The 71,746-nt window shown below is 42.5% G+C and overlaps 2 protein-coding genes and 1 pseudogene across 6 annotated transcripts; 2 read left to right on the top strand and 1 right to left on the bottom strand.

Moving 5' to 3' along the window:
- Window positions 1–18,152: 18,152 nt before the first annotated feature.
- GIMAP5 (GTPase, IMAP family member 5) lies at window positions 18,153–26,101 on the bottom strand. Its single transcript, XM_060626040.3, has 3 exons — window positions 25,970–26,101; window positions 21,379–21,427; window positions 18,153–19,251 (listed from the first exon to the last, which is right to left on the bottom strand). The coding sequence occupies exons 2-3, from the start codon at window positions 21,419–21,421 to the stop codon at window positions 18,365–18,367; spliced, it is 930 nt and encodes a 309-aa protein (XP_060482023.1). The 5' UTR covers window positions 21,422–21,427; window positions 25,970–26,101; the 3' UTR covers window positions 18,153–18,364.
- Window positions 26,102–44,090: 17,989 nt separating this feature from the next.
- Window positions 44,091–54,712, top strand: LOC132677123 (GTPase IMAP family member 7-like). Of its 5 annotated transcripts, none has more exons than XM_078437849.2 (2): window positions 44,091–44,248; window positions 53,278–54,712. In XM_078437849.2, the coding sequence occupies exon 2, from the start codon at window positions 53,295–53,297 to the stop codon at window positions 54,162–54,164; it is 870 nt and encodes a 289-aa protein (XP_078293975.1). In that variant the 5' UTR covers window positions 44,091–44,248; window positions 53,278–53,294; the 3' UTR covers window positions 54,165–54,712. The 5 variants fall into 5 exon arrangements, with proteins under 5 accessions (XP_078293975.1, XP_078293969.1, XP_081651210.1 ...); XM_078437843.2 differs by lacking the exon at window positions 44,091–44,248 and adding an exon at window positions 47,210–47,308; XM_081795084.1 differs by lacking the exon at window positions 44,091–44,248 and adding an exon at window positions 47,351–47,453.
- Window positions 54,713–68,661: 13,949 nt separating this feature from the next.
- LOC144614378 (GTPase IMAP family member 4 pseudogene) lies at window positions 68,662–70,575 on the top strand (annotated as a pseudogene).
- The last annotated feature ends 1,171 nt before the right edge of the window (window positions 70,576–71,746 follow it).

The following is a 71,746-nucleotide window of genomic DNA, read 5'->3' as shown; positions in this document are numbered from 1 at the left end:
TCTCCCTTTTCCTAAGGACGGCCCTGGATTTCCATTTGGGGATCCTCCTTTTCCTCATTGTCTGGCTATGTGTTCATGGTGGGGCTTTATCTTCAGTTCCAGGGATGAAGTATGTAACCCAAACTTAGACCCCAAATTAGGCCACAGATCATTTCCTTGAGACCATGGTGATTGTTTCACGAGTGGGCACACCTAAACTGGCCACATCAGGGTAAGTCTTAGGGCTACCAGAAAAGACTTTTGCTCTTTATGCTGAACTTGAACCTGGAAGGATGTAGAGTTGGAGCTGTGGTGGCCATACTGTCACCATGGGCGGTCCACCCTAGGAACTTAAGAATGAAGACAAGCTGTGGAGTCAGAGCTGAGGTGGAAAAAAAACCCACTCCAGACGATATTGCTTGGGCCTGAATTCAGCAGTGCCTGAAGCCAGAGTGACTCTTGATCATTTTAGTATGTGACCAAGTAAGTAATCTTTTCCCTAAAAGCCACTTGCTGTTGAAACAGGTCCAATTAACAGGTGGATAGGGATGCCTGGGTGGATCAGTCAGTTAAGTGTCCAACTCTTGATTTCGGCTAGGTCATCACCTCACGGTTTGTGACTTCAAGCCCCACTTTGTCAGACTCTGCACTGATAATGCCAAGTGGGCTTGGGATTCTCTCTCTCCCTCTTTCTCTGTCCCTTCCCTGCTTGCACTCCCTCTTTCTCTTTCAAAAATAAATAAATAAACTTTTAAAAAAATAGGTAGAGAGACAGAGATAAGTAACTGGCATTTGAGTTGGTGCCCAGGAGTCTCTAGCTCCCAGATGCTGGGTGGTGCCCTCAAAGCGTCCTGAGCTGAGTACTATTTCTGGGAGTGAATCGGGCACTTGCTTGATTGTTGTTACTTGGTGGGATAAAACATTATGTAACACCAGGGAGAAAATCACATATGCACCAACGTGACTGTCACATCATACTGACACCATTCCCCTAAGTTACCACTCCCTGATGAGCAAATTTGGGTTACAAAACCATATGTGTAGCATAACAGATCGTATATATTCTTTACAATGTAGGCAAATATACACATGCATATATATGTAAATGTATGGATATTTATGTACATATGCACAGGATGGTTTGGGGAGGAAACATCAAAACTGGTGACATTGGCTGCCTCAAGGGGGAGAAACTGAGCATGTAGGAGAAGAGGTAGGAGGGAGATTTTTATTGTATACCTGTTCCTATGTTTTGGACATTCTCCAATCAAAAAAGTAATTTGAATTAAACATTATAAAAGCTTCTAAAAACTGGAGGAAGATTTCCCCTACATCCTCTTTCTGCTCCCCGAGCCATCTGGCTTTCTCACTAAACCCATCTGCTTGTGTCATTTTACTTCTTTAAAGCGAGACAACAGCATGGCATCCTACAATCTGTGGGCTGACCCAACGTGCACAGAGAAGGACCCAGAGGGCTGGCCAAAGAGCACAAAAACTCATAAACCATGAAAAGCCCTTCTCTAGAATGACTGAGTCTCTTGGGAGAGCTGAGATTTCAAGTGGTCCCCTTTCTTGAGCTGTTTTGGGGGTTGGGAGTCCCTGACTGGACTGCTGCTGTGGGGAGGAAGCCCTGGAAAGAGAAACCCAGGGTTGACCAGGTACCTGAGGAAAGTAGAAGGCTAAATGAGCTGAGAGAAAAGCAGGCTCTAAGAGAAGCAGAAGGGAAATGAAGAACATCCAAATAGCATATGTAACATCCTTTTTAATGGCTGCATAATATACCCCTCATCTCCCCACTGGTGAGCTTTGACTCCGCATCCTGTATTTTTGTCTCTGGAAACACTGCTGCATTGCTAGAAGGCCCTGACCAGAGCTTTTATTGCTCTTAGAGGAAGTATTTGGATAAGATTGCTCTTTGAAGGGCATAAATATTTCAAAATGCAATCAATATCATCAGAAAGCTTTCCAGAAAGGCTGTAATAATTTACATTTCACTGGCAGTCCATTAAAGCATCCTTTGTACTTCTCCTTAACCTCACCACTAATTTGTGCCCGTCGTGGATATTATTACCCTTTCCAGTGTTTGCAAGTTGATATTTTAACTTTCACCTCCTTTACTGTTTACAAAGTTGAGTATGTTTTCATATGTGGATCGGGTGTTTATTGTGTGCCTTGGAACAGCCCACACATATGGTGCACACTTCCTGGATTTTTGTGAGCTCTTTTTAGAACAGATTTTAAATTTTCATTTTTTAAAAATGTTTATTTATTTTTGAGAGAGAGAGAGAGACAGAGCAGGAGCAGGGGAGGGGCAGAGAGAGAGGGAGGCACAGAATCCAAGGCAGGCTCCAGGCTCTAAGCCGTCAGCACAGAGCCCAGATTTTCATCTTTTTTCAAATATGGTGGTTTTATTTTTCTCATTTAACTTTATTTATGGCATCTTTGTCATAATAAAATATTTAAAGCTATCTTTTATTTATTTATTTATTTATTTATTGGATAACTTCTGTCTCCATGTCTTGGTTAAGAAAGTATACCCAACTTGGATTGTACAGTTTCCTGTTTTTATTTTAATATTTTTGCTTTTTTTTATACATGAGAATTTAATCTTTCTTAGATTTATATATAGTGTGAGGTAGGAGCTCAGCTTTATTGTCTTCTAGTTAGAAAACCATTCAGGTCAGCAACTCTGACTACATAAACTGTTACTTCCCTGCCTTTGTCATATATTAAATTCCGTTATTAACTGGGGTTCACTCTGTCCTATGTATATTATTCTATTGAATTATTTGTTTGTTCTTATGTCAATATCAGACTGATTTCATTATACTTAGGCATTTTTCATCCCGTGGGGGCCTTAAAGTATTGTGTGATTCTGCACACGAAAAGTTGGGATTTCAGTTGGAATTACATTAAATATCTATCCATTTTGGAAGAATGTATACTTTTATAATATAGTATTTTAATTCAAGAAGATAGTACATTTTTCTATTAGTTCAGATCTTGTTTCGTGCTTTTCAATCTGGTTGAATTTTTGTAGTTAAGTATGTCATGTATGTGAGTGTATGTATAATGTAAAGAATATCAATGAATCCAGTGTAAGAAATAGAGCATTGACTTTGAGGCTCTTCATCCCAATTTCTTCCTTCTTGGTCACATAGCTCTTCCTCCCTCTCACCCTGATGTAATCACTACCCTGTCCTTTGTGACCATCATTCCTTGATTTTATTTAGAGTTTTACTGTAAAATTTATGTCTGTTGCTGTAATACATATTTTTAGCGTTGTCCATTTTTAACCTTGACAAAAATGGAATCAGGCTCCATATTCTTCTGGGAAGTGCTTCTTTTGTTCAACATAATGTATATGAGATTTTTTTCAGGTTGATGCTGATAGCTGTACTTTGTTCATTTTTACTGCTGTGTATTTTTCCATTGTATGTGTCTTCTGTGATTTGTTCATCCAGTCTACTGTTGATGGATATTTGGGTTGCTTCTAGGTTCTAACCTTAATGAGCTTTTTTATAAAAATATATCATTATGTGTTTATGTAAGAGTTTATCTAGGGCAATGGTCTTCTAACATTTTTGCTTTTCTATTCATTGAAGGAAATTTATTTATTTATTTATTTATTTAAGTTTTTGAGAGAGACTGAGACAGCATGAGTTGCAGAGGGACAGAGAGGGAGAGAGAGAAAATCCCAAGCAGGCTCCACACAGTCAGCACAGAGCTCAGTGTGGGGCTGGATCTCACAAATTGCAAGATCATGACTTGAGCCGAAATCAAGAGTCAGACACTTAACCACTGAGCCACCCAGATGCTCCTTCACTGAAAGGATTTTAAAACTCTAAGTGTTCTCTTGAGCATTTTAAACTGAACTTCTAAAATTTTTTCATCCTGAGTGCTTGCAAAGAATGCAATTTCTAGCACATTGTGGATATTAACATTTTAAAATAATATTACTACTTCTTTAAAAAAATATAAAAACACAGAAATTGAATACCTATAAACTATTTAAAAAATACATGAAAAAATACGTGAGATCGAGTCCCATGTCAGGCTCTGTGCTAAGCGTGGAGCTCGCTTGGGATTCTCTCTCCCGCTCTCTCTGTTCCTCCCCCACTCATGCGCGCACACACACACACACACACACACACACACACACTCTTTCTCTCTCTCAACAAAGAAGCATTTAAAAAAATAAAAAATACATAATACATGTGCAAACTCTTTTTTAATAGTCAGAAAATTTACACTCTTCCTTTTTCTCCTTCACTGTTCACTTACCTGCCCCACTGAACTGTATTTCATTATAATAGATTTTTATGCTGGGAAATTCTGATCACCCTAGTCACCTACATTTCTGCTATAAAAATATATATGAAAATTGAAGAAAATGATGTGACCATAGAGCTTTAAGTTTGAATAGCTTATGTAGCTAGAAATACAGAAGTATGTCTTCTGTATTTGGTTATTTCTTAGCTGTTATTTGTACACAATTGATCAAAGCAACACAAACGTACCACATTTATAGAAAACAAACCCCAGAATTCTATTTTGGAAATGCATCTCTCAATGGGATGAATGACATTTCCCCCCATTTCTTTCATATGTATATGTGCATGACTATTATTCTTTGCAGGAATGGGGGCAATGTTCAGATTAATTCTATTCCAATATTTTGTTTTAACCAATGCAGGCATTGAGAAACCTCAGTCACATAAATAAATAAATAAATAAATAGGAATGGAAACAATTTCGTTATGGCAATGCCACTCAATTTTAGTACTCCTTCCAAGATGAATGCCAAAACTACAATAGCGATCTGCCATTAATTTTTAATTGTCTGTTAATGGATACATCTGCCTTCCTTTTTGTCGAACACAAAATAGTGTAAACTGCTTGACTTGCAAAAGGATTTATCAGCCAGTCATTGGAGACATGAGATTTCGCAGTCTCTGGGAAGTATACCAAAAAAGCTTTACCAAGATGTATCAAATTACTGTACTGTCTCTCTTACTTTCTCACTGAGAGACAGGAAGTTATCCTGTTTAGCCCAATATATCTAAAATGTTTGGGTAAATGGAAATTTTGTGAACTTTGACAAAGCTTTGTCAATATATTTTGAGTGGAAAATTCTATATAGAGAAAAGTTGAAAAAATAGTATCCATCCAAGTATCCATCATTAAACGTCAACTACTACCATACGTGGCAATCCTGTTTCATCTAAACCCTATCCCTTCCTCTCCCGATTATTTGAAAACCAATACTAGATATTATCATTTCATCTGTGAACATTTCAGCACATCAATCTAAAGCAGTAGGACTCTTCTTTTTATTAATATCACATCTAAGAAGTGAATATGGAATATTAAATTTCTAGGCTGTGTTCAGTCTTCCCCAATTGTCATGATTTTTATTTTGCATTTTATTTGAATCTATATTCAAAGGATATATTTGGTTTATATTCTATGGACCACATAAGGTCCATGCGTTGCAACTTATGAGTAATGTGTACACTTCCTCCTGGAGGCATGTGATGTCCACTTGTATCTCTTTTAGTGATACCTATAATCATCGATGATCATTGCCTAGATCCATTAATTTATTTATTGGTGTTGCAAAATAATAATACTTTATCATGCCTCTGTGTTTATTAGCTATACTCTATCTATAAAAAGAAGGCCTTGGCCACTGGGAACTCTTCAGGTTGCCTGTTGTATCCTTTTGATATGACCTCATAGAGTCCTATATCTCTCAAGGAAATAAATAAAATCTATACTTTAAACATTCCAAAAAAAAGGAAACTCCAGGCCCAGATTATTTCACTGTTCAGTTCTATAAAATATTTAAGGAAAAAACATCAACTCTACACAACACAACTCTTTCTGAAAATAGCTCACTTCCTTAACTTCTTGACACTATAAGACACTTCAGGCTCATCTTGTATTTTCCCTGTCCCAGCCCTGGAATCAGCTACTTCTCTAAGGAGTCCTGGTTCCTTTTCACTGGAGAATGGTTTTGGAAACTGAGATCTGTGTGTTGACTGTTCTTGTTGCTCCTGGGATGTTTGTGTTACTGATCCATACACACACGCACACACACATATATTTGTTTCTCTATTAAAAAATAACAGTCACTAATTCATATTGGTATTTCTGACTCCAGTCCAGCAAAAGGGTTTATTCTAGCATTCTTCCTTTGTTCATTTGTAATTTCTTGCTTTGACAGTGAGAAACTTGGCTCTTGTTAGCTGCAGTATATTTGCTAATTGGTTGGACCATAGTATTCTACAATTTCAAAATTGCTGAGTTTCCCATCTTAGGGCTAAATCATTCAGTGTTTCACTATTATATATAATGTAATGCAATGTAATGTAATATAATATATACATTATAATATATTAATATATTAGCATGGTACTATAATATAATATTTTTGGTAGATGCCCTTTATCAGAATGTAGAAATTCTTTTCTTAGTGTAAGAGAGTTTTAATATGTTTCTTGAATTTTGTCAAATTCTTTTCTGCATCTAATGAGATGATGACATGATTTTTCTTCATCAGTCTATATACATGGTGAATTGCATTGATTGATTTTTGAATGCTGATTGATTCAGCCTAGCATTTCTGTGATGAAACACATTTTCATCCTTTTGAGATATTGCTGGGTTTCACCTGCTAACATTTTGTTTAGGATTTTTGCATCTATGTTTATGAGACATAAATGAGGATTTTCTTTTCTTGTAATGTCTTTCTTTGATTTTGGTATGAAGATAATGCTGGCCTCCTAAACGAGTTGGGGAGTATTCCCTTCTTTTCCACTTCTAGAAAGGGTTGTGTAGAGTTGATATTATTTTTCCTTAAGTATTTGATAGAATTAGATGGTGAAATAATCTGAGCCTGGAGTTTCTTTTTCTTTTTCTTTTTCGGAATGTTTCAAAGTATGGATTTAATTTCCTTGAGAGATATATAACTATTTAGGCTATTTTTTCTTGACTGAGTTTTGGTGGTTTGTGTCTTTCAAAGAAGTGAAGACTGTTGAAAGTGTATTTTTTCTAAGATGTCAAATCTATGGGTATAGGGGTGTTCATAGTATATCCCTAATGACTATTTAATTTCGGTGGGATCAGTAGTGATGTCTCCTCTTTTACTGGAGATATTGGTAGTTTGTGTCTTCTCCCTTTTTCCCCTTGGCAAATATTTTTTAGAGCTTTATTAATTTATTGCTTTTTTCAAAGAATCAGCTTTTGGGTTCATTGATTTTTCCCTATTGTTTCTTCTGTTTTTAATTTTATGATTTCTGCTCTCATCTTTATCCTTTTTTGGCCTTTTTGCTTGCTTTGGGTTTGTTTTGTTTTCATTCCTCTAGTTTCTTAAGGTGCATGCAAAATTACTTTTCTGAGAACTTTCTTCTTTTCTGACAGAGGCAATTTATGCTTTCTATGGCCTGAATGCTGGTGTTCCCACATATTCATATGCTTATCATTAGTGTGGTACATTTGTTTTAATAGATGAGCCAGTGTTGATACATTATTATTAATGAAAGTCCACAGTTTACATGAGGGTTTCCTCTTAGTGTTGTACATTGTATAGGTTTTGACAAATGCATAATGACACGTATCCACCATCACCATATCATACCATACAAGGTAGTTTCACTGCCTTAAAAATCCTCTAGCCCCACCTATTAATCCAATCCCCCAAACCCTGGCAACCAAGTGATTTTTACTGTCTCCATAGTTTTACCTTTTCCAGAATGTCATAAAGTTGGAAGCATATGGTATGTAGTCTTTGCATATTGGCTTCTTTCATTTAGTAATCTGCGTTTAAGTTTCCTCCACGTCTTTTCATAGCTTGATAGCTCGTTTCTTTTTAAAACAGAACAATATTACATTATCTGATGTACCACAGTGTATTAAGTGAAACTTATTGAAAGATCTCTTGTTTTTTTCCACATTTTGGAAATTATGAATAAATAATATAAATATAAAGATGCCATAAAATATATATATATATATATATATATATATATATATATATATATATATTACTTATGTCCATGTAGATTTTTACATGGACATAAGTAATATATATGTTTTTAAAGTTTATTTATTTATTTATTTAGAGAGAGAAAATGCGCAATGAGCAGGAGAAGGGCACGGAGAGAGGGAGAGAGAGAGACAATCCCAAGCTGACTGTGGGGAGCCCAGTGGGGGGCTTGATCTCAGGAACCATGAGATCATGACCTGAGCTGAAATCAAGAGTTGAACGCTTAACTGACTGAGCCACCCAGGTGCCCAGTAGTATATTTTTATTTTATTTATTTATTTATTTATTTATTTATTTGTTTATTTTAGCTTATATTCGTTCTTTTTTCCTGATCCTTTTTTTAATTTTTATTTTTAAAATTTTATTTAAATCCCAGTCAGTTAACATATGGTGTAACAATGATTTCAGTAGAATTTAGTGATTCATCACTTACATATAACACCCAGTGCTCATCCCAACAAGTGCCCTCCTTAATGCCCATCACCTGTTTAGTCCATTGGGTGCCCAGTAATATATTTTTAAATAAAGGGAGGAAGTGGGGGTGGGAGGACTTTCTAAGAGTGACAGAAACCGTAAAGAAAACAGTTGTATTCTGGACTTAGTTAAAAATGCACCATAACTAACTTATGACAAACAGCAGGGGGTGGTATTTGCAAGACATTTGACAACCATTGACAGTTCTGTTTTACTTAGCACACAGTGAATTTAAACCACATTAAGATTTCCAAACTCTGATTATTCTATTTTGTTTTATTGTATTACCTGCGTGCCTGTGATAGAAGAGGGAAATATCAGCGATCTCTTTTGGATCTGTCCAAGAAATTTTGTTAAGTATTTAGATCTCTCAGGAATCACTAGATTTCAGTATACATCTCACTGATAGGGAAACTATTATTAAGAAGGACAACCATAATTCTCCAGACTTTTGGAGGTGACGCCCAGGACAGAGCTACAATTTTCAAACAATGACGAGCTCACAGACTTCTTTGTAGGACCAAATATTTGCTGTTTTTCTCTGTAGCTGTAGGAGGAAAGGAACAATTTCCCCCCCTCTTTATTGCTGACATTTCTCTCACCAGTGTTTGAAGTGCTGTCACTGCAATTCCATGAATTAATGTTGAGAGAAAAGAAGAGACCGAATGGCTATAAACTCTGAATGCAGAAAAGAAATGGGCAAAAAAGGATTGTTTAGCAGGTGTAACAGAGAGTGGCTGATATTTTGCTTTCTTGAACCAGAAATAAAGGCCTTTCTTGAATCAACTAGAAAAATACATATAATTTAACAGAAAAAAAAATCAACCAAGTCTTTGAAGAGAATGTGTAGAGGAAAAGGAAACCGTCCCAAATAGAAGGCCATCCCACCTCAGTCTACAGAGTAGCTGAGGAAATGCCTAAATACAGAATCAAGATTCTTTTTTTCCCTCAATGGTTAATTTGTATTTTCTCTGAGGCACAGAAAGTAGCTGATTGAGATCCAGTCTTCTGTCTCTGGTGGAGACACAGGAGTATTAGCCTGGGTAGTTTACATGTTCACCTCAACCATGAAAACCATGCATTTGATACCTTTGAGCAAGGTCCCTTTCTTGCATGTTAACTATTTACAAAATATATGCTGAGGCAACTAAATGAGTTGGCTTCAGTCATAAAAATAAAATAAAATTCGTGATAAAGCAGTTTAGAGCTGATAAAGTTCTATTCAAAATAATTTTTGGGCACCTGGATGGCTCAGTCGGTTAAGCATCTGACTCTGGGTCAGGTCATGATCTCGTGTTTTGTGAGTCCAAGCCCCACATGGGGCTCTCTGCTATCAACGTGGAGCCCGCTTTGGATCCTCTGTCTCCCTCTTTCTCTTCCCCTCCCCTGCTCTCTCTCTCTCTCTCTAAAAAAATAAACCTTTAAAAACTAATAATTATTTTTGTTTTGGAGGAGCCTTGTTTTTCTTTTTTTTTAATCTTGGCAAAAATGAGATATCAGAGGTATTTCTAGCTGGTGAAAGAAAATGATATCTTCTATGCATTAGACACATGCCTTTCTGTCCTCCATAGCAAGAGGTCAAATACCCACCCCATTCAGTGTAATAGCCATTATTATTTGGGAAGTGAAGACTACAATATTATTATGGGAGAATATTTTGTAAGTCACGCATGGCTTTCATCACAAAATGTAAATTGTGTTTATCTGCATTATGATTGCCCTTCTCTCTAAACTAAGCCAAGAACCAAGAGTTACCTGTGTCTCATTTTCCTGCTTCTAGGTGCTCTTCAAGAAGCAGTCTGAACTCAAACGTGCAAGCCACCAGTGGAACTCTGCCCCACGCAACCTAAGGATGTCTCCAGAAGGGCGTTTAAACTACCCAGGACTCAGGTGCTCTGCAGCAGGGCCAGTGGGCACAGGGAGAGGTGGAGCATTGCCCAGGGCAGCGTGAGGGGCCCAGAGCACCCCTGACCCCTTCAGTGCTTGTCGCTTTGCCTCAATCACACCGTGGGGTGGGACCGGATGTCGCCCTGGTTTCTGTGCATGTACGAATCCACCTGTGTGGGAAGAAACCTACTAAACCTTGTTTACCCCTCAGGTCAGAGCACCGGCAACCCAAGTGCAGGGCATTTGGCAGAGAAATAAGAGAGAGGGCAGAGCCAGAGACCATCTCAGCAAGATGCTGGCCTTGAGCTCAGCCTTCACTGCCATCCCGAATTACGTATAAGAAACTATCTTTATCCCAGAGAGGTATGTGGCAGGGATAGGGAGATGCATATCCAGTCTGAACGTTTTATTTCTCCCAGAACCACTACATTTGGGATCCAGTGAAAGGCAGCGGCTGGCTTGGTTTGGGGTGACTCAGAGGTTGATAGGCTTCTCTGGGTCTCCATTCTCCTGACTAACTTGGGTAGAGAACTTGTTTTGCACAGAAGCATTGTGAAGCTGTGGTGGGGAGAAAGGAATGCAGCCGTTACTAAAAGCAGAACAAAACAGAAAACTCTTCTCCTCTGGAGTCTCCGAGGGCTTCTGGGTCACTTGGAGAATGGCTTTTTGAGGAAACACACCTGTTGTTCTTTTCCTGTTCCCAGGGACACGGTCTAACACCTGCCCTCACCAGACAGAATTTGTGGCGGCCAGTTTTTTCTTCTCTCACTGCGTGTGTGTGTGCGCATGTGTGTGTGTGTGTGTGTGTGTGTGTGTGTGTGTGTGTTTGAAGAGACCAGAAGCCAATGAGAGAGCTGCACAGGAGAGGAGGGAGGGGAAGATTGCTCAGACACCCTCTGTAGAACTTGCAAAATATCCCAGGGCCCACCAGATAACAGGGTTCTCCCTATCTCTGTCTCTCCCCATTTCCCTCTATCTCTGTCCTCTGTCTCTGTCTATCCCTGTCCCTCTTGTCCCAGGTCCACCAGTAACATCTGTGTCAATCTGGACATTTGATCTTTCTAAACCTTATCTTTATTCTTAAATAATTAGGGTCAAGGATTATATACCCTAAAGCCCTCAATAAGAGCAAACTGAAAATATTACTGATATTATATTTTTCAGAACCTAAAATTTTGAACAGAATGAGCTCAGAGCAATGAAAAGCCCTTTGGTGATACAAGCTTATTTCCTGTGTTTGTGCAAAAGCGTTTCCACATATACACACAGCCCCTGCTGCACCCATACCTGGGTGCACATGTAGGGTGCCCTCCCCGCTGCTGGGCAAGGAAAGATGCTTGAACTTCCTCCCCTACTTTTCCCCTGGAACTCATAGGATGCCCTTTGAAAAACAGGCTGAAAACTTGCCTTTTAAAAAAAAGGTTATTTACTTATTTTGAGTGGGGGGAGGGACAGAGAGAGAGGAAGAGAGAATCCCAAGCAGGCTCTGCACCGTCAGCACAGAACTTGATGTGGGGCTCGAACCCACAAATTGTGGAATCATGACCTGAGCAGAAACCAAGAGTTGGATGCTTAATCAACTGAGCCACCCAGGCACCCCTGAAAACTTGTCTTTTGATTTTAATCTTCCTTTCCATCACTTGTTTTTGTTGAATACACCACCCAACTTGGTGGAAACAGTTTCCATTCTAAAGCGAGGGAAAAAGATTTCAGGGGGTATGGCTCAAAGTGATCTGCTCAGGTAAAACTTTTTTTTTTTCTGATAAACACAGGCTATTGTTTAAAAATTTATTTAAACCTCATCGTTAGCCAGAATGTAGTTATAAGCAGCAGGGTTCTATTCCTGGGAGATGACCGGCCTCTACCCTCTCACTGGCGGTTTCCTACAAATGCACCTGCTTCTGCTCCCACATCAGCGCGGACGGTCTCCAGCCCTTCCAGTGGGGGAAGGAGGGATGACATTACTGTTACTCTGGGTAAACCACAGTGAGTTTCAGATCACTTTGCACTTCCCCCAGAGGTGGCTCCACCTTTCCTCTCCCTGCGCTCTCTCTGACCACTAGCTGGAGTGTTGCAGGACGCAGGGCTCCCCAAGGGGGATGCAGGGGACCCCCTTCCACTCTCCTTCTCTTAGAGGTGCTTTCCTGGCAGGAAGGAGCTCTGGTGTAACCCCCCCCCCCACTCCCCCCCCCCCCCCCCCCCCGCCGTCCACCAAGCGGATGAGGTGCTTAATAACATTTATTAACGGATTGATGGGAGGACGGATGGCTGGAGATGAGTGGCGGCTGGATGGGCAGCCCTGAGTACGGTTTTGAGCAGGGGGGAAGCCTGATGTCTGGAGGGGACTGAGTGGCCCCCAGGGCACAGCGACGCGCGGGGACGGAGTGGGGAGGAGAGGCAACAGCCGTGTGGCCCCAGATGGCAGCTGGACTGGAGGAGTAGCACTGTGACTGGGGAGGGAAAAATCTGCCCTCCCCCGCTCCGCCTGAACAATTGAGGAAGCTGAGAAAGCCTGAGATGGCCTGGAGAGGGACTCTTTTTTTCACTTCTCTTCCGTTCAGTCTGGCTTCCGGGCTAGGGGCCGAGGGCGGTCACCCCCCTCCCCACTCTGCGGCCCCCCCCCACCCCCCGCACGGGGCAAGAATCACCGAGGGGTCCAGGCAGGTGCAGCCCCTTGAGTCCCACCGTCCCTCCATCCTGCGGTCCTGGGCAAAGAGGGCTTCATGTCTCTGCCGTGTTAGGGACCCCGCAGTGCATTGTCCCTCCTCCCCCCCCCCCCCCCCACAGGTAAAAGAATGATGATGTCACCTGACTCCAAGGTTCTCTCTCTGCGAGTCTATGCACACCAGCCCCCTTCCTGGCCGTGCTCCCCCTCTGGAGACCACCACCGAAGACGATCCAAGGGCAGTCAGTATGTGGGAAAACAGAGCACCTTGGTTTCAAAATCCTCAACATCGAAAATAAGCTGTTATCTCAAAAACATCAGCTTCCAGCATTGCCACCACCCATGCAATCACGTCTTCCAAAAAAACAAAAACAAAAACAAAAACAAAAACAAAAACAAAAAAACAAAACAAAAGAAAAACTCCATCTTTCAAACTCCATCCTTGAAAAGAACCAGACAAAGACGAGAATTATGTTCAGGTTTGTTCCTTCTCCAACTTTCAATAGGGGGAACTGGGCTAGACTGATGTATTAGTCAGTGTTCTCCAGAAGACAGAACCAATAGAACATATATATGAATACATATACTTTAAGGAATTGACTCATGTAATTATGGGGGCTGGTAGGTCCAAAATTTGTAGGGCAGGTTGGCAATCTGGAAACTCAGGCAGGAGAGGAAATTAAAGTCTTGAGGCAGGATTCTTTCTTCTCTGGGAAACTTTGCTTTTTGTTCTTAAGGCCTTCAACTGATTGCACGAGGCCCACCCACGTTGGCAGGCAATCTTAAGGACATCCAAAGAATACTCTCACAGCAATACCTAGATCAGTGTTTGATTAAATCACTGGGTGCTATGGCTTAGCCAAGCTGACACCTAAGATTAACCATCACACTTGATTAGACAGGCCCCTTCATGGATGGCAGGATGACAGAAAATTCTTGGGGCTGATCTCCATCCAGCAGACCCACACTTGCTTTGACATAAAAGCAGGGCCTGACTTGAATACCCAGTACTGTGGTTCAATCTGGATAACTCTTATTCAAACTGGACATTCAGGGGCACCTGGGTGGCTCAGTCGGTTGAGCGTCTGACTTCGGCTCAGATCATGATCTTGCAGTGTGTGAGTTCAAGCCCCACATTGGACTCACTGCTGTTAGCCTGTCAGTGCAGAGCCCTCTTCAGAACATCGCTGCTTTTCTTTTAGGCGTTGTTGGATGTAAGCGTGATGCTTGGAACCCCAGCAGCCATCTTGCATCCATCCTGATCTTGAAGGCAACACTTCCAAGCAGACAGAGAGATGGAACAAACCTGAGCCTTGAACCAGCCAGTCCTGAAGCCCACCCTATCTCTGGATTTCAGAAATGTCAACCTACAAATTTCCTGATGCTTCAATTCTTTTGGAACTACACTTGGAAATATTTGAACTAATGAAGAATTCTCCATATTCCTTTTTAAAAAATCTTTAAATCTCTCAGATCTTTCCTGTTACCATGCTTCTTCTGAGGACAGGGCACTGAGAACAGATGAACTGGTTTCTCTTTTCTTATTCCTAGAATTGGGAAAGGCCTCCCTCTACTACTAACGTGTCTGATCCATAGTAGACATTCAGCGAATCCTGAGTAACGTGAAAACTCCATTTAGTTGGATGATTTTGATAAAATGGGAGAGAGTAGGGGAAATATGAGCCTCTCTTGGCAAGTCTTCTGTGTGTTTCCTTTACAGTTTTTGGGAGAAACAGAGCTTACCTTTGAACACTTTCCAAGGAATTTCTTTGGCAAACATTTCCATGTGAGTAAATGTTTAACAAAACCCTTTCTTCATCTCTGCTATAAAATACCTTTGGGCCAGCTCTCCAGCTTTATTCCCCCTGTAGAGCAACAGAGGTGGGATGCAGTCTGGATTACTGGGCAATGACACAGACCCCTTGTGTGAGCCCGGGGCTGGACCGGGAGTCTGGGGATGGACCAGCCGCACGCCTGGAGGGAGGCTCTTCTCCTGTAACCCTGCTGCAGCCGACACTTTCTTGGGCTGTTTATGCCTCATCCAGATGCCTTCCTGAAGGGAGGCCAGATCATCCACTGTCTCCTGGATCTGTACTGATGTCTCAGAAGGCTTCAAGGTTGGCACATTCAGATCCAAAGTCTTCACCTTGCTCTGCTCAAACCACTCTCCCTCTGAAGGTGCAGGGCAGTGAAGGGAGCTACATGTCACAGGGTGGCCCAGACAGAAATCTGGTTCCCTCCCTGATTGATACAGGAATCTCCTTCTTTTGAAAGTTCATGGTACGCCACTTTGCTTTTATAAAAGACTTACAGGGGCGCCTGGGTGGCTCGGTCAGTTGAGTGTCTGACTTCGGCTCAGGTCATGATCTCACAGCTCGTGAGTTCGAGCCCCACGTCAGGCTCTGTGCTGACAGCTCGGAGCCTGGAGCCTGCTTCAGATTCTGTGCCTCCCTCTTTCTCTGCCCCAACCCACTTGCATTCTGTCTCTGTCTCTTTCAAAAGTAAATAAACATTAAAAAGATTTTTTATGAAAGACTTACATTAGTACCTGTTTTGCTTAGTGAAAGAAATCTGAAGAGGATTTTCATTTTTATGACAAACAGCAAAAAGTGAAAATAGATTTCAGCGTTGGTTTTGCAATGAGACTTTGGAGGGGAAGATGCACCCCAGGCAGTGAGGGCGGCCCTGTCAGTGCTTTCCCCTGGAGCTCCACACAGCGTCTCAGCATCCAGCCTCCCGAGCTCTGGGCTTTATCTCAACTGATTTTGTGCACCTGTTAGCGACATGTGCCTGAAGAATGGTTATTTTGTGGGTCTGGGAATGCTCAAAAAATTTTCATATAAATTAACAGTAATTGTTTCTTTGCTTTATGCCATGTTGGCTTTCAAAAGGTTTCCTAGGAATGTCCTGCTTTTGGAAAAAGCAGACAGCCTGTGTTGCTGTCTAGGACCACCTGGTGTTGATTCTGCCCCTCCTCAGTGTTGCCCATGGACATCCTCTCCTTTCCATCCATTTCTTTTGCTACAGCTCAGGCCCTGACGGCTGAGATGGAAATCTTCTCTTCTAAATGTTGTCCCTGCCCCCGGGCTTACATTTATATAATCCAACCACCACGTTGCTGCTACGGGAACTTCTTAAAATATACTAAGCTCTTTAAAAGCCTCCAGTGACTTCCTTTCTGTAGGAGACAGCCATGGAGCCCTGGAGGTGATGCCCAGGACCCCCCTCAGCCCTGTCTCTCCCTGCCCCAAGCCTCCCGCATGTTGATTCACCTCTTCGTCCTTGACAGTGGCCTCCCCCAACCCAAAGTGACTGCCCAGAGAGGCCAGCATGTTCCTAGACAGCGCACGGCAGCCTATCTAGGGAGCCTGTGTACTCTCCTTTTGGTGGACACCTTATTTCTCCAGTAAATTTCCCTTAGACCCACTTCCATGTGCCTTTCATCCTTCCACCATGCAGTCACGTGCGTGAAGCAGGAGCCATGTACCGTTTATGTTCTATCCCTGGTGCCCACATAGAACCCGGCACTCAGTACTCACGTAGTAAACGCATGTGGAGCTGGACCAGATTAACTCAAGGAAGGAGAGACCGAGTAAGGCTGGCCAAATTGGGACTACTGCCTTCAGGAGGTGGTCCTTGGCCTGAAAACTCAAAGTTCCTTAGTGTGTCCAGGGCTTGAGGAGCTTAAACTTAACACTCGTGGAACATGTCTGGAGTCAGTTACGTGATACAGTTGTAAGGTTCAATATGGCACCTTTGTTACCAATACAGGCTTGGAGAATGATGCTTGGGTGTCACATCGAGTTCCTGAGACTCACCCCACATCCAGTCGCAGGCTGCCCAGGGTGACTGCAGGTCCCTCACAGGTACAAAGGAGCACAGAAGGAGGGGCAGCTATCAACAAGATGGCAGGGGAGGGGCCACCAGACACGCCCTCATCTGATTTCCTGTTTCTGCTGAATTCATGACCTCTGCTCAGATTCCACCCCAGTGTCTGCCCTCTTCTCTTTACTACCATCGAACAGTTGGACACGACCCTTTTCCCAAAGTCCCACGGACAACACACATGATTGAACTGGCCTTTCCTGGGTTTGAGGTTAAGATGTTGCATTATAACACAGCTCGACCAGCAACAGGAAATATACCATAAGATGGACCCACTCTGGCCTGCTGTGTGTTTCATACGTCCTGTGAGGGAAGAGAAGCCTTCACATTTTAAAATGGTTGAAGAAATCAAAGGAAGAATTAGGGGCGCCTGGGTGGCTCAGTCGGTTGAGCATCCGACTTCAGCTTAGGTCATGATCTCACAGTCTGTGAGTTCGAGCCCCGTGTTGGGCTCTGTGCTGACAGCTCAGAGCCTAGAGCCTGCTTCAGATTCTGTGTCTCCCTCTCACTCTGCCCCTCCCCTGCTCATGCTCTATCTCTCTCTTTCTCAAAAATAAACAAAAACATTAAAAAAATTAAAAAAAAAGGAAGAATTATGTTTCATGGCCACATAGGAAAGTTACATGACATTCAGATGTCCCTGTTCATTAAGTTTTATAGGAATGTAGCCTCGCATTGCCTGTGGCGGCCAGGGCAGAGCTGAGCAGACTATAGACCATTTTTAAGCCTAAAATATTCACTATCTGGCCCTGCCAACCCCTGCTTTAAGACATTACAGTTCCTTCATTTCCCTGTCACTGGAATTTCTCAGCGACTGCTTTTCCTAAGGCTCAGCCCCACCCCGCTGTGGTGACCCCTTTTCTCTCCTTCATCATGCCAGACCCCTCTTGTGCATTCCGTCCCGGACCTCTTCTTGCCTTGGAAAGTCCCCCCAAGTCCCCTCAACAACCTCATCATCCTCTCTCGAAGGTGTGGGGATGGGGATGGGCGTCTTTTATGACCAACTCCAATGAAATCAGAGCATGTTTCTGAATAAAATAGAGAATTCTGCCACCGGCTTTTAATGTAACACGTGTCTCCCCTGGACAGCATCGTTGCACAAAATAGGGCCCAGAGGTAGGACATCCGCACAGCTTCACAGTCCACCACCTTCCTTCCTGCAGACATCCTGTGACGGTTAGTTTCTCATCCTTTTTGTTCTTACTGCTACAATTTTTAACAAAAACAAAAAAATTTTTTTCCTTTGGATTTTATTTACCTAAAAGCACTTGAAAAAAAAAAAAAAAAAGAAAAGGTGGCATGTCTAATGCAAGGAGGAGAAACTGAAGTGAAATTATGTAAAAAAGCATATAAAGAATCTGACACAGACAGAGACGGGGACTCAAAAAATAATATAGCTGACTGCAGAAGTCATCTGAAAACGCTCAGTGTGCATGAGTAATACACAAGTTAATTAAAACGGCAAGAAAAATCAGAAAGCATATAACAAGGAAGGCAGATATCCCAGGGTTAGAAAACACCCAGTTTTTGACTCTGAGGAGCACCCTGGAGGCCCAGTTACTGCCTCTCTCTTTCAGGGCTCGCTGTTGCTTTCCCACATACTCCTGCACCTTGGTCAGGAAGCGCCTGTGCTCTTCCCCGTGGGCACTGCCCCCGTCTTGCAGCAGCATCTGGGCTTCAAAGAAGAGGCTGTTGGTGTGGAAGGCGCCCTGGTTCTCCCTCTCCAGCCTCTCGACCACGGCCATCAGCTGGGCCCGCTGCTCCCCCTGCTCCTCCCCGGTGGCCTTGTTGTTGAAGGCACAGTACCTCTTGCTGCACTCCTGGACCACGCTCCTCAGGCTATGGTTGTCCGTGTTTGCGACGTAATTGTCCAAGGACTCGCCCATCAAGTCCTCCTTGTGGGTGAAGAGGACCACCATGTATTTCATGGCTTCTTCCCCGAAGATCTCCATCACCCTCCTCACCGCCACCGTGTCCTGGGCGGTGAAGCGCCCCAGCTGGGTCACCAGCAGCAGCACGTGGGGCCCCGGGGCAGAGAGCAGGTAGCAATCCCCGATGTCCTTGTACGTGTCCTGGGTCTGAGCCCCTGCCTCGAAGATGGGGGGTGTGTCAACCACCAGGATGTTCCTTCCATCCCAGGTCCCTGTCTCTGCCTGGCACTTTCTGGTCACAGGCTGGCTTCTCAGCTTGGACTCGAACACTGGCTGGCAGAGGATGCTGTTCCCTGTGGCACTCTTCCCGCTGCCTGTCTTGCCCACCAGGATGATCCTCAGTGAGGACGATGTTGCAAACCAGTTATCTTCCCCTCTGCCTATAAAAAAACCAATTTGTGTGTGTCTTACTAAGTTAGCGATTAAGATTTCCAGGGCAGGGACCTTCATGGAATCGCATGAAAACTCGTGGACCTTCCTGTCGCCAAAACAGTCACATCTAAATACATATGAAAGTTCGTATCCTTTTTTTTAAATATACTTTTTTTAACGTTTATTTATTTTTGAGACAGAGAGAGACAGAGCATGAACAGGGGAGGGTCAGAGAGAGAGGGAGACACAGAATCTGAAACAGGCTCCAGGCTCTGAGCTGTCAGCACAGAGCCCAACACGGGGCTCGAACCCACGGACCGTGAGATCATGACCTGAGCTGAAGTCGGACGCTTAACTGACAAGCCACCCAGGCGCCCCGAAAGTTCGTATCCTTTAGGATGTTCTTGGATCATAGAAAGCCTATGTTAGAAATTAGAAGCTTGGACCCACAGCCAAGGGAGGGACCGCTCCACTGAGAAGAATGTTCTAAGCACTTCATCTACAGCAGGGAAAATACAGCTTTTTTTTAAAGGAATGTGATCCCAGGGCTTTTCCATAGATGGTGCTTTGGTCAATTTCATGCTAGATAAATGTGAGATTAGAAGGAGGCAGAGGATGAGAAGCCACGAATGAGAAAACATTATCACCTCTTTTCCACCCACAAATCCCCAGGCTCAATGCACACATAGGAACCTCAGGCGTAAAGTGCATCTCAGCTGTCAGAGCTTCGGTGACCTCCTGCCAAGGACTAGCTGAATGTCCCTGGATGTCTGCTCTGTGGGTGGGCAGTTGGAGGCTTGAAACTGAGATGACAGAAGGTCGTTAACGTCAAGGACAAAGTCTGGGAGATGCCCCTGGATGGGAGGCTGAAGAAAAGTGGAAGAAAGGACATTAGAAGCACATGTGTTGGAGATATCTGGCTGAGTGAACTACACAGGAAACTGGCTGAGTGAACTGCACAGGGAGGTGTTGGAGGTGGGGTGACACGAGCCAAGAGCTAAAATCTTCAAGGGTTGGAGGGGGGTGAGAACCCGAGGACTTTTTAGAGTCTTTATGAGTTCAAATGAATTAAGGCCATTTCAGGCTCCTAAAATCTGTTATTTGATTCCTTCTACTCAGTGTTGGTTCCTCCTCTCCTGAAGCATTTGGAGCATGCAGGGTTACTAAATCTCTACGGGAACTCTTCCTCTTTCCAGTTGGGAGCAGACAAGGAAAGAGAAATCGTTTTCACAGCCTGGTTCCAAATCCTCCAAACCCTGACGTGAAGTTTCACCTCCACATTTCCCACCAATCATGTGCAGGCGAGAGTGTGCTGGGCATGATGATGACAGGGAAGGGGAAGAACAGGTGACAGTTGTCTCTTTCTTCTTCAGCTTATTTTTTTTTATGTTTACTTATTTTGTGAGAGGAAGAAAGCGCGAGCAAGGGAGGGGCAGAGAGAGAGAGAATCCCAAGCAGCCTCCGCTCTGTCAGTACAGAGCCTGTGGCAGGGCTGGATCTCACAAACCATGAGATCATGACCTGAGCCGAAGTCAAGAGTTGAATGCTTACCTGACTGAGCCACCCAGGTGCTTCTTTATGTGTATTGTCTTTGGTGATATGTTTCTTCATATCACCCATTTTTAATTTATTATTTATTTCATTTTTGATGTCTTAGTATTAAGTTTGAAGATTTCTTTTTTTTTTTTAATGTCTATTTATTTTTGAGACAGAGAGAGACAGAGCATGAACAGGGGAGGGTCAGAGAGAGAGGGAGACACAGAATCCAAAGCAGGCTCCAAGCTCCGAGCCATCATCACAGAGCCCAATGCGGGGCTCGAACTCACGGACCGCGAGATCATGACCTGGGCTGAAGTCGGACGCTCAACCGACTGAGCCACCCAGGCGCCCCATGAAGATTTCTTTTTTGAATATACCATAGTTAGGTATGGATTTTTCCAATATTTTCTCCCAGTCTGTAGCTTATATTTTTTCATTCTCTGGACAGTGTGTTACACCAAAGAGTGCCACCCAGGCACCTTCTCAGTTTAAAGTAACTGGGTTTCTGTCCCCGTGTTTGAGGTGAGAGTCGGTGGAGACAGAACAGTGATGCTCCTGGGTGCCTGGAGCTCCTGCAAACACCAAGGCTTTCTTACCTTCAGTCATAGTTCCATATCTGCTTCTCTGAAGCCCTTCCATTCTCTTCTGGAATAAAAAACAGGAAAGGAATGAAAGCAAGTGTCCATATGGGAGTTGCTAAGGCCTGAGAACACTTTCAATTCAGACAACTAAGAATAATTATCCTAGGATGAGCCATTTCCATTGCTAATTTTCTAACTCATATTATACTTCCAAACATCTATGAATAACTTTATGCAAGCCAGGCAAAGTTAAGTTAGGTTATGTTAACGCAATGCACTGTTGCTTTTTTTTTTTTAACTTATAGGAAATTAGGAAAGATTTTTAAAATGGAATCAGTTGGTTTTTCTTTCTCCAACTTGAAAAGGCATGAAATGAAGAAAGCATTCTTCTATGGAACCAGGAGTGGGGCATTATTATTAGTTGGAATCAAAGTAGGCAAACTTGCTAGGATACAGAGAAAAAAAACAACAACCCTGCCTTTCTGTAAATAACACTGATTTGTTTGAAGTACTGAGAGTTTTTGCTCCCAGAAACTGTGTCAGATACTCCATTGGCAAAGAGGAAAGCACAATGTTCCTTCCAGTGGGAGAGCGGGATGGGAACAAGGTTACCTTCAGGCACTGACAGCAGAGGAAGTAGTTGTAGAGGGCCGAGCCCCAGCACCTTCCTTACCACCCCATCCCCCACCTTGCCCCACGCCAGGGAGTTTGGTGGAGAGAAGGTGGTGCCATGACTGAAGGGACAGAATCAACATTCAGGACAAATTCAAGATAAACTCATTGCCTGCTCAGATCTTAATCCAACTTCTTTCCTGGTGGGTTCTGAGGTCCTGGTCCCCAGATAATCTCCATTTTTGTATCTCAGCGGATTTAATCAGAAATCGGCACCAGGATTGGCATAAATGTTTCCTTCAAATGAGGCAGATTATTGGGTCATTCTTCTTGGTATTAGGAAAGGTAAGTAAGCATTAGATAAGGCAGGCACGAGACATGCAATATAATGAAGATGAACTCTGAGGTTCTTTGTCTTTATCCAGGTTTAAAGATTATGCGGTTTTGAAACACATTTTTTAAGTGGAGAAATGCATGAAGTAGCTACCATTTGCAATGAACAAATGTAAATATTTGGGCATTTTTACTGGAGCTATTCTGTTTGAAAAGTCAAACATTACACATGTAGTTTCATTAACATTGTTTGGCTCCCCAGTCTTATTGCCCCTCCCTCTGTCCTCTGAAAGACAATATTCTGAGGATTTTGTGGATCATTCTCGTTTGCCTATTTATACTTCTGCATACACATGTCTCTATAGATAATGTATAGTACTGGTTTTGTATTTTAAGCTTTTTATGTAGATGACCTTGTTTATGGAACATTTTATCAATTATCAACAAACTTTGAGCTGTTTCAAGCTATGTGCTTGTACTATCAACAATGCTGCAAAAGAATCCCCATGTATGTCCTCTTGTGCACACGTGCAGCAATTTACCTGGGATAAACAGCTGCCATCTGACTAGGTATTGCTAATTATGCCCCCAGGATGGTTGTGCTAACTCACATTGGCACAAGCCACGTATGAGAATTCCCAAACCTTCACTGGCATTTGGTGATATTAGACTTAATTTTTTGTCGCTCTTCTGGGCATAAATAAGGATATCTTAATTGGTTTAAACTCGAATTTTACTAATTGCCATAGAATCAAAAGTGTTTTTCATAGCTCATTGGCTATTCAGGTGGCTTCTGTCATATGGAAATAACTTCTGCATGCTTTTCTACTCATGCAGTGGATGTGTTTTTTTTGTTTGTTTTTGGTTTTGTTTTGTTTTGTTTTGTTTTGTTTGGCCCTCCTTAGGGGAAACCATCCTCTTCCACATTATCAGAATATATTAAGACAATTTCCTGCTTTTCCCTTCTTCCTTTCCTTCTCTTTCCTTTTCCTCCCCTCCCTTCTTTAAGCCCAGAGAAGACCATTTGCCTCACCATCTTTCACATGCTGTCCTTTGCTTTTAGTAAATTATATTACAGCTTTTGCTAAAACTCCTCAAGTTCTCTGACATCTTTCGTATTTTTAGATGACATTTTCTGAGGTTTGGGAACCTCATAAAACATGCTGGAATCAATCTACTGATTCGGTAAAGACGATGATGATAGGGGTGAGGATGTTGATGATGGGTTTCATCATTGTGAACATCCTCTGTGCAGCCATCTATAACCTTCAGAATTCTTTCATGTCCACGATTCTAACTGTTCTTCTAAGTTCCCTGTGATGTGAGGGGTGCCTGGGTGGCTGTCGGTTACATGTCCAACTGTTGATATCAGCTCAGATTGTGATCTCACGGTGGTGGGATTGAGCCCGTCAGGCTCCATGCTGAGCATGGAGTCTGCTTGGGATTCTCTGTCTGTCTCTCTCTCTCTGCCCCTCCCTCCCTCCCTCTCTCTCTCTTTCTCTCTCAAAATAAAAACAAAAAAATAAAGAAATAAATTCCCTGTGATGTGATCAAATAGTCTTGAAATTTCTATTAAAATATTAGGAAATTGAGCATCAGATGACTTGCCCAAGGTCACCCAACTGCCATGGAGCTAAGCTATATAAAAAAGGCCCCTTTTGCTTGCATATCCTCCTTGATTCCACAGGGGGTAAAAGAGATTATTCCAAACAAGTCCACCATCATCTTGGAACACTGCATACAATGTTAGCATCCCACAGTCAGAACATCAACTGGTGTTGACAGGCTGGATGTCTGCCTTAGAATCAACATGGAGAATTGTATTGTAAAATCTTTAAAATTTTTCTTTTACATTTATTTATTTTTGAGAGACAGCATGAGACACTATGTGAGTTGGGGAGGGGCAGAGAGAGGAGACACAAAATCCAAAGCAGGATCCAGACTCTGAGCTGTCAGCACAGAGTCCGACTCGGGGCTTGAACCCACGGACCTCAAGATCATGACCTGAGCTGAAGTTGGATGCTTAACTGACTGAGCCACCCAGGCGCCCCTATTGCAAAATCTTGAGCGCATGTTCTTAAAAAAAAAAAATAATAAAAAATAAAATAAAAAAAAAAATATATATATATATATATATGTTCAAAAAAATTTGCAGGAGGCAGGAGTTGCTCTGAATTGAAGTAGTTTCGTTTAAAATAATCTGGTGTTTTTGCTTGACTTGATTAAGTGTGACCCAAATGGTGCAGTGTGGCTGTCTCAAAAGGCCAATCAACTCAGGTTACATTAGTGGAAATGCAGTATAGTGGTTCTTCTGAACTATCTTCTGAGTGGGTCAGGCTGCGGGGGGAGACATACCTCCCCCTGAGGGATGGATTTTTAGGCAGATATTAACAAATAAGAAAGGGTCCAGAGGCAAGTCTGAAGGATATTGACAGAAATGTTAAAATGAGTCACAGACAAAATATTAACAGGATGGAATAAAGCCTCGGAAAAGGCTGGGGAAGCACTGAATACCTGAAAGAATGTGGTACGTGTCAACCTCAGCATAGGCAAAAGTGAGTGATTTGGGAACTAAGGCAGATTTCTTCTCCAAAAGGAAAATTCTGCTAACCTTCTCCAAAATGGGACGAGGTATCATGAGAGAGTGGCAGGCAGCATGTAAGCAGAAATGACAGAATCAGACTGGGATGGTAGGAGGATCTAGCCTAGGTAGGAATTGAAAGCAAACATAATGTACATTCTGATTTTAAAATTGTATGAGCCTGATTTTATCATGATGCTACTTCATTTTATCAAACCATGAGAAAGCAGGCTCTCTAATGCTGTTCTGGGAAAGATAAAAAATATTTCTTGCCTAGTTCACAAATATCTCCTTCACTCATCTGCCCAGTCCCTTTATTTCCTGGTTTGGCTCACTTGTTCTGTACTTCTGTCACTGTGAGGTTGTGACACAACTCCCACCAAGGGTTAGCAGACAAAAGGATTGTTCCCATATGCCCTGAGCATAGTATGTTTGCCCTAGAATAGAGTCCTACCTATATTGTGTCATACAAAAGATGGGGGGGGGGTATTTGGGGGAGAATGGAATGGCTTCTGATCAAAGTCATGGGACAATGTCCCCTGAGGGGTCTTTTTGGAACACCTGGCCCATGGGACTGGTGTGCGTGGGGGTGAGGGAATAATAATCCCACATTTGCCCTTTGCAACGCTAGGAATGCGTCCTCTTCTCCCAGACCTTTCTGGGCCTTGGCACAAGTCAGGGATTGAGGGTGGTGGGGAGGTTAAGGGATTGAAGCTGGACGTGTGTCCCTACCTGGCTAGGGTACCTGGGGCGTTTGAGTTTTCTCATCTGTCAAAGGGGAGGACAATAGTCCTGCTTTAAGAAACCCTGCGAGGCTCACGAGGATCACAGGGGCCAGGAAGTGGACAACTGGCCTGTGGCGCCATGAAATGTGCTGGGTTGTGAGCGCAGGCTGAGTGGTTCCAAGCCTGTTTCCAGCCACCCCGAATCCCCTGAGCCCGTAACTCCCACCATCACCATCCCGGTTCACTGAGGGGCGAACCCACAAGTCCTGCACTCTGGGTGAGATCACACCAGAACTGGGTGGGACTAAACCTTGGGCCCTCAGACCCCCTAAAGACTTTGGGACCGTCCCCTTACCAGGAGCGGCGCTGCGGGCTGCGTGCTCGACGTGGCTCTCGCGGTGGCGGGGACGCGGCAGCAGGAGGCTCTCGGGGGCCCGTGGCTCTCGGGCGGCTTTCGGGGCGGCTCTCGGGCGGCTTTCGGGGCGTCTCTCGGGGCGGCGGGGACGCGGGTGGCTCCCGGGGATGGGGGGTGGGGTGAGGGCGGGGACGTGGGCGGCTCTCAGGGCGATGAGGGCGCAGCAGGAAGCGGGGCGGGTGCATTTAGGGAGGAACCGCGGGGGAGGCCGCGGGCTCCAGGGCTCGGCCTTGGCTCCAGAAGGCAAAGGGGATCAGGGAGCCTGGCCCCCGCCGGCCCAGACAGGGACGGTCCCTTGGGGTCCGCAGCACCTGGAGAGCGGCGAGCGAGTGGGTGGCCGTGTGGCTTCCATAAAGGGACAATTCCTGTTTGAGCCTGCTGGGGTCGCCATGCCTCCTCCCATTGCCTTCCCCACCCAATATTATTTTATTTTATTTTATTTTATTTTATTTTATTTTATTTTATTTTACTATTTTATTTTATTTTATTTCATTTCATTTCACTTCACTTTATTTTATTTTATAATATGAAATTTATTGTCAAATTGGTTTCCATACAACACCCAGTGCTCACCCCAACAGGTGCCTTCCTCAATGCCCATCACCCACCCTCCCCTTCCTCCCACCCCCCATCAACCCTCAGTTTGTTCTGTTTTTAAGAGTCTCTTATGGTTTGGCTCCCTCCATCTCCAGGTTTTTTTTTTGTTTTTTCCTTCCCCTCCTCCATGGTCTTCTGTTAAGTTTCTCAGGATCCACATAGGAGTGAAAACATATGGTATCTGTCTTTGTATGACTTATTTCACTTAGCATAACACTCTCCAGTTCCATCCGCGTTGCTACAAAAGGCCATATTTCATTCTTTCTCATTGCCAAGTAGTGTTCCATTGTGTATATAAGCCACAATTTCTTTATCCATTCATCAGCTGATGGACATTTAGGCTCTTTCCATAATTTGGCTATTGTTGAAAGTGCTGCTATAAACATTGGGGTACAAGTGCCCCTATGTATTGGCACTCCTGTACCCTTTGGGTAAATTCCTAGCAGTGCTATTGCTGGGTCATAGGGTAGTTCTATTTTTAATTTTTTGAGGAACCTCCACAGTTTTCCGGAGCAGCTGCACCAGTTTGCATTCCCACCAACAGTGCAAGAGGGTTCCTGTTTCTCCACATCCTCTTCAGCATCTATAGTCTCCTGATTTGTTCATTTTAGCCACTCTGACCGGCGTGAGGTCGTATCTCAGTGTGGTTTTGATCTGTATTTCCCTGATGAGGAGCAACGTTGAGCATCTTTTCATGTGTCTGTTGACCATCAGGATGTCTTGGGACCTCATGAAGATAAAAAGCTTCTGCACTGCAAAGGAAACAATCAACAAAACTAAAAGGCAACCGACAGACTGGGAAAATATATTTGCAAATGACATGTCAGACAAAAGGCTAGTATCCAAAATCTATAAAGAACTCACCAAACTCCACACCTGAAAAACAAATAATCCAGTGAAGAAATGGGCAGAAAACATGAATAGACACTTCTCTAAAGAAGACATCCTCCCATTTCCTTTTTAGGACTTGTTAGAATAAATGGAATTTGGAGGTAGAGGCTCTGAAGACTGTGGAGGACCCCCAGGTTAAGAAACACCTCCAGTGACCCAGGAAGGGCCCAGTGGGGCATTCCCCTCAGCACCGATGGTACCCAGACTCCTGTTTCTAGAATGCTTCTGCTTATCAGGGACGGAAAGGCTGTGCTGGTCCACAGAGGGGCTGAAAGAACAACTCTAAGGACGTGATTTCAAGGGCTTTCCAGACCCCGCGTGCTGGCTACCCCTTGCCTGTCCTCTGACAAGCCAGTCTTAAGGGGCTTAATGGGGTTTGGCGCTTACGTGCCCATTGATTCCTGGGGCAGGTTTGGGAGGCTGTGGCTCTTCTATTTGTCAACTGATTGCACATTTCAGACTAGAGTAATGAATATAAAACAATTACTTTGCATTTGGTTCTCTTGCCTCAGGAAACTATTGGGGCTATATCAAAATAAAAAGCTTCTGTACAGCAAAGAAAACAATCAACAAAACTAAAAGACAGCCTAGTGAATGGAAGAAGATATTTGCAAATGACATATCTGATAAAGGGTTAGTATCCAAAATACATAAAGAACTTATATGGCTCAACAACAAAACCCAAATAACACAGTGAAGAAATGGGCAGAAGACAGGAGCAGACATTTCTCCAAAGAAGACATCCAGATGGCCAACAGACACATGAAAAGATGCTCAACATTACTCATCATCAGGGAAATGGAAATCAAAACCACACTGAGATATTACCTCACACCCGTCCGAATGGCTAAAGGAAAAAACTCAAGGAGCAGGGTGCCTGGGTGGCTCAGTCCGCTAAGCATTCGACTTTGGCTCAGGTCATCATCTCACGGTTTGTGAGTTTGAGCCCCCCATAGGGCTCTGTGCTGACAGCTCAGAGCCTGGAGCCTGCTTCAGATTCTGTGTCTTGCTCTCTCTCTGCCCTTCTCCCGCTGATGCTCTGTCTCTCTCAAAAATAAATAAACATTAAAAAAACCCTCAAGAATCAACAAGTGTTGGTGAGGTTGTGGAACAAAAGGGAAACCCTTGTGCGCTACTGGTGGGAATGCAAACTGGTGCAGCCACTGTGGAAAACAGTATGGAGGTTCCTCAAGAAATTAACACTAGAACTACCCCATGATCTGGTAATTGCACTACTGAGTATTTACCCCCCAAATTACAAAAAAACACTAATTCCAAGGGATACTTGCATCCTTATGTTTATTGCAGCATTATTTACAATAACCAAACTATGAAAGCAACCTATGTGTCCATCAATAGATGAATGCATAAAGACGATGTGGTGTATATATACAATGGAATACTACTCAGCCATAAAAAGAACAAAATTTTGCTATTTGCAACATGGATGGCTTTAGGGTGTATAACAGTAAGTGAAGTCAGAGAAAGATAAATAACATGATTTCACTCATATGTGGAATTTAAGAAAGAAAACAAATGAACAAAGAAAAAGAGACAACCCAAGAAACAGACTCTTAACTATAGAGAACACACTGGTGGTTTAGTAGAGGGGAAGTGGGGGGAATGGGTGAAATAGGTGATGGGGATTAAGAGTACACTTATCATGATGAGCATTGAGTGATATATGGAATTGTTGAATTGCTGTATATACACCTGAAACTAACACAACACTGTATATTAACTATACTGAAATTAAAATCAACCAATCAATCAAAAACAATTATGTTGCAAAGAAAGATCAGAGCATGATACATGTTTAAGCAGAGCCCAGTCTTATCCTAGAGAATCTCCAGATTCCTTTCTGCTCATATTTGAAGTTAGGCTTAGCGTCACCTAATAATCATTGCCTGAGATTTGGGGGGGAATATAGTTTGAAACAATCTCTTGCTAATTCAGAAAACCTCTCCATCAAAAGAGAAGAGAAAGAAAACAGTTTTATCTTGGAACAGGCATTAAACCAGAAGGTGATGTGCATCACAGGCGATCCTCAAAGAGATTGCAAAGACAAGGAAATTGTAGCCTGCTATGTAGCCAAGCAGATGCAGCCCACTGCATATGTGGTCAGGATAAACTGTAACTATTCCTCAAGTAAGAAGACTTGACTGTATTATTTGTTAGACACAGTTCACCCTAAATTCACCTGGTAATTTGGAGGACCACCTGTTAGCTAATTGCCTTTATCCAAAGGGAAAGTAAACTTCTCCAATCCATCCTTCAGATAATAGGAAGCACAGCACTGGGTAAGGTAAAAAGTGAATGCAAAACCGATTCCTCTGTGGGGGGTGGTAAAGGGGGTTGATTTGCACAAGAGGTGCTAGAAACAGTTCAGTGACAACATAAGAAGTCATGAGAGGCCATAGCTTGTGTATTTCTGACACCCACAGCCTCTGCTGCCATTAGCCTTGGGGAGACGTGCATGTATACATTTTTTCATCTGCAAGTTTAACGCAGTGAATAAGTTCTGTGTAGACAGAAGGCAAGAAAGACAGCCATGGGAGGTGAGAGCTAGAAAGATCTCAGAGCTCATCCAGAAGTTTTTCTTCTTTTCTTCCCTTTCATTTTACAGATAAGGAGACTGATGCCCAGAGTAGAGGAATGCCACTCACAAAATCACATGGTTAATTTTACTATACAGTGTAAAGTATGCATCAAGATTATTTTTTATTTCAAATCGATGCCATCCATCCCCATGTCTTGAAAAGATTATCCTATCTCTTTCTCTTTCTCTCTCAATTTTTGTAAAAATTGCCAAGAATTTATTGGTCATATTTCCATTGGTCTGTTTCTGGACTCTATTCTGTCCCACTGATCCATATGTATGGTAACCTTTACTAATACCTTGCAGTTATGATGCGTATAGATTTATAGCAAATCCTGCAATCAGAGAGTGTGAATCCTCCAACTTTTTCTTATTCAAAATAGTTTTTGTTCTTTGTTTTTTCATATAAATTTTAGAAGCAGCTCGTGAACAAAAAAATCCCACTCAGATTTTGATCAGGATTGTATTGCTCTATAGATGAAATTGGGGAGAATTGACATCTTAATGATACTGAATTTTCTTATCCACAAACGAGATATCTCCCCATTTATTTAGGTCTTCTGTGATTTTTCTCACCAACATAGTTTTCAGCATAAAAATCTTAGGTTTATCCCAAAGTAGTTCATGGTTTCTAATGCTATTACAATAGTACTGATTATTTAATTCTAATTTCCAATTGTTCATTGCTAGTACACAGAAATATAATCAGTCTTTGCACATTGATCTTGCATTATCATACCTTGCTAAGCTGATTCATTAGTCCTAGAATATTTTTTTTCCCCTCTTTGGGATTTTCTGCATAGATAATCACATCATCTCTGATGAAAGAGAGCTTTATTACTTCCCTTCCAGTTTTTATCACATTTCTTTTCCTTGCCTTGGTTCACTGGCTGGATGTCCAGTATGATGATGAACTGGAATAATAAGGAGGGACATACTGGCCTTTTCCTCACCTTAATGGGAAAGTATCCAGTCTTACGCCTTCTGTATTCTTTTTTTTTTTTTTTTTAATTTTTTTTTCAACGTTTTTTATTTATTTTTGGGACAGAGAGAGACAGAGCATGAACGGGGGAGGGGCAGAGAGAGAGGGAGACACAGAATCGGAAACAGGCTCCAGGCTCCGAGCCATCAGCCCAGAGCCTGACGCGGGGCTCGAACTCACGGACCGCGAGATCGTGACCTGGCTGAAGTCGGACGCTTAACCGACTGCGCCACCCAGGCGCCCCTCGCCTTCTGTATTCTTACTGACTTTCTGTCTATGTGTTTTACCCAATAGTAAGAAAGGAGGTTAAAGTCTCCAAGTATACTTTTGGATTTGTCTGTCCTTTTGATTTGTGTCGCCTTTGCTTCATGTATTTTGAAGTTTTAGGTGCATGTGTTTTTAGGACTGTTATGTCTTCCTGGTAAATTGACATATTTATCCTTCTATAATGTCTGTCTTTATCTTTAATAGTATTCTTTGTTTGTAGCCTACCTTTCTATTGATATAGTGATTCAGCTTTCTTTTCATTAGTGTTTTCATGGTATTTCTTTCCCCATCCTTTTGCTTTTAACACATCTATATTGTTGTGGTAGAAAGAATTCTAAGATGGGCCCCAAGATGCCCCTGCTACTGGAGCACAAGACCGGGACTATCCCCTCCCCTTGAGCATGGGCAGACCTGTGAATAGGACGGATGTCACTTTACATGGCAGAGGTGAAGGCATTCTGTCATGTGATTAAGGTTCCTAATCTGTTGGCTTTGGGTTAGTCAAAGGGGGATTATAGGGGAGCCCGGGTGGCTCAGTCTGTTAAGCGTCTGACTCTTGGTTTCAACTCAGGTCACGATCACATGGTTTCATGAGTTGGAGCCTCCCATCCGGCTCAGCGTTGACAGTGCAGAGTCTTCTTGGGATTCTCTCACTCTCTGCCCTCCCTCACTCGCACTCTGTCTCTCTCTAAATAAACTTTAGAAAAAAGGGGGTGGGGTGGGATTATACCAGGTGGGCCTGCCTAATCAAAAAATATTCAAAAGCAAGAGATTCTCCCACTGGAGAGAATATCCATATTGAATATCCATATTGAGAACTGCCTATCAAGAGGGGCAGCCAGGGTGACCCTCTGGGAGGAGGAACTCAGTCCTACAACCACAAGCAACTCAATGCTGCCACCAACTTGAATGAATTTGGAAAAAGGCCCTGAACTCCACAGAGGACACCACTGAGCAGTTGACTCCATGACTGAAGCTTCGAGCAACTCTGAGCACAGGACCTAGTCAGGCCTTGCCTAGACTCCAGACCCCCAGAGACGGAGCCAATAAGCGTATGTTGTTTCAAGTTGCTAAGTTGGAGGTCATTTGTTAGGCACCGATAAAAAAGTAATGCACTTGTTATATTTATAGTGAGTTTCTTTTAAATAGCATGTGGTGGCCTTGCTTTTTAATCCAATCTTACAGTCCCTGCTTTTTATTCTGGGATGTTTAGACCATTTATCACAGTCTACATGGAAGTAGTATTAGACCACTTCACATGTCGTTTAAGGAACTTACACTAGTGTACTTACAACTTCTGTCTCCTGGGTGTTGTCATATGCCTGACTTTCACATACGTTGTAGGTTCCTCAATACACTATTAGTATATAGATATCCATAGATATAGATCAAAATCTTTCCACATTTGCACTTTGTATCTGGCATCTAATCATATCCTACCTTATAGTTCCACTAGCTCCCAGGAATATACACACAATAATGTGCAGTATTTATTATTGTGAATAATACCTGTGGAGTATGTATGAGTGTGAAATGTATCTGTTTATGAAATCTTTTTTTTTAATTCATGAGTATTTACTATTACTAAAAGTTTCCTCTTGGATTTGATGATTCTGTATCACAGTTTTATGGAATTTAACCTACAAAGTGGTTTCATCATATTATTTCATCATACACGAAAGCTATCAAGATGAACATTAATGTGATCATGTCAATAAAGAAACGGAACCCCTTTTGGCCCCACCTCTTGGAGCAGGTGCATAGGGATGGCTCTGAGACAGACACAAGTCCGGTGCCACGTGCCACACCCTGCTCTCTCTGCTACTCCTTCTAACACGCCCTCGCGATGTCCCAAGTAGGGCTTTTTACCCGTGGGTGTCGAAGCCTTCCTTTGATTTAAGCATACATTTCCGTATGCGAATTTAAAAGCCATTAATACTTATATTTACTTTAAAACTCATTTCTATATGCAAACAAGACAGAAACAAACAACAATTGGAGGGCGTGTGTGGACATGTGTGCACAAGACAACGTGAAATGAAAGAATGACGGGTTAAAGTCAGCCCCACAGTGAGTGCTCATGCACACGCAGCCCTGGAGGCAGAGCTGGGGACAGCGGCCGTCCCCCCATCCCCGGCCCCCTCCCTGCTGCCCTGCGGGTTCCCGAGTTGCCGGGTTACCGAAGGGATCCCGCATGGCTCAGAGCCCCCATGTGAGCCCCGCAGGGCTGCTGAGGACCCTAAAGACGGAGATTAATGGCGGACTTCCGCCCAGAGGCACTTCACCGAGCCCAGCTCACTGCAAGGGCCACCGGGGCCCTCAGACCTCCTGACCCAGCTCACCACAACCCCGAAGTCCAACGTGCCACCCCCCCCTCTGGCGCCCCAGGAACTAGTGGCATCTAAGCACAGTCGTGCGCGGGCCCTTCTAATCCACGTGGAACTGGGATGGCCCTAGGGGTCCCCCACCTTCTCCACGTGGAGCTGCCCCCCACTTCCCGCCAACACCACTTTCCTTCCAGCCCCTGAACCCTGGGCCAGGTGAGTAGGTGCCTCCTGTTGCAACCACACCTCCGGACTAGAGCATGGCTGATTTGAAGAGAGGAGCCAACTTCCTTGAAAGTGTTTTGTCACATTCTGACAGAGCAATAAGGAAACCCTTTGGGTTTGGTTACACAACCTAAGGATGGCATCTGATTTTCTAATGATGTCCGGGTCAAGCACTTTCATGGGCTGGCCTTCCCCCATTAAACTCCATGGGACCACCATAGCAGTGGAATGTCGGGGTCTGAGGCTTTCCACCAGTGCACCTGTGGCTCCCTCTTTCTCCATTGTGTGAGACGACCTCTGGGTTTTGTTTTGTTTAGTTTGTTTGTTTTGTTTTTTTTGCATAGTAATCTATTTGAGAAGCACAATGAAGACATTACCCAAATTTCGACTTCACTTTGGAAAGACATCAGCCATAATAAATGCTAGAAACTTGGGAACTGTGTTATTTTCACTATAGTTATTTCTCTTTTTTGGCAGTAAATTATTGTAAAGGAAATAAACTGATGTATCAGAAGTAGACATTAATATGTATGACCCTGACATCACTTTCACTGGTGATAATAAAACATCCAAGGGTCACAAAGGGCTAGATCTAGCTGGGTATAAGAACTAGGACAGTATTAAGGAGGGTCAGTGTCTGCTTTGGTCTGAATGTTTGTGTCCCCCAACATATTTCATATATTGAAAATTTCGTGCCCAAGAGGATGGTTTTAGGAGCTGGGGCCTTTGGAAGGTGAGTCAGTCAAGAGGGTAGATCCCATATGACTGAGAATTATGCCCTTCTGCCAGTCTTAACATTCTTAAAGAAAAGGAGGTCTTTTCAGCTATTAAAGATTAGATGGCAGGAAGAGGATGAAATTTTCATACAAGGCTTAGTCTAGCCTCAGTTGGTATCTCTGACCCAAGTTTCTGTTTCTCCTCTCTGGAGGGTCATGAGAGAGGTGAGTAAAATAGCTAGATATTATGTGGAGAAAAGGTTACAACAAGGTACGGTGCTATGGGCCCTGGACCTGGTTAGGTCAGTAATCAACTCTGTGATCTGCCTAACTCACTTACAGTTTCTGGAGTCAACTCTCCTTGTGTGTAGTGAGGGGGTTCATTTAATCTAAAGCTAATGTTCGGGGGTCTGATTTTTACCCAGTCTTGCCAATTAAACACTCTAGTGAAGATACCTAACTCACGGCCCTTCACCTTATCCCCACCCCCTACCTTACCCAGATTTATTGAGATTTACTTGAAATGCAACACTGTTTAAGTTTAAAAGGTGCAATGTGTTGATTTGATTCACTTCTATATTGCAAAATGATTGCCACTATAGTATTATTAGCTAACACCTGTATCACATCACATCTTTACCATTACTCTTTTTTTGAGTGAGAACATTTAAGATCATCTACTCTCTTAGTAACTATTAATGTATGATACAGTGGTATGAACTATAATCACTGTGCTGCACATTAGATCCTCAGAATTTATTTGTCTTATAACTGGAACTTTGTACTCTTTGACCAATGTCTCCCCATCCCCCCATCCTCCAGCCCCTGGTCACCACCATTCTACTCTTGATTTCTCTCTCCATTTCTATCAGTTTGGCTTTATAAAATTCCATGTAAAAGTGATATCATACAGTATTTGCTTCTCTCTGTCCTACCTATTTTGCTTACGATAATGCCCTCAAGTTCCATATCAAGTTCACATATATGTGCATATCATATATATGTATATATGCGCATATATACATATATATGTGCATATATACATATATATATGTATATATATATATATATATATGCACATATATATATATCTTTTTTAACCATTCATCCATAGGTGGACACTTAGCTTGTTTACATATCTTGGCTATTGTGAGCAATGCTGCAGGGAGCTTGTGAGTGTAGATGTTTCTTTGAGATCCTGCTTCCCTTTCCTTTGGAATAATACCCAGAAGTGGGATTGCTGGATCACATGGTAATTTTACCTGTAATTTTTGAAGGACCCTCCTTACTGTTTTCCACAGTGGCTGTGCCAATTTGCATTCCCATAAACAGTGCACAAGGCTTCCCTTTTCTCCACATCCTCCCTAATGCTTGTTACCTCTTGTTTTCTTGATGATAGCCATTCTAACAGGTGTGAAGTGACACGTCATTGTGGTTTTGATTTGCATTTCCCCTGATGATGGTGACACTGAGCATGTCTTCATGTACCTATACGCCATATGTATGTCTTTGCAAAAATGCCTATTTAGTTCCTCTGTCCTTTTTTAATTGAATTGATCATTATTTGCTATTGAATTATATGAGTTCTTTATATATTTTGGATATTTATCGAATATATGATTTGCAAATATTTTCTCCCATTCAGTGGGTTGCCTTTTTGTATTGTTGATGGTTTCTTTTGCTAGGCAGAAGCTTTTTAGTTTGATGTAGTCTCACTTGCTCATTTTGTCTTTCATTGCCTTTGCTTTTGGGGTCAAATCCAAAAAAGTATTGCCAAGACTGATGTAAAGGAGCTTACCCCCTATGGTAGTCTAGGATTTCAAGCCTCTTAGATTTACTGAGACTAATTTTATGGCCTACTGGTTATATTTAGGAGAACGTTCTTTGTGTACCTGAAAAGAATGCATATTCTATTTCGTTGGGTAAAGTGCTCTAGTGTTAGGTCTAGTTGGTTTATCTGTGGGTCACATCTTCTGTTTCTGTTTTGACCTTCTGATTAGCTGTGGTACGCATTGTTCAACATGGACATTGAAGTCTACAGCTTGTTGTTGAATTGTCTATTTCTTCTTGACGTCTGTTATTTTTTGCTTCCTGTGTTTTGGGGCTCAACTGTGAAGTTCATGTGTGTTTATAATTATTACATTTTCAAATTCACTGAATCTTTGTTCTAACCATTCAAATCTATCGTTGAGCCCCACTAGTCAAATTTTCATTTGTTATTATATTTTTCAGCTGCAGAATTTCTATTTTGTTGTTTAAAAAAGCAATTTCTGTATTCTTATGGACACACAGACAGCAGCAAATCAAGGCCTAGAAAGGCAGAAAAGGAATCAGTATCCAGATTCACTACCCATGTTACCTAAAATGCCCAGTTTTTAATAAGAACTGAAAGACGTACAACAAAACCGGAAGGTGTGACCCATATACTGGAAAAACTCAGGCCACAGGAATTGCCTGGCAGAGGCCCTGGATATTGAATTAAAAGACAGGGCTTCCAAGCAGGAATTCTATATTGAAAGAACTAAAGGAAATCACACTTAGAGAAGTAAAAAAGGCTACAGAGACAATATCTCATCACCATTGATTCAAAAATGACATTTGACAAACCTGACACCCTTTCATAATAAAACCCCTCAACAAACTAGAAATGGAAGGAAATGCCCATAACTCAGTGAAGGGCGTCTGTGAAAACTTCCACCACTGGTACCATACTTGATGAAAGACTGAGAGCTTTGCCCCAGTGATCAGAGATAAGACAAGGATATCTGCTCTGGTCGCTTCACTGCAACTTTGTGCAGGGGGTTTGCGTGTTTGGCTGGACTCTCCTGGTGAAGTCTGCTTCCCCTGCAGGGTGAAACCTCTGGTGTCTGTCCTCAGAGGGTGCAGCCTGGGTCTGCACAGTAGTCTTAGCCCCACTGTGTGCGTCTTTCCCTAACCACTCTGTCTGTTCATACTATGCCCAGCGGTTAAACCTACTGACCGCCAGCTGATTCCTCCTAAGATACTGCTCTCTTGCTGGAAGGCTGAGGGAATAGGGAGTCCCAGCTTCTTAGCCATACCTGCCAGAATGCAGTTCTTACTACTATTTAGTAGACGTTTTGTTTTTTTGAAATAGTCTTTCTTCATTTGCTGAATCATCTTAGAACAACTTTAAGAGACTTTAATATATTTTAAAAAATATGTACGTTGCACCACTTATGGCTGTCCCACCAGTACTAGGTCTGTAGGGTTCCTCCAGGGCATATGGAAGCCTGTCCTAGTTTTGGGTCAAACTCTGGCCACATTGCCAACACTCCCCTTCTTCCTTCCTGCTGGCTGCCTGGAGTTTGCCTCGTTTTGCCTTCCCCTTGTGGTGTCTTATTATAGTTAAACGAAACAGCGTCAAAAGGGAGTCAGGCAGCAGTTACCACCGTCTTACAGACAGCCGTCTTTAAACGGAGTCCCGCTGTCCTACTAATTACAGATATGGTGAACTTGCAGAGGGTGAGAGAGACGCTGGCCTCTCCCTGTATTTCCAAAGAGTCGTTTATATTCTTTCACAGCTTGGACATGAGTCATTTCAGTGCAACTTTCACGTTCTATATCTTCCTGATAAATAAATAATAGTCAAAATAATAAGGCTGCTCGGTTGTTTGTTAGTTATTTATGTTTTGAGCGAAAAATTTTTTAAAAGTTGGGAGGACCTGGGTGGCTCATTTGCTTGAGCATCTGACTCCTGGTTTCAGTCCAGGTCATGATCTCACTGTTTGTGAGTTCAAGCCCTGTGTCGGGCTCTGTGCTGGCAGGGAGTGTGCTTGGGATGCTCTCTCTCCCTCTTTATCTGTCCCTCCCCTCCTCACTCTCTCTCTCTCAAAATTAATAAATAAACTTTAATCAATCAATCAATCAATCAATCATTCAATGAACAAACAACCAGTAGAAAAATTGGTCAAAATTTTGGAAGATAGCAGCATCCGTGTGCACCTGTTCTAATAAAGAGCAGAACTGACTTGTTCAGCCCACGTCAGGGTCAAAAGATCTAGCTGCTGTGCTTGCTTTGAATGGGTCCTGGTTGGAGATCCCCAGGAAGATGTCCACCTCATCCTCAGGCCAGCACCAGCCTGGGGAGAGATGGGAAAAGTATCCTGTGCAGAGGCCAGTGAGATCTCCATGGTGGGGTTCCTCCTTGGCCCTGCCTTCCTGCCCCAGTCCCTTTTGAGCACATGAGCAGCCACAAATGAGAAGACATGAACCTGTGACCTTGCCTTTGTGGCCTGATGAGGAAGACAGACCCGGGAGAGGTGAGGCAGGAAATTGCTGGGGTTGAAGTAAGATGTATGTTTTTCTGTGCATGAGTGAATTTACGAGAAATCACCCTGTTGCCCATTTCTTGAAAATGCAAGGGACTGTGGGAAACAATAACAGAAAAAACTGTGCTGTGATATGGTGCCATAAATATAACAGTCTTTCCTTTATCCCTCGTTAAAGATTTACTTACCGTGTTTATCATTTGTAATAAAGCACTCGAGACACTCCACAAAGATATGAGTGAAGCAGTAAAAGATGTCAAGTTGAAACCCAAAGAAAGAAATGAAGGTAACAGCAGAAACCGTGCCAACTTTGTTGTAAATCCCAGAGAGGGCAGATCACTGAATGCTGTCAGCTGGTCCTGGCAGCCTGTGAGTTCTTTCCCTGACCCCCATTCTCCCAAGCCGCCTCTTCCACCATTGGTACCGAGGAATGGCTAAGAATCCAGGGGCCATCCAAGCAAAGGCTGTGGGGTTTGGAGGAATGGGACTGGAAAGTCTAGGCGGATGAGTGAGGAAGGATGCTGTGTGTGTGGAGAGTAGCAGAGAACTCGGGGTGAAACATGCCTGTGCCTTTGCTTCTTGTGTTCATGGCTGTTGGTGCTGGCTGGTAAATAAAGGTGATGTCCATAACCATCTGTAAGTGTCCATTACTCTGATGGCCCAGGGACACCAAAGCCCTGGGGAAAGAAGGTCCATACTCGTATTCACACCTGGGTCCTCCAGCCGGGAGTCTTGGGACTGGGCCCTCCTCAGGGTCTCCCTTTGGGGGCCACAGGCCCCTGTTCCACCTGGAGATTTATACCTACAGCCAACCAACACCTGAGAAGTTGTGTGGGTAAGTGGGCCCAGGCTCATGAATCATGCCGGGGGGGAGGGGCGCAGAGTCTTGGGATTCGTCCTCACTGGGAGAGGCCCAGATAGTCTCGCATGATGCTGTTCTGTAGGAGGCATTGACTGAGACAATCTGGGACTTCTTATCCATAAAGATACTGGGGCACATGGGGATTGCGGTTTTGTGGGGTCTGTTTGTGTTTGGGTTTTCTCCAAGCCATAGATCTTGATCGAGGCAGAATCAGGCCCACACACTTTTCCTCTGACTGATTTTCATATATTAAGGAGACATTTTTGCTGATTAAGACAAAATAGTCCTTTTGTGCGGTGTTGGTATTCTGTAAGAGTGAGGAATTGATTCTTGCTGCTGGGACTGGGGTCTGCTTTTACCTGTGACCCCCCAGCTCGTGGCGCCCTGACAGTCTGCCTGTTTGCCTTAAGAGTTCAGGAGGCCTTAACCGCACTCCCAGGCCTTAAATTCCTGGTGTCTCTTTAAAAGAAACAATTGTTAGTTTTTGTTTTGGTGTTGTATAATTGTTTCCAAAAAGAAAATTCTTTAGAGGACTGAAATCTAAATTCTGAGAAAGCCCCAAGCTCTCTCTCATCAGGGAGACCTGGGGTCTATCTGGGCCAGAAATGTGGCGGGAATGAGGAAGAACGTAGTCTAGAAGATTTGCCCTGTTCACACCGTGCCACAGAAGGGGAGACCTTTGGGTTTCTCAGAGGATGGGACAAGAAAGCAGGTAGGGGCAAGGTGGAGGGGACATACTGGATGCCTAGCACTGCACGACAGGTCGTCCAAACTCCAGTTGAAAAAGCTGAGACATGGATTGTGTGGTAGCTCTTGGAGTCCAAAGTCAAGATGCCCGCAGAGGCGTGCGCTCTCTGAAGCCTTGAGGGGAGGACGTTGCTTGCTTCTTCCTGGGCTCTGCTGGCAGCTGGCCATCTTGGTGCTCTTTGGCTGGCGATAAGCCACCACTCTCTTTCCTCACGCATTTCATTAGAAGCAGCAAGGAGAAACCAGGCCACACCTTCCACACTGTTCTCGGAATTCTCCTCAGCTAAATATTCAAGTTCATCACTTACATGGTCTACTCTCCATCCAGCAGCCCACCTCAGTTTAGCCTGCCTCCCTGCCCCCTGCCCCCTGCCCCCTTCCATTTATAGCAAGTGCCATCGTCCCTCCAATGTCCAGCAGCGTGGTCCCCACCTCTCTCTGGGACCTCACCAGAAAGTGACCTTGATGTTCATCCTACCACCGACATCCTCTAAGGGCAATCTAAGCCTTTTTTTATCAAGTACCTCAGAATTCTTCGAGCCTCCATGCATTACTCAATTTTGAAATGACTCCTACATTTTAAGTAATTACCAGAGCAGGACCCTGCTTCTTGGCCTTAAAATCTATATTAGTTCCCCCAGGAGCTGCTGTAACAAATGACCACAAACTGTTGCTTAAAGAGCAGAAACTTACTGTCTCATTGTTATGGCTACTGTCTCACTGGCACAGGCTACAAGTGCCAAACCAAGACGTTCCCAGGGCCATACTCTCCATGAAGTCTCTGGGGAAGGATCCTTCTTTGCTGTGTCTTAGCTTCTGGTGCTGGCTGTCGTGCTTTGTTCTTTGCCTTCTAGGTGCTTCACTCCAATCTCTGCCTCTTTTGTCACACAGTGTTCTCTGTGTGTATCTCTGTGTAAACTTCCCTCACTCTGAATGAAACAATTCCAGGCATTGGAGTAGGGCTCAACCTTAACTTAAAGACATGACATCACAGAGACCGTGCTCCAAAGAAGGTCACATTCTCAGGTACCAGAGGTTAGCCCTTCTTTAGAAGGACACAATTCAACCTACAATATGGTAAGAGAGGGACAGTGTGTGCAGTGTGAGGGTACAGTACCCCTGATCTCTTCCTCTCCAGTCCTCGTTGCAGTTACCAGGTTAAGCCCATTGGGATAGTTTTCTTAGGTCTCTGCTTCTTGGAAATCTACTGCCTAGGGCTTAGAATCCACATTCCTTGGCCTGGTATTCAACAGTCATTATAATCAGTCTCAACTCCTCTTCCAAGAATGAGATTTTTCTAGATATGATTGTTCCCGTTAATATCCATTTTATACTTTTGTAAGAAACGAAGGTGATAATGATATGGAGGTCAGTGCCTGGGACGCAGTAGGCCCTCAGTAAAGGCTGGTAATGATTCCTGCACTCCAAATGGTTAGCTGTTCTCTGCCTGTGTCCAGTGTTATTTCCACCTCCAAGGCTTGGATCATGTTATTTCTCCCTCTCTTTTTATCTGCAGTTTTCAAAAAAAGCAAACTCATGACTCCTGGGTAAGTATAAACACATCAAAGATTTGGCTCAACTCATGGCTTAACTAGAGAACCAGTTTGATTCTATAATTGGTTCAAAGTTCCTTTGGGTGGCTCAATCAGTTAAGCGTCTGACTCATGATCTCAGTTCAGGTCTTGACCTTAGGGTCTTGAGTTTGGGCTCCATGCTGGGTGTGAAACCTAGTTAAAAACAAGCAAATAAGCAAAGAATAAAACAAAAAACATAAACAAACAGAAACACAAAGTTCATTTGAAATCAAGGGTTGATGTGTTCAAGAGAGTAGTAACATGTAATTTTTGAGTTGCATATTCCACCAGACAGAAAATTCGCTGAGTATCTCCAAGGCAGAGATGTGCAAAAATTCTCTCTGTCCTTAAAGTGTTGTAAAATATCACAGCGGATCATCAAGCACAGCACCACACAGAATAGAACACTCCTGTAATCTCTCTTGCCTATTTCTAAGTTTTGGATCATTTTCATAGCGTTCTCTACTTTGTGATCATAAACAGTCTCCAACAAGTATTGTTGATCCTAGAAGATTGTTTTTACTATGCATGGCCTGATTATTTATACAGATGCAGCAAGAATCTTAATTAACTGGAAAAGCCTCCTTGAGTTTGCTCGGGAACTCTAGAGCCTAATCATATTAAGCAAGTATCAATTCCAAAGCATAAGCTTCCTTTGGAAAATTTCAACATGAATTTTGAATCAGACTTTTCAAAGCCCCTGCCATTCTTCTATCCTAGGAGTAGGAAACCAAGGCCCAAACACTTTCTCCAGTAAACTTTGCATGCTGTACCCATAAATCTCAGTGAATTTCTCTCTTCCTGAGGTCTCCAAAATTTGCCTGGGTTTCTGGACTACCTGGGACTGGACTTCCTTACTCCCAGAGATTGGGATCCTGGAAGCTAGACATCATATTAGTTTTCTTATGAAGGTTTTGGAGACATTAGCTCCACATGTAACACCAACAATTGCTCCTTAGCAGTGGTCTGATGGTCTTTGATTAAACAACAGTCACTCTCAGATATCATACTGTACATATGGCCTTGCTGCAGAATCGATTTTTCCAATGGTATCTTTGTAAACAAGAGGACAGATTTTTATTAAACCTATGCAAATGGTTCTATCATCATGAAAGTGAATGAAACTCAGTAGAAGCATTTGTTTCTCAATTTTGAGGGTAGGTGAAGATGAGGTAATATTTAAAGACAGTTGTTGTGGGTTTACAAATACACAGTCTACTAATTCGTTTAAGGAGAAAGAAATAAGGTTTCCACAAATAGCCATACAAGTAGAACATCAAACAGAATGCCATCAATATTCCAAACAAATAACCACAATGGCACACCTTGAATCCGTTCACTCAGTCCTATGTCATTACTTCTCAATCTGCTGGATCTTGAGTCAGTCGTCTGATTTCATGAGGTAGATATGCTTCCAGACTGAGAGTCCCAGTAGCCCTGGCTTTGCTCACTGGCACAGTCTGATCATTGAGTCAGTACTGCCATCTGGGAAACCTGCTCTGAAGAGTCTCTTTGAGGCAACAGTAGTTCAGAGCACGTCCTACAGTTTTTCCCCTAAAGCTCCAAGACTGTGACCCTCTGGTGAAGACACAAATTCTGATTGGTCACTTTTGGCAGATCTTCAGAGAAGCCTTCGGAGGAAGCAGAGACCTGTTTGAGAGAAGGACTGAAAGGTTGTGGTTCATAACCGAATATAACATCGTGGAAGACAGTAAAAGGCTCTTTGGGGGGCATGGTCTTTATTTCATGAGGGTTTGGTCAATGTTTCCTTTGAGGGATTCAGCCCCAAGTGCACTGTCACACCTAACACCTATATCTCTTTTGTGACATGGCTGCCATTATCGTGTAAGAGGCAGTTCTTCTTGCACATCCGTGGAGCCAGAAGACCATTTCATTAAAGACATGTGAGTGCAGGGGTATAGATAATCCAGATCCCTTATCCTGGTAGACAGGCTGTGGAAGTGCTGAGTCTTCCTTTTCATGCAGTGCCCTTTGGGGGTGGAGTGAGTGGGGAGAAACCAGGAAACCTTGAGTGATATCCACTTAAAAGAGATTGTTACAAAGGAGAAGTGACTAGTTTTATTTGGCACCAGGAGAGAAGGCTCCAGAATCCCTAACCCTCAACATGATGGTATTTGGGGATAAGGTAAGTGGGTTTCCATGAGTTCATGAATCTGGGGCCCTCTTGACGGGATTAGTGCCCTTGTAAGAAGAGATAGCAGAGAGTTGCTTCCTCGCTCCATCATGTATGGACACAGTGAGATGGCGCCATCCACAAATCAGGAAGTGAGCCCTCCCCAGGGAAACAAGTTGGCTGGCACATTGGGCTTGGGCTGCCCAGTCTCCAGAACTGTGAGAAATGAATTCCTGTTGTTTCTGCTCCCAGGCTGTGGTATTATGTTTGTGCAAGCTGATTAAGACAGCATCTCTGATGTGTAAGTGAGCCTTAGAAGGGTAATCTATGAGACTAGCATAGAAGGTTCTATTACTACTTCTAACTAATATCTATTGATCACTATGGTTTGAGTACCACTTCATGTGTACAAATTTATCTGGTTTCACCTTGACCGTCTGAAGTAAGTATTCCATTTTAAAGATTAGAAAAGTGAGTTGCAGAGAGGCCACACTCTAATCCCCAGAGCCTGTGAATGTTACCTTATTCCATAAGCATCTTTGCAGGTGTGATTAAGTTAATGACTTTTAGATGGGGAGATTATTCCAGATTACCTGGGTGGGCCCCCGATGTAATCAGAAAGGTCCTTCTAAGGAGAGGCAAGAAGGCAATGTGATGAAGGCAGCAGAGATTGGTGTGATGTGGCCACAAGCCCAGGTCAGCTGGCAGCTTCTAGAAGATGTAAGAGGCAAGGGATGGATTCTCTCCTGGAGCCTCCAGAAAGAACCAGCTCTGCAGGACCTTGGTTTTATCTCCATAAGACTAATTCCATGCTCTTATCCTCCATAACTGTAGAAGATGAAGTGTATATTGTTTTCAGCTACTAATGTTTTGGGAATTTGTTATGGAGGCAATAGGAGACGGATCCACCAAGGTTACAAAGACGATATGTAGAAGAAACAGGACAATGGGGGAACAATTCTTTTAAACTACTGTTATTATTTCTGCACTATTTTAATAAGTTGAGCTGTGAGATTATCTAGATCTGAGCAGCAGAAAACACCGAGCCCCACAAGAAGACTCCTATAGAATTCAAAGAATGTCTCTTAATGACCCCACACCTTTTGAAAATTCATTATATCCACATTTCTGTGTGTGTGTGAAATGTAAAGAATGAAAGGAAAACATAAAAAAGGAAGCTGTGGCTTTGTCCACATTTATCATTCTGCTTCTGACTATGTGGAAGGAGCAAGATCCTGGGTGGAAAGTTCTGTTTCCGGGGTTGCAGTTGGAGACAAGCGGTGGAGAGGCCTGTGGCTCACAGCATAGGTGCAAGTGGAAGGAAGCCCTCAATGATCAGGAGCGTGGCTAATTGAACAAGACAGATATGGGGCTACACTGCTTCTATCCAGAATCTTGTAGAAGGAGATCACTCCTAACTTAGGGCTCAGGATGGGACTGATGGGGGCCACATGCTCCTTTTTGACCAATGATCACAAGGCTGTTACCATTTGAGACTCACATCTGATTTCTTGTGGCATCCATGGATTCTGTGTCAACTAGTCTCCTGTTCCCTCTAGGGAACATAACAGCATACCTGAGCATAATACCTGGAGAAGCAATTAGCTGACCATGAAAACATCCAAGGACAAGTTTCACTCAAGGAATATGTAGCTTGAAATGAAACTAGGAAATGGTAGAGATATTTTGAGGAGGAAATATGATTCTAGCTCTCCTCTAGACTTTTATGTATTCAGCCTCATCAAGACCAAGTTCATGGGTATGTGACCTGTGTGGTTGCACAGGGCCCTGTACTTAGAAGGGTTTACTGTTCTATTGATGTCATCTTGAAATTCTTAATTGTTTTTGTTTGTTTTTGACAAAGGGCCTGGCATATTCCTTTTGTGCCAGACTTTGCAAATTACATAGCTGGTGCCTCCTGGTCTGTGTCTTTATTGCAAGTTGGAAAACAGTTACCTGGGGCCCTCCAAGTCATTAGCACCAATAACTGGTCTAATGATATGGACCAATAATATAGTATTAATACAATAATTTCCAAATCTGGCTGCTTCCCTCCATGGGTTGCCACCCCATTGGCCACTACTTCCTGCCATATTTAGTTCTCTTAGTACTCACCTTCAAGTGTGAACATCAACTAATCCCATGTCTCAATGTAGTGAACAGAAATATATAATCAAAAACATTATAATTTTATGATGATGCAACAGACAACTGGAATAGCTGGTCAACCATGAGAGGTTTGACCATCTGCCTATCATCTCAAAGTTTCCAGAGCAGGTTGGAATGGATGCACTGGCTAAATCTGGGAAAATCTACCAGTGCCTGGGTCTGGGGTAGAGGAAAGTAGGAAGGTTGTAGGGGAAAGTTTGATCTCCTCCCTGGATGCATCTTTTCTTGTCAGGTCATGCATATTTTGGGGTTTGAAAGAACCATATGAAGAAAACTAGAGAAGGTGTATGGTCATTGGAAGACTTTTTCCAGGCCACATCTTCCTTTTTTTTCTCTTGGCTCCCAATGGTTTAGACTCTTGGCTTTATACCTGAAGGCTGGTAAATTCTTAATGAGTAACTTGAGACCTTCATGAAAGACTATCATGAAAACCCATATGATAGAATCACTGGGAAGTATCTCAGGCTCTAAATTTGGACACATCTAGCCACCTATTTGAGTTTCTTCTTCCTAGAATCACGCCAGAGTCACCCACTCCATGCAGGGAAGATGATCCAACACCATGCCTGGCTCTGTGTGCATGATTTGTGTCATGTAATAAGGGCCTTTGGGATCCACCAGTATAACCCCAAACAACAAATATAGGTTTGGAAAATTTCGTGTGAGAGCAGGCACATGGAGAAAAAGCTTACACCTTGGTAAAACTCAAGCACTCCTCCAAGTATAGGGCAATATTTCTGTCTCTTTAAAGCCAAATAGTTCCTTCACTAGCTCCACCCAATCTGAGCTTCCTGCCTCAGAGGTTTAAAGGGTGAAACACATTTTCCTCACAGTGAAAGCAAAAGCAGCAGCTCAAACAGATTCTTTGGAGAACAATGGGGAACTCAGCTCCTTCAAAAGAAGGTGAGCCTGGCCTGAGAGCAATGGAGCCATGAGGGGCAGCAGGAAATAGGGGTGTGCATGGGTGTGGGTTCTGCTCGTAGAAGGGAGCAGGTACTGTACCAGCAGCCCAGCAATGAGGATGCTGCCACAGGAGTCTCAGTAGAAGGTAGGGTGGGGCTAAGGAAAGAGAGTGGCCTATGTCCACATGTCTCCTATTTAACAGGACAAACTTGCTGAACAGCATATCTTCCATCAGTTGCTGTCATGACAGAGTGAGTGGTGCCTGACACCCCATCCATTTCCCTTAGTGGGAAACTAGTGTCCTCAAGGCAGGTCTTTAGAGCTGGAAGGCAATTTAGAGACCAGTCTGTCCCAATCCCTCTCTTTTCCTGAAAGAAAATCTGAATCCCAGATGGTGTGTGTGTGGTTTTATGAAATTCCCCGGGATACCCAGGTCACAAATGGGACAAGAAGTCTAGAATTCAGCTGGCTGTGTCCTTTCCAACATGTAAGAGAGAAATGGTGTGATCGACAGTGTAACAGAGGAGGTAAGGAAGGGGTGCCATGGGGAGAGAATGAACTATTCTGTAGAAAACAAATGTGTGTGAAGCCCTTTGGTTGCCTTCCCTAATTCCAGGGTTGCTACCAGTTCATGTTTCTGGACAGAGAGTGATCTACCTCTCCTGGCCTCCCATGATCTATTTCTGATCCAATGTAAAGAGAAATGTAGAATCAAGGGCCTGAGAAGGAACCAAGAAGAGACCAGAGTGTGCAAGGGTTATGCATGAGGGTACGGTAGACATAATTTGCATTGGATCCCTTCTCTGCCCAAAGCCCATAAGCGCAGTGACCTTGGGCAACTTTCTCAGCATTTCTGAGCCACATCAATCTCCTCATTTCAAAAATTAGAGTGGGGGCGCCTATCTGGCTCAGTGGGAAGAGCATGGGACTCTTGATCTCAGGGTTGTGAGTTTGAGCCTCATGCTGGGTGTAGAGATTAAATATATACATACATACATACATACATACATACACTTTAAACATTAGAATACTAAAAACTATTAATTTAGTAGAATACTAAAAATTTTATCACTTCATCAGTAATCATTTACATATGTATGTCTGGAAGATAAAGGTCATTAAAATATACCATAATCAGAGTTCAAAAAGCAATTAGAATTTTAAAAAAATTACCAGGTGTAGTCCAATTCCCAGATCGTCTCCTAGAATTTAAAACTGAAATCAGCTCCAAATACGGTTCATAAATTTCGATTCTTTCATATCTCTTAAGTTTAATTTGATAAATAAGTTTTCACCTTCCAGTTTCTTTTTGTAAAATGTTTTTGGTTAAGAAATGGTTGGTCCTTTTTCCAAGAGAATTGACAGTGTACTTTTTGCTCATTAAATTCTCAAGACGTCATATGACATGTTCTTCCAGTTTCCGTGTTTTGTATAAGTTTAAATTTAAGGAGAGGCTTGATCATATGAAGGCTTGCCTGGTTATTTGGGTGGCAATATTTCATAGGTGCAGTTGTAAACGTCCATGAGAAGGCACCTTATATATTCTTCTGTCTCTTTCTGTAATGTAGCAGACAGTAATGATAGCCTAGACTAACTTTGTTTCATTAATGGTGGCAAATTATAATATTATAATTCTATCATTCTTTCTTCATTGATTGGATGGCATAATCCTTTAAAAAGAAAGTTCCCCTGAATCATACTTTCATTTCCATAAGGTGTAGTTAATAAGACAAAAGGAATGCTTGATTCTTTTTTGTCCATGTTCAGACCGATGACTTCATTTCCTAGCATACCCCAAAGAGAACACTTCACTTCTTTCGGAATGTTGGTATTGTTATGAATTCATGAACTTCAACATATTTGATGAATTTTAATCCATTGAAATTATTATTCTCATTGATACTCAAATTACCCCATCTCTGTCCATCTTGCCTCTTCAAGTTGGCCCTGTAGTCCTTTCGGTAAGATCCAAACATTTTTTTTTTAATTTTTTTTAACACTTATTTATTTTTGAGACAGAGAGAGACCGAGCATGAATAAGGGAGGCTCAGAGAGAGGGAGACACAGGATCTGAAACAGGGTCCAGGCTCTGAGCTGTCAGCACAGAGCCTGACGTGGGGCTCGAACTCATGAACTGTGAGATCATGACCTAAGCCGAAGTCAGCTGCTTAACCAACTGAGCCACCCAGGCTCCCCTCAAACATTTGTTTTGAAAGTGATCTCTGCACCCAATGTGGGGCTAGAACTCATGAACGTGGGATCAAGAGATGCATGCTGTATTGACAGAGCTAGCCAGGCATCCCACGGTCTGAATAGTTTTTGATAGAATCCTCGATTACTAGTATGACTAGATAGTCTAGGATCCACTTGCATGTTTCTTGGCCCAGATCTGGAATCGGTACGTTCTCCTAAGATTCTTAATGTTTGGTGGGAAATGGCATTTGAAGGGCACAGTATGGGCACTAAGAGTGTTCATTGCCACTGGGCTTGTCCTTGGGCTTCAAAACTACACATGTGCACAAAAAGCTAAGAATAGGACAGGATTCCTGAAAACAATTTAAGATTTTCTTGACGTTTTTTCCCCCTATTTGGCCTTACACTCTATCCCATTAGGACAATAGCCAATGAAGCAACTGCATTTTCAAGTTTCTTGGACCAATTCTTTGTGTGGTTTGTCTATTACACCAAATACTATGTATTGCATTTGCTTTTGATTTTTACTAGTTATCTGAAAATATAGTTTTTGGTGTATAATTATGTAAGCTATTTACAGATGTTCCTCACTATCCACAAGCAGAATGTTCCTATGAAATCTTTTATGAAACAAAATGACATAAAGGAGAGAAGCAATTACCATCAATGTACATGGAAAAAGGGTGCGCATTCCCAGATCTCCCCCAAATAACCTCCCTTATGTGTTTCTGATACTTTTAGACACAACTTGTTAACAGATGCACAAATTCAATTGAGAGAAAGCCCACGTGCTCATCTGGCTCACAGTTCTGGTGGATGGATGGTGAACCCCTGTGTGAGGTTCCCGGGGAAGGTGATTGGCAGCTGGCGTGGACAACGGCCCACTCGGCCTCTCTGTTAGCTCAACTGTCTGTGAAACAAATGCGGAACACTGTATTCGTGTTCAGCTTTTTTTTTGTACAAATGAAAAATCCTCTTTGAATTTATGTCAGCCAGCAACAGCAGGTACACATGTAGGTCTTTCATAAAGGAAAAGAGCTGTAATTCAAACTCTCTAAAAGATGGAAATACATGCTTTCAAGACAAATCTATGAAATCTAAGTATACTCAAAGTAGTTCCCAGCTTCTACCCTGTCCCCCGCCTTATTCCTCCCATCCCTCTGTCAGTAACTTCTTTGGTGATGGTTCAGATGATCTGCCATTGCTTTTTCATGTGCATGAAATATATGTTGTATTTTGTACCTGCAGTTCATGTTCCTCCCCACTAGAGAAATGACAGTAAAGTAAATGTTATTTTCTTCACTTTGCCTTTTATTTTTTTGCTTTATGAAATATCCTGGAGATCTCTGAATCACAGCATAGAGAGGTATTTCTTATACCTTTCTACAGTTGGATAATACATCGCTGTGTGTATGTACCTTGGTTCATTCAATCAGACCTCTACTAGTGGGCATTTGGTAGATTCTGGTCTTTAATTATTACAAATAGTGACACAGAGAATAAACATATGCCTAATCTTTTCCTATGTTTTTGTCAGTGTAGCTCTGGGACATAAGGAAGGGGAACTTCTTCCTCTACCCTTCAAGGTCTTCCAGCTGCCCTACGAATTACATTCACTTGAGGCAGATTAATAAGAGAAAAAAAAAAGCAGTGTGCACAGATGCTCAGTAATGAAACTAAAACCAAGAGAAATGACCAAGGTAGGCAGTTTTTATACTTTTTAGGCAAAGAGACGATGGATCTGTGAGGGATTGACAAGACAAGGAAAACTTAACTTTGGGAGCATCTGTTAGGGAGGAATTCTAAAGAGACTTTGGGCTGGCGTAGTAAATTAGTAGAAAGTAGTGGGCTGTTTATACAGTCTTCTTGGCTCTAAATCTCCCATCCCTGGTCATGAGAGTGTCTCTTTACCTCCTGGGACAGGAAGGGCACCTTTTACACGGGAGATTTGTTTCCTGCTTGCAGGGGGACAGACTAGGGTCTTAGTAATCTTCCCACACAGGCTGTATCTTAAGGTACTTTTATCTGAAATAGTCAGTATGCCAAAGTTGCAGGTTTAGGGGTGATCTGCCCTTGACCACTACAGGCATAAATCCTAAAACTGGACTCACAATCCAAGAATAAATGTATATGTAATTTATATGATATTGCTAATTTCTCTTCTGAAGGTTTTAGACTGTTTTTCTATTCTCATTAGCCACAGAGAAGAGAACTTGTTTCCTCTAAACTTTTATTGATAGATTATACCAGCAAATTTTTCGATTTTTCCCAAATCCATAAGTGGAGAAATAGTATCTCAGTGTAATTTTAATTTGTTATATTTAGTTTTTTTCTTTTCCTATGTTGGATTTATTTTTCTCTACTTTACGTGAGTGTTCATATATTTTTACATAGTTGAGGAGCATTGACATTTCTTTTTTTTCTTTGAACTGTTTATTCATATCTCTTGCTCCATTTTCTATCAAGCTGTTGGATATTTGTCTCTCTATTTTTAGGTATTCTTTGTATAAGAGGAGAATTAACCCTCTTTGATATAGTCTGACATTCGTATTTTAATTGTCTGTGGTGTTCCTTGTCTCCCATTGTCTTTTGGATCTTTACCTAGTCAGATGTATGAATCCTTTTCCTTACAATCTTTCAAATCTTAGAAAGGGTTGCCCTGCCCCTAGGTTACAAAGGATTTGTCTGAGTTTCTTCTAGTATTTATGTGGATTGATTTTTAGTGTTTACATTTCTAACGTATTTAGCATGTGAATGGCATGAAGATGTGGGTGCAGTTTTGTCTTTTTCTGTGTGGTTTTGTAGTTATCCCAATGCTGGTTATTAGTCCACCTTTCTCCCGTTGCTGTGAGATGCTGCCTTATGGACGATAAATGTAACACGATACAATTGAACTGGATACTCATGAATATAGTCGACCAATTTGGTCTATTTCTGAATTGTCTGTTTTTGTTTTCTGATCTGTCTCTGTTTACACACACGTCCTATTGCCTTAATTATAGGGGCTAAAATATTTTACTATCTGGTAGAGCTGGCCCTCCCTCATCGTTCTTCTCTTTTTTGACTGTACAGGCTAATTTCCTTTCTTCATTCATCCAAATGAAATTTATAGTCAACTATTTAGCTGCAGAGAAAAAATTGGTGACAAATTTTTTAAAATTTATATTTCTATAAAATCACATTAAAGAAGTATCTATTAAAACAGTGTTGAATTTGGGCAAATGTCTGTTCTGCATCAAGGTATTTTTCTTCTTAAATCTACTAAATGGAATGTGTTTTAAGAATCCATTTTCTCATATTGAACCACCCTAGTATTTCTGAAATAAATCACCTTTAATTGTGGGGTATTACTTTTTAGGGTCTGACAATTTATTTGGGATTTTGGCATTAGTATTCGCAAATGAGACATGTCTGTAGCTTTATTTATTGGTGAAATCTTTGTTGGCTTTTGGGATCAATATCATACTTATGTCATAGAAAGAACTGGAAAGATTTCCTTCTGTTTTAAGTCATCAGGAATAGTTTAAGAAAGGTTAAGTGAGATCCCCATGAAACCATGTGGACCTGGTACTCTTTTGTAGGGGAACTGTTTAACTACTTTGTTGTTTTTCCATGGTGATTGAATTGTCTCATCTTTCTGTCTTTATGGGACCAACATGGATAGTAGACTACTGCAGGATTTCATGGAGGAACACATAGGTCATAGGAGCGAGGTGATGGTTTCCATTTACCTTCTTTGACTCTTTTTCTTCTCCTTCCTTTGCTTTACACCACAGAGACTCCTGGTAGTGAAATGGCGGACCCTCAGGACAACACTCTGAGGATTATTCTGGTGGGGAAAACTGGAAGTGGGAAGAGCGCAACGGCCAACACCATCCTGGGGAGTAGAGTCTTTGAGTCTAAAATTGCTCCCCATGCTGTCACTCCCAAGTGTCAAAAAGCATCCAAGGAATGGAAGGGGAGGAAACTTGTTGTTGTTGACACCCCAGGGCTCTTTGACAACAAGGAGATGCTGGATACCACATGCGGGGAATTCAGCCGGTGTGTCCTCTACTCCTGTCCTGGGCCCCACGCCATCGTCTTGGTCCTCCAGGTGGGCCGCTACACATTTGAAGAGCAGAAGACCGTGGCATTGATCAAGGCTGCCTTTGGGAAGCCAGCCTTGAAGCACATGATCGTGTTGTTCACTCGCAAAGAGGAGGAGAAGAGCATGAGTGACTTCTTGGCACATTCAGATGTGAAGCTAAGAAACATCATCAGCGAGTGTGGGAACCGCTACTGTGCCTTCAACAACAGAGCCTCAGAGGCCGAGAAGGAAGCTCAAGTGCAGGAGCTGGTGGAGCTGATAGAGAAGATGGTGCAGAGCAACGGAGGGGCTTACTTTACCAATGCCATTTACGAGGACACGGAGAAGAGGCTGAAGCAACGGGAAGAAGACCTGAAGAAGATATACACCGATCAATTAAATAATGAAATTAAACTAGTAGAAAAGGAATATGCTCATAAATCACAGGAAGAACGGGAGGAAAAAATAAAATTGCTAAAGATGAAGTATGCTGAACAAATAAAAAACATCAGGGAAGAAGCTGAGATGGGATTATTTAGAGATGGTTCAAATGGGATTATGAGGGTGCTTTCACAAATATGGCATATGTTCTGGTAGTAAAGACCATTTCATTTTTTCTTTTGAATTTACGATGATTTGCCATAGTGGTAGATTGTAGTTTCCATAGATAGCTGTGACAGTAGCTTCTACTCATTCTTCCTATAACCTGACCCTGTTACTCCTGCCACTGAGTTGCGGGGCCTGTGTCCTCTACCTTGGAACTGGGCAGATCTGGGACCATTTCAATTAATAGCAGATGGTTGAAGCAACACCTTGTGACTCTAAGGTTACATGTGGACAATGCTTCCTTGCCCTGTTGGGGTTCTTGCCCTTGGAACTTGACTGTCATGTTGTGAGGAAGCCCAGGCTGCCTCTTGAGAGGCCCCCATGCAGAGGGCCTGAAGTCACTGGCCCACTTCCCAGCTCACCTTTCATTTATGACTCAGACCAACTTGCCCGCCATGCAAGTGAGGCAACACAGAAGCGGGCCCTCCGGCTGCCCCGCCATCTCAGACGAAGTTGCAGAAAGCAAAGATGATCCATTCCCGCTGAGTCCTGCCCAAATTGCAGCTTTATGAGAACAAATAAATGATGGCTTTTGTTTTAACCACTGAGCTTCAGAATGGTTTGTTATGCAGCGAGAACTAACCAGAATGAAACCTCTTCCCAGCTCTCAGTCCCCACCGCTCCCCCCCTTGCCACCTGTCCCTCTTCACACAAAGTTGGCATAATCAGGCAATGGCATATAGAGTTCAAAGACTCAGGAAAATTCAAATCAGAAATCCTGCACATGTTAAGTGTCTGAACCACTGGTCACATGCGTCGTTGCACCGCATGGCCACAAGTAGTATGTTAGGGAGGTATCGGGTTTCTCTGGAAAGATTGTTCTGTGGTTCATGAAGATCTGAAAGTCACAGGATTCTCTTATTGTGTTTCTCTCACTTCTTTTTTAGGGACCATCCTAACTTAAAATGTCTCCACTTGTATCTGAAAAATCCCATCTGGGCCACATAGTCTTCATTTGCCTCTCCAGAATCACACTTCACCCTAGCTCTTTGCCCCCTGAGGCTGATCTAGTTGCACTACATCGGTGGGATCTCTTGCTCTCTGACTTCTGCCTGGCTGGCCAATGGGAAGTCCAAGTCATAGGCCCTGTGGAAGTAGAAAAGCAAGCCTGGGGTGTCCATTCCCCCACCTCTATCTCTGCAGGGCCATCTCTGACTAGCTGCAACCCTACGCCAAAGGTCACAGCTCCTCCCTTGGTGGCCTTTCTACCCAACTCTTTTTCTGCATTCCAGTCTTTGTTCACCCCTTCAGGTGGGACTCAATTTTCTTATCTATACTATCAACGTCCCTGTGGTTTCCAAATTCCCTGTGTCCACAGTGTGTAAGAGGCCCCTTCTCTAAACTTTCTCCAAGTACCTAATGAGACCAGACTATCTTTTTCCTGTGAGAATCTGATTGAAAAATCTTATGGTACCCAGTTCTCTTTCAGAGCATCTTTATTGTTGTTGATGGTTTTTCATTCCCTCTAGTGCTCGTTTCCTGACACCAGAAAAATCTCTCCTTACCCTTCCCTGCTGTGACATTTGCAGTAAGTAGATGAAAGCTTCTGTCTTGCTAAAATAATAGAGAAACTTCAAAGTTAGATGGGTGACTCTCAGTCACTCACAAGGATTGCAGCCATCCCAAATCCAAATTATTAGAATTTTTATTTGTCCTTTGTTTTGTCTGTGAACATGACTGAGAGTATTTACCATATCAGTGACTTTTCGGGAGACGGATTAGAGATTAAGTCTGGAAAATTTAAGATTCTAAATACCCGCTCATTTTAAGATTCATCATAAGTATTCAGAATGCAGTAAAAACACGGAAGAAAAAATCCTCTCATGAGAAAACATGTGTCAAATGACAAAGTGAGACCAAAGTACTCTCTGCCATCATGCACTTCTTATGTTCAAAACTACTTCCTTGTAAGTGACTCTAGTATGATTAGAGAGCAAAGTATTCGCACCCTGTCCTTTTTCATTTCAGAACCGTTTAAAAGATATTTTCCCCCAGAGATATGTACAAGCATTCTTAATACAATTAACCTGTGTTCAGGCCACTTGAATGTGCAGCTTATGTAAGCTGATTTCTTTTCTCCCAACCTTAGATTCCATTTCAGAAGGTAAGAGATAACCAGAGAAAAAACGAGTAAATCAAATAAATCATTATCTCTTCACTTGACAATCGAAATATTGCTCACTCACTTCTCTTACCGTATTTTATATTCCAGTTTTCTCTGAATGTGGTTCTATTTCAGTGGTGAAGACTGTGGAATTTCCAGCGTTTAATGTGTGCATGATCTCTGTTGTTGAAATATGTGATAGTCACGACTCATGATGGGGAATTTACACTAGGATTTATAGAGGAAGAACTGAGGAAAGATTTAGCATATGAAGTCTACTGTGAAGGATGTGTAGGATGTGTCCATGTGGGTGATGGGTACAATGGTCATGCTTATATTTAGAAACAGGAAAGTTCAGGGTGACAGGTAAGATTTTCAGGGGAAGGATCGATTCAGGGGCAATAGCGTTCAGTTAGGTTTGTGACAAGTTCAATATCAAATGTCAAAGTTAGGGTCCAATGTAAATGACCTGTATTAACTTGAAATCTGGGTCAGAAAGCTATATGAAAGGTTCGGGGTAACATAAATATCTCCCTTAATATCAGTTGAATGTTTACTAATTGCCAATACCCCGCAGTCCAAAGCTATATGCTAGAAGATCCATATAGGATGTCCAAAGGAAGAAGCAAGAACCAGTTTTGTGAGGTTTAGTCCTTCAACTAATTTGATAGATATTTGAAGGGGTCAAGAGGAAAGGACCTTTTCTGTTAGGTTTTAGCATTTAAGTAATCTCTACACCCAACATGGGGCTCCAACTCATGACTATGAGATCAAGGGTCGCATGTTCTTCCAAATGATCCAGCCAGGCATCCCAAGAGGAAAGGACTTTTTAAACGAGAACATTTAATTTATAGGGACAATGACAAATTAGTATTGGTCAATTCTTGGAGTTCATCTGTGGCAGAATCGTCTCCCCAGGGCAGAAGGTGGCCCAGGTGTAACCGTGTGACTATGTAAGGGAGGCCCCACAGGGAGTCGTCTCTGCGTGCCATGTCCAGAGAGATGGAGGTTCTCTCTCTCCTGAAACCTAGTGAGGCGGCCTCTGGAGTTTGATACTGCCAGACGGGTGTGGGCGGTGTACATTAAGAGACTTGTTGTGTGTCCTTTGGAGTTTGGCTCTGCTGCCTGGTGGTCATGGGATACATGAAGGTTGTTGCTTTGCTCTGTGGAGGGAGCAGCGTACACATGGTGGTGGAGGTCTTGGACGCAGTCAGAACTTTCACTAACAGGGGGGCAAAAGTATGTGTTCTTCATATATGAAATGGGGCCACATGGGAGGGAGGCACCCAAAGCCAGTTTGAAGGGGACTTGCCCAGGGGCCCAGCAGGGATCCCAGCAGCTTGTATGTGCATCAGAGTTCTGGAAGTCCGGCACTAGGAACAGACGTTGAAGCAAGTGATGGGAGAGGAGAGAGTGGCCTTCTGTTGGGCTTATGATTTCAGATTCCCAGAGGAGACGCTGAAGGCTATTAACAGTGTTCCATGGGGAAAAGAGCCACTAAGAATGCTGCCACTGTCCCCCCACCAGGGCCAGACTACACTTGACTCATCTTCAGTGTTTCTGCCTCTTCTCCTCCAGCCCATGAAGAATCAGAGCCAAGGCAAGGGCAGGAGGAGAATGGCAGCGTGGGGAGAGCTCTAAGCAGCCCTGTCTACACTGCAGGTTCTTCTCTGGGAGAAGGCACATGCCAGGGATGCCAGGGACAGTAGAAGATTTACCCTTCAGTAATATTTTTTTAAAGTTTTTGTAAATATATATATATGTATATACATATATATATAGCTAACTTGACAATTTATTGTCAATAAATTGTCAAGTTAGCTAACATACAGTGTATACAGTGTCCTCTTGGTTTTGGGGGCAGATTCCTATGATTTGTCACTTACATACAGCATCCAGTCCTCATCCCAACAAGTGCCCTCCTCAAACCCATCACGCATTTTCCCCAACCCCCCACCCCCCCATCAACCCTCAGTTCGTTCTCTGTATTTAAGAGTCTCTTATGGTTTGCCTCCCTCTCTGGTTGAAATTATTTCTTCCCTTCCCTTCCCCCATGGTCTTTTGTTAAGTTTCCTAAGCTCCACATATGAGAGAAAACATATGGCATCTTTCTTTCTCTGACTGACTTATTTCACTTAGCATAATACCCTCCAGTTCCATCCATGTTGTTGTAAAACGCAGGATTTCATTCTTTCTCATTGCCAAGTAGTATTCCATTGTATATATAAATCACATCTTTACCCATTCTTCTGTTGATGGACATTTGGGCTCTTTCCATAATTTGGCTATTGTTGAAAGTGCTACTATAAATATTGGGGTACATGTTCCCCTGTGAATCAGCCCTCCTGTATCCTTTGGATAAATTCTTAGTAGTGCTATTGCTGGGTTGTAGGGATGTTCCATTTTAATTTTGGGGGGAACCTCCATAATGTTTTCCAGAGCGGCTGCACCAGTTTGCATTCCCACCAACAGTCAAGAGAGTTACCGTTTCTCCACATCCTCGCCAACATCTTTTGTTTCCTGAGTTGTTAATTTTAGCCACTCTGGCCGGTGTAAGGTGGCATCTCCATGTGGTTTTGATTTGTATTTCCCTGATGATGAGTGACGTTGAACATCTTTTCATGTGTCTGTTGGCCATTTGGATGTCTTTTTTGGAAAAGTGTCTATTCATGTTGTCTGCCCATTTCTTCACTGGGTTATTTGTTTTTTGGGTGTTGAGGTTGGTAAGTTCTTTATAGATTTTGGATACTAACCCTTTATTTGGTATATCACTTTTAAATATCTTCTCCCATTGCATTGGTTGCCTTTTTTGTTTTGTTGATTGTTTCCTTTGCAGTGCAGAAGGTTTTTATCTTGATGAGGTCCCAAGAGTTCATTTTTTCTTTTATTTCCCTTGCCTTTGGAGACGGGTCGAGCAAGAAATTGCTGGGGCTCAGGTCAAAGAGGTTATGGCCTGTTTTCTCCTCTAGGGTTTTAATGGTTTTCTCTCTCACATTTATGTCTTTCATCAATTTTGAGTTTAATTTTGTGTATGGTGTAAGAAAGTAGTCTGTTGCTTCATTATTGGTATATAGAAAGGCAACTGATTTCTGTACATTGGTTTCGTATCCTGTGACTGTGCTGAATTCATGTATCAGTTCTAGCAGCTTTTTGGTGGAGTCTTTCAGGTTTTCCATGTAGAGTATCATGTCATCTGCGGAAAGTGAAAGTTTGACTTCTTCGCCAATTTGGGTCCATTTTATTTCATTTTGTTGTCTGTTTGCTGAGGCTAGGCCTTCCAATATGATGTTAAACAACAGCCATGAGAGTGGACATCCCTGCCATGTTCCTGATGTTGGGGGAAAGCTCTTACTTTGTTTCCACGAGGATGGTATTAGCTGTGGGCTTTTAATATATGGCCCTTATGAAGTTAAGGTAGGTTCCTTCTATCCCGACTTTCTTGAGGGCTTTTATTAAGAAAGGATGCTATATTTTGTCAAATGCTTTTTCTGCATCTATTGACAGGATCATATGGTTCTTATCCTTTCTTCTGTCACATTAATTGATTTGAGAATATTGAACCAGCCATGCAGCCCAGAAATGAATCCCACTTAATCGTGGTGAATAATTCTTTTGAGATGCTGTTGAATTTTATCTGCTAGTATTTTGTTGGGAATTTTTGCATTTATGTTAATCAGGGATATTGGTCTGTAATTCTCCTTTTTAGTGGGGTCTCAGTCTGGTTTGGGAATCAAGGTAATGGTAGCTTCACAGAATGAGTCCGGAAGCTTTCTTCCATGTCTATTTTTTGGAACAGCTTGAGAAGGATAAGGATTAACTCTGTTTTAAATGTCTGGTAGAATTCCCCTAGGAAGCCATGTGGCCCAGGACTCTTATCTGTTGTTAGATTTGATAACTGATTCAATTTCTTCACTGGTTATGGGTGTGTTCAACTTTTCTATTTCTTCCTGTTTGAGTTTTGGTAGGGTGTGGGTGTCTAGAAATTTGTCCATTTCCTCCAGGCTGCCCAGTTTGTTGGCATGTAATTTTTCATAGTATTCCCTGATAATTGTATTTCTGTGATGTTAGTTGTGTTCTGTCCACTTTTATTTGTGATTTTTATCTATTTGGGTCCTCTCTCTTTTCTTTTTGAGAAGCCCGACTAGGGGTTTATCAATTTTCTTTGTTTTTTTCCAGAAAAGAAAAAACTAGCTATTAGATTCATTGATCTGTTCTACTGTATTTTTTTTTTTTTTTTTTTGGCAGGGGGGTTCTACATTTTTTATTTCTGCTCTAATCTTTATTATTTCTCTTCTGCTGTTCTGCTGGGTTTGGGGTTTCTTTGCTGTTCTGCTTCTACTTCCTTTAGGTGTGCTATTAGATTTTGTATTTGGGATTTTTCTTATTTCTTGAGATAGGCCTGGATTGCAATGTATTTTCCTCTTAGAACTGCCTTTGCGGCATCCCAAAGGATTCGGACTGTCATGTTTTCATTTTCACTTGCTTTCATATACGTTTTAATTTCTTCTTTAATTGCCTGGTTGACCCATTCATTCATTAGTAGGATGTTCTTTAGTCTCCATGCATTTGGAGGCTTTCCAAATTTTTTCTTGTGGTTGACTTCAAGTTTCATAGCATTGTTGTCTGAAAATATGCACGGTATGATCTCGGTTCTTTTATTATTGTTGAGGGCTGTTTTGTGACGTAGGATGTGATCTATTTTGGAGAATGTTCCATGTGCACTCGAAAAGAATTCTGCTGCTTTTGGATGAAAAGTTCTGGATATATCTGTCAAGTCCATCTGGTCCACTGTATCATTCAAAGCCATTGTTTCTTCATTGATTTTTTTTTTGCCCAGACGATCTGTCCATTGTTGTAAGTGGAGAATTAAAGTTTCCTCCAATTACAGAATTTCTATCGATAAGATCACTTATGTTTGTGATTAACTGATTTATGTATTTGGGTGCAATCAAGTTGGGAGCATAAACATTTACAATTGTTAGCTCTTCTTGATGTATAGACCCTGTAATTATGATATATTGCCCTTCTTCAGGTCTTGTTGCAGCCTTTAGATTAATATCTAGTTCGTGTGATATAAGTATGGCTACCCCAGCTTTCTTTTGACTTCCAGTAGTATGATAGATGGTTCTCCATCCCCTCACTTTCAATCTGAATGTGTCCTCAGGTCTAAAATGGACCTCTTGTAGCAGCATATAGATGGATCTTGGTTTTTTTTTTTATCCATTCTGATATGTTATGTGTTTGTTTGGGGCATTTAGTCCATTTACCTTCAGAGTGATTATTGAAAGATATGGATTTAGTGTCATTGTGTTACCTGTAGGTTTCATGCTTGTGGTGATGTCTCTGGTCCTTTGTAGTCTTTGCAGCATTCCACTCACAGAGTCCCCCTAAGGATCTCTTGCAGAAATTGTTTAGTGTTCATGAATTCCTTCAGGTTTTGTTTGTCTGGGATAACCTTTATCTTTCCTTCTATCCTGAATGACAGCTTTGCTGGATAAAGGATTCTTGGCTGCATATTTTTCCTATTCAGCACATTGAATATTTCCTGCCACTCCCTTCTTGCCTGCCAAGTTTCAGTGGATAGGTCTGCTACTACCCTTATGTGTCTACTCTTGTAAGTTAAGGCCCCTTTGTCCTTGGATGCTTTCAGAATTTTCTCCTTATGTTTGTATTTTGCTAGTTTCACTATGATATTCTGTGGAGAAGATCTATTCTTGTTAAATCTGAAAGGAGTTCTCTTTGTCTCCTGGATTTGGATGTCCATTTCCTTCCCCAGATAAGGGAAGTTCACAGCTATAATTTGTTCAAGTAACACCTTCTTCCCTTTTTCTCTCTCTTTTCTTCTTCTTCTTCTGGAACTCTTATGAATATTATTATGTTTCATTGAATCTTCTCATTGTCTATTTCTCCCCTCAGGGTCTAGTATGTTCTTATCTCTCTTTTTCTTGGCTTCATCATTTTCCATAATTTTATCTTCTATTTCACTTAATCTACCCTTTGCCTCCTTCATCCTTGCTGTCACTGCATCTAGTTTATTTTGCACCTCATTACAGCATTTCTTAATTCGTTGTGACTATTTCTTAGTTCCTTGATCTCTGTGGGAATAGATCCTCGTCTGTCTTCTATGCTTCTTTCAAGCCCACTAATATGACTATTATTCTAAATTCTTGCTCAGTTATGTTGCTTATATCTGTTTTGAGCAATTCTCTAGGTGTCATTTCCTCCTGGAATTTCTTTTCAGGAGAATTCTTCCGTTTCATCATTTTGCCTAGTTTTCTGTCCCTTATGTATAGCTTCTTATGGGTCTTGCTCCTGTGAGGACTATTATATTAAAACAGGTGGTCATAATGTTGTCCAGGGCCTGGCCCTTCAAGAGGTATTTTTGGAGTGTGCTTTGTGCTCTTTGTTGTTGAGACTCTGATTACTTTGTCTCCCTATTCGTAGTGGTGGTTTCGACCTTCCACCAGGAGTGCTTTGATTTGTTTGTTGAAGTATGCCTGGAAAAAAAAAATTTAATGGGGGTGGTGGTGGAGGAGGCCTTATACCATACAAAGAGAGAAATGACAGGGGCAGGGAAAAGGAAAAGAAAAAAAAATTGACCAGAGATCAGAGAAACTTTATGGCTTACTCCATAGAGAGAGATAGAGAGGAAAATAAAGGAGATACAGAAGAGGCATAAAGAGAATAGATTAAAAATGTCTGCTTAAACAAACCAACAACCAGAATAACCAACCTAGAGAAGGGAAGAAATAAGAGGAAGAAGAAGAAGAAGAACGATGAAAGATGAAAGAAGAAGAGAAGAAGAAGAAGAAGAAGAAGAAGAAGAAGAAGAAGAAATATATATGTGTGTGTGTATATATATATATATATATATATATATATATATACATAAAATAAAAATTGACCAAGAATCAAATCAGAGAATGCAAAACTACTGGACCAATACCTGATGGTGCCTTGTAACCAGTGCCTGTGCTGGTCTGGAGGAGGGACTGTCTGGTTCAGTCAGTGTGGAGTCTTGCTCTGTTAGACACACAGTTACCAGGTGCAGAGGGGCATGCTTTGGTGTGAGCAGGTCCACCTCCACTGTGGATCCATTGTCTGTTCCCTGAAGCCCCACCTTGTTGGTGATGGGGAGTAAAATGGTGACACCCCAGTCTCTCCTCCCCAGACCAGGCATCCTAGACCACTCTGTTCAGGTCGTCCTCACAGTGCCAAAGGAGCACGAGTGGGCAGTCTGTTCTGCTTCAGGATCCTGGGTCTCCCAGGCAGTCGGCTGGGATTCAAACCCCAATGTCTTAAAGGATCCTGCTCCACGTGCCCCAGTTCTGGCGTACTGTCACTCCAGGGTATGGTCACAAAGGGCCTCTGGGTGGCCGGGGGTCCTGCAGTGTCCTTTGTCCTTGGAATGGCTATTTGCCTTCTTCCCACAGCACTCAGGGAGGGGATTGCTCTCTCCAACTGTGCCTGGGAGCGGGCTACAGAGCTCGGGCCGGCTCCCTCCTCCCCAGGTACACAAAGAGGCCGGAGAAAGCCCTGCAGTTAAAAATTGGTTCTTTCTCCATTTTTTTCTGTTCCCCAACCCAAGTTTTTTCTCTTGTCCAAATACAACCTTCCACTTCTGCAACGTCTCTTTCGCTTTCTTTTGTCTTTCTGCAGAAGGGGATCCCTCCCCTCCGTTCCTACGCTGCCTTTTTTATCTCTCCCAGTTTGAAATCATGCATCTGTGGCCCATCACATTGTCCCCATGGGCCCCTGAAGATGTTTCTGTCACTCTGTAGCCTGGATTCCTGGAATTTCAAGCCTTCTCGCCTCAATACTTCTGTGTTTGAGGGACGAGGGAACTTCAGATTCCCTTACTTCTCTGCCATGTTAACTCCTTCTGAAATTTTTTCAAGTGTTTATTTATTTGCATGAGAGAGAGAGCATGAGCAGAGTCGGAGCAGAGATAGAGGGAGACACAGAATCTGAAGCAGTCTCCAGGCTCCAAACTGTCAGCATACAGCCCAACGTGGGGCTCAAACCCATGGACCTCGAGATCATGACCTGAGCTGAAGTCAGATGCTCAGCTGAGTGAGTCACCCAGGCGCCCCACCCCTCAGTGAAATTGAGAGTGTGATTATTACACTAGATGATTTGAGTACATGAATGTGACCAATAGTGATTGGAGAGGTTTTTTGCTTAAGGCAGAACCTGTGTAAGTTTTCCTTCAGGTGGCACGGATGGAGCCATTTTGAAGGGCCGATGGGAGGAAAGAATAAGTGTCTTCTCTCCCTGTCCTTGTGACATCCCTCTTATTTAATCACATAGTTGCACACAGGAGGACCTTGATGGAGAGGAGATTCCAGTAGAGAAGAACCCCAAGATCTTGCCGATCCTAATTCCTGTAACTGAGGTGTGTGTTTCCTATGAGTGTAGCACTGGGAATCCAGGTGACAGGCACTTTGCTCATGCAGAGAACTGACAGGAAGTTCCCACATCCCACCAGGGAGGGACATTTATGTGTAAATCACAGAGAATCTAGAGATTCAGAGAGGTGGAGTAGGGCCTCCAATATCTCAGGTGGGTCAGGGTCCCTCTGGGCCCTGGGCCTTACTTATTCAAGGTCAATCAGACCCAAGACTTGACCAGCTAAAAATCTGTGCCAAGGAGTGTCCACATCCTTGTGTCCGAGGAGAGGACAGGTGGTCAAGAGCACAGCAGCGAATGGACATGATCTTTACATCTGTGTGGATGATTTTGCTGGCAAGCTTGTGGCGTGGCTGGGGCTAAATTTCTGAGTACACTTAGAGACCACAACTTGGCCTTTTGAGAATGAATTTCATTTTTGAAAGACTGAATCTGTCTTTCAAGATTGGGGTTGAGTGACCAAAGCATGCTAGTGTTTGGAAGCAAAAAGAATCTACACTTTAGAGACTTGTCTTCCATTGTCGCCTTTAACTCTGAAGAGGACTCTGCTGAGGGAGGTTTAGAGACGTTGCGAGTGATGAGCCCTGAAGATGCATGTTCCAGAGGCAGCGATCATTTGCCAAAGTGCTGTGCACATAGTCCATGAACAACAACCCAGAGTGCATTTGTAATCATTTGTGAATGTGGATGTAAGGTTGCATAATTTCTGGTATGTTTTTAAAACAGTGGTCTATCTATGTTTATTTTATTTTATTTATTTATTTTCGGCCTCGTCTATGTTTATGAACAAAAATACAAAATGGAATATCTGAGGCAATTGTTCTGAAGTTCTTTCTTCCTGTTAAGAAGTATCTTGATTATCTGAAATTCTTCCTAAGTTGGACTGCATTCTCTGGGGTTTGGGATCAACAATTACCATGCTGCAGAAGGTGGCATTGATGGTAAGAAAACCTTCTTCTTAAGGACCTGAAGCTCTGAATCTAGGTCGGGCCACTCAAATGTTCACATGAGGAACAGTTTGCTGTGCATATTGTGCAGAGCACATAAATGGTGCCTAAGGGACAGGGGCAGGTGAGCGGTGCATGAAGAACTTTTTTGGCTGACGGGTACATTCGCTATCTTGCTTGTTATGATGGTTTCACTGGTGTATACATACTTTAATTATGTTGAAAATGTTTGTATTTTCTATTTTAAATTGGACTGTCTTTGTATTAATGAATTTTCAGAGTTCTTGACACATTCTATTCTTTGCCAGATGTGTATCAAGTATATACACAAGTTCTTTCTTTATCTGATATGTGACTCACAAAAATTTTCTCCCAGTTTGTAGATTGCTCTCTCTGCCTCTTCCTGCTCACGGTATCTCTCCCTCTTTCTCTCTCTCAAAATAAATGATTAACTTTGAAAAATCATGTAAATCTACCACAACTGATTATCCTCATTGCATCCAATTGTACCAAAATGCTGCAGGCTTCCACTGCAGTGCTGGGTAGGGGGCATGGACCTTGCACCTCAGCCTTGTGTGCTGTGAGGTGCTCACAACCCTTTGTCACCGGAAGACAAAAACAGAAGGAGATGCAGCAGGAAATGATTGTGGTGAAGACAAGAAAGAAGTGTGGCTGTGCACCGGTAAACTGACAACAACCGTGCTTGTTCTTGTGAGAAAGTTCTGGGATCTGGGCCAATGTTGTTTGTAGACTACAGACTTTCTGGGAACTGAGCTGTGAGGTGCATAGGAATCATCCTTTCTTCTCTTTACTATGTCATTTCTAATAAAGTGTTACAGATATTTTTAAATTCATGAGAGGGAGGACATGGGTTGAAAAAAAGTGTCAAATTATAAAACAGAGACAAGAAATGCATAAAGAAGCAGACATTGTCAAAAGGCAAACTGCAAAACCTTTGAGGCTTTGAGCTCCAAAAGATGCAGAAATAGACTCCATCTGTGGATGAGAAAAGATACAAATTCATATCGTAACGGGGCACGGACACAGGTAGGATGACAGCTTGTAGCCAGTTTTAGATGATTGTAAATCATGTTGGGGCGCCCGGTGGCTCAGTGCGTTAGATGTCTTGATTTTAAATTTAAAGTCTTGATTTTGGCCCAGGTGATGATCTGATGGGTTGTGAGTTCAAGCCCTGTGTTGGGCTCTGCACCCTACAACCTGGAGACTGTTTGAGATTCTTTCTCTCCCTCTCTCTGCCCCTTCCTGCTCATGCTCTCTTTCTCTCTCTCTGAAAATAAATGAGTAAACTTAAAAAAAATCATGTAAATCTACCATGACGGATTATCCTAAATGCATCCAATTGTACTAAAGTGCTGCAATTTTTCAGCTTTATTGAATTTTAATTTACATAAAATAAAATTCATCTCCTTTCAGTAGATTTAATCATCAATTGAAAAATATATCCAATAAGTCTTGATATTTCCCACTAGCCTATATATGTGTATGTTGTCATAACATATATTCATTTTATTTTATCTTTTATCTTTTGATCCCTTCCCAGGTTTCACCAATCCCCTCAACCTGGGAACCATCAACCTGTTCTCTGTAACTATGAGCTTGTCTTGTTTTTTTCTTTTTTACATTCCATATATAAGGGAGATGGTGGAGTACTTGTTTTTCTCTGTCTGACTTATTTCACTGAGCATAATTCCCTTGACATCCATCCATGCTGTTGCAAATGGCAAGATTTGGGTTTTTTTTAATGGATGACTAATATCCAATTGTGTATATATGCCATGATTTCTCGGTCCATTTATCCATCACTGGACACTTAGATTGTTTCCATATCCTGGCTATTGTAGATAATGCTGCAATAAACATGGGAATGCAGATAACTTTTCCAGTGAGTGTTTTTTCCTTGGGATAAATACCCAGAAGTGGCATTACTGAATCATATGATCATTTTTTAAAAAAAGTTTTTAATAAAATTTTTAATACTTATTTACTTTTGAGTCAGAGAGAGACAGAGCTAGAGCAGGGGTTTGGTAGAGAAAGAGAGAGACACAGAATCCCAAGCAGGCTCCAGGCTCTGAGATGTCAGCACAGAACCTGATTTGGTGCTCGAACTTATGAACTGTGAGTTCATGACCTGAGGTGAAGTTGGATGCTCAACTGACGGAGCCACGCAGGAGCCCCTCATTTTTTTTAGAGAGAGATAGAAAGGGAGAGGGACAGAGGGAGAGAGATTAAGAGAGAGAGGGAGAGAGAGAGAATCTTAAGGAGACTCCATGCTCAGCGTGTAGCCTATGTGGGACTCAATCCCACGACTCTGGGATCATGACCAGAGCGAATATCAAGAGTCCAACACTCAATCAATTGAGCCACCCAGGTACTCTTTTTCTTTCATTTTTTTTTAGTATCAAGGGATTTTATAATAACTTTGGAGAAATGTCAGTAATTTATGACTATAATTCTGTAATGTCTTATTTTAGAATATAAAAACTTCACTGGATTCTAGGCTAAGCTTTTAAACTTTAAAGTTAAATTATATTGTTCTCTCTCATGTCACAACCCCTGACAGGATGGTTGCACACACGAAATAGAAAAAGACACTTGGTCTTTCCACACAGATCGCTTTTGTACCCTTTTGTAGCCTTTTGTACCCCTTTGTACCCTTTTGTACCCTACAAGGATGAGTTGGCTTGTGTAACCTGCCTAGCTGGCTTCTTAATGGGAGAAGAAAAGTTCCATTCTGAATATAAATGGGGGAGGGGAATCTCCTACTGAGATGCCCCAAAGACAGATTTTGTGTTACTTGCTGCATTGCTCTTATGAGGAATAGCTACCAGCAGCAGCAGCTCAGAATTCTCTTTGTAAACTACAATATTTTGTTTCCTCTTCTGTGGGCTACTTAGGTACAAAAAGTAATAGTAAGAAGCTCCAGGAAATCCTGGAAAGTACTTGGGCATTCCCCAAGTATTGCAAGAGAACTTCAGGCTTCCTATAGACTTTGAATAGGTTTCTCCAAAAGGGTCTTCTATAGAGTTCCTGGGAATGCAGCCGTCACTTATGGGAGGGGACCCTGGGGCAACAGAGGAGGGTTGTGTGTGAGGGGAAATGGGAGGCTGTAGAGAGGAAGCAGTGGGATTACCTCCTAATGCTGTGGCTTTTGTTTCCTGATGTCCCAGGGCTTAGAAACCAAGATGGCAGAGATTCACAGTTGAGACTCATCTTAGTGGGTAAGATCGGAGCAGGGAAAAGTGCCATGGGCAACAGCACCCTTGGAGAGAAAGTGTTTCCTTCTAGCACTGCCACAACATATGCCACCAAGACCTGTAAGAAAGGGAGCAGCAGATGGCAGGTAAGAGAAATTGAGTCGTGGATACACCAGGCATTTTTGACACCGAGGCACAGGATGCTGACACCTGCAAAGAGTTTACTCGCTACATCTTCCTGACCTCCCCAGGACCTCACACCCTGCCCCTGATGGGACAGCTGGTCCCGTACATGCAGGAAGAGCACAACGCCATGGAAAAGATCCAGTAAATATTTGGACTCAGAGCTAGGAGATACTTGATTCTCTTATTCACCCGGAAAGATGACTTGGATGGCATCAATTTCCATGATCACTTAGAGGAAGCACCCGAAGGCATCTGAGGGCTGGAGGGCTAGTTCCGTGATCACTACTGCGTGTACAAGAATGGTGCGACAGGAGCTGAGCAGGAGGCCCAGAGAAGCCAGCTCCTGGCCCTGGTCTAGCGCATTGTGGCCTAGAATGAAGGACGATGCTACACTAAGAAGATGTACCAAAAGGCCAAAGAGGAGATTCAGAAACAAATCCAAGAGATGCAAGAATTTTATGGAGCACAGCTAGAGAGACAGAGAGTGCAGGTAAGAGAGGAGTTTGGAGAAAAAATCAGGAAGCTGGAGGATAAACTGGAGCGGCAGAAATGAAAGGAACAAATGGAGAGAATTGGCAGGGAAAGAGGCTTTCTATGCCCTAAAGCAGCAGAACGCCAGATATGAAGGTGAGACTCATTGCAGGAACCTTGAATTGATCATGGAAGCACTGCAGATAGTTTTTCCTGTTTTCTCTCACCTGTTTATGTAAGATTTACCTGAATGAAAAATATCCCTATTTCCTGCATATTTCCCGCTGGCCCTGCCCACTGTCTGCCACCCCCCCCCCCCCAACCCAGCCCCCGCACCCCTGAACTCATTTGCCAACCTTGGAGCACTCTCGCTTCTGTCTCTCAGACTCTCAGGACTAAGGGGTATAATCAGATTCAGTGTTGGAGATTGGTAGATGTTTGATTGACTTAACAGGGGAGGGACGAATTCTCAATTTGTGGAACTCCAGAGTAGAAGGTATAAAGGTGGCCCCAAACTTTGTCTATTTATCCCGAGAAAAATCTGGTTTCTTTCTAGATTGGTGGATCTTCTCCCTCTGTTGCTTCTACTCACTTATTTTTCCTTTAGGACACAGTGATCACCTTCCCCCTATGATTTGTTAGAAAGATTTGTTCTTCGTGTTGGGTAATCTATCGGTGGAGATGTTTATAGAATTCTTTCCAGATGAATGGACATTTATGTAGTAAGAGTTTTACAGAAGCATTCAAATTGTTCCTTATCAGCTGTCTACTGAAGGACAAAGAGTTTTTTGGAAAATAGACCTCTAAGAACTCAACTAAGTGAAATGCCAGAAAGAGCAGTTGAAAGACAGAGATTCAACACAGAAGAGAACAACTGTTTGCTGTATTCAGATGTATGATAGCAACTCTTTGACCTGAATGCAATATATTTGTGAATAACCAGTTCTCTTCTTTTCATGTGAAACTAACTGTTGCCACTTCACCTCCATCACCTCAGACCTTCATTACTTACACCGCCTCGCAGTTGAATTGTTTGCTTGTTATTAAAATAAAAATCTTCTCTTCTCTCATATTTCTATAAGATTGGAGTCCACTTTTTCTTGGAAAATAACTTTCCTGTTTTTTTATTACTTAATTTAAAATTAGTTAATTATTTACTTTGAGAGCAAGAGAGAGAGAGAGCATGAACAGGGGAGAGGCAGAGAGAGAAAGAATCCCAAGCAGACTCCACACATCAGTGCAGAACCCGATGCAGGGCTCAAACCTATGAGCTGTGAGATCATGACCTGAGCCGAAACCAAGAGTCAGATGCTCAATGGACTGAGCCACTCAGGTGACCCCCTTTGTTATTTCTTCTAAGAACACTGAATTTTACTTTTTGGTAAAAGTTCAAGATGATTTTGGAGCTAGTTTTGGTTTACCCTCAGCACATCTCTCCTCTTTTTCCTTGGAAATTCCCAGCCACATTCTCAACCCCTCTGCCAGTCAAACACTACCTTTTCCTTGGATTGATTAATTATTCACTGATAAATGTTATGTGTAACCGAGGCTTCAGAGACCTTTCTGGTTTTCCTGGAACAAAAATTGTCTTTAATATACGTATAACAATAAGAGGTGTCTCTACTCCTTTTCTACTTTTCTCCTGGGTACTTTTCACATTATCCATTCTAAGGTTTCCCAAAGCACATTTCCATGTTCTACCAAGAAGTCCCGGTGTAGACTGAACTTTTAATTAATCTCAAGCATTAGAGAAGCACAACACCAAGAAGCTCACAATCGTTTTAGAAATAGTCACTTAGGAGAAGGGGCCAAGATGGCAGAGTTTTGGAAGTTTTCTGCTTCTTTCATCCCTGAATTTCAGCTAGGTCAGCACCAAAGCATTTTTAACACCTAGAAAATGTATCTGAGGATTAACACAACAATCTTCATAACTTGAGCCACAGAACTTCACAGGTATGCAGCATGGAGAGGTGAACTGGTGGAGAGAGAAGGCTCAGATGTTAGGGAACTATTTTTGCTTGTGGAAAGAGGATTGAGACAGGGGGGAGAATACAGTAAAAATTCTTCCTGGAAGCAGCTGGAGAGAAAGGGAAAGAGTGGAAACACACATAAGGGACTGAACAAGAAAGAGAGAAAGGAGAAAGAAGAAAGTTCAATGCCACTCTATAAACATGGGAGCACAGGGTTTGAAGTTATACAGCTCAATGCCTGGTGGTGTTCTGGTGGGAAGGGCAAATCCCC

The sequence above is a fragment of the Panthera onca genome, chromosome A2 (assembly GCF_046562875.1).
Source record: "Panthera onca isolate mPanOnc1 chromosome A2, mPanOnc1 haplotype 2, whole genome shotgun sequence".
Taxonomy (NCBI): domain Eukaryota; kingdom Metazoa; phylum Chordata; class Mammalia; order Carnivora; family Felidae; genus Panthera; species Panthera onca.
Note: the sequence above shows the minus strand (reverse complement) of the source record. Positions and strands in the feature narration are given on the sequence as shown.

Coding starts and splice junctions, on each gene's coding strand:
- GIMAP5 (XM_060626040.3), bottom strand. CDS start 21,421: ATGGAAGGGCTTCAGAGAAGCAGATATGGAACTATGACTGAAG. Junction 19,252..21,378: donor ATATGGAACTATGACTGAAG/GTAAGAAAGCCT, acceptor GTTTTTTTATAG/GCAGAGGGGAAGATAACTGG.
- LOC132677123 (XM_081795083.1), top strand. CDS start 47,700: ATGGTGTGTGTGTGGTTTTATGAAATTCCCCGGGATACCCAGGTCACA. Junction 47,836..53,277: donor TCGACAGTGTAACAGAGGAG/GTAAGGAAGGGG, acceptor TTTACACCACAG/AGACTCCTGGTAGTGAAATG.